This window comes from Cervus canadensis, chromosome 22 (genome assembly GCF_019320065.1).
Source record: "Cervus canadensis isolate Bull #8, Minnesota chromosome 22, ASM1932006v1, whole genome shotgun sequence".
Lineage (NCBI taxonomy): Eukaryota > Metazoa > Chordata > Mammalia > Artiodactyla > Cervidae > Cervus > Cervus canadensis.
In genome coordinates, this window is record NC_057407.1 from 54,101,092 (window position 1) to 54,173,180 (window position 72,089).

The 72,089-nt window shown below is 41.9% G+C and overlaps 2 long non-coding RNA genes across 2 annotated transcripts in view; one reads left to right on the forward strand and one right to left on the reverse strand.

Moving 5' to 3' along the window:
• Nucleotides 1-18,059: 18,059 nt before the first annotated feature.
• Nucleotides 18,060-32,258, reverse strand: LOC122424248. The gene is made up of 3 exons (XR_006264366.1): nucleotides 32,119-32,258; nucleotides 23,023-23,029; nucleotides 18,060-18,070 (listed from the first exon to the last, which is right to left on the reverse strand). It is a non-coding gene; the product is annotated as an uncharacterized LOC122424248 (long non-coding RNA).
• Nucleotides 32,259-56,293: 24,035 nt separating this feature from the next.
• LOC122424544 overlaps nucleotides 56,294-72,089 on the forward strand; it is a 161,901-nt gene continuing 146,105 nt past the window's right edge. Inside the window, exon 1 of the long non-coding RNA XR_006264468.1 lies at nucleotides 56,294-56,476. This is a non-coding gene — a long non-coding RNA (uncharacterized LOC122424544). The remainder of the gene's footprint in view (nucleotides 56,477-72,089) is intronic.

Here is a 72,089-nt window from a genome sequence, read left to right on the forward strand (position 1 = left end):
GTGGGCTGGCACCGGCCATCCAACCTCTGACCTGTGGTCTACCACAGGGAGCACGCATGGGAAGCATTCTAAAGTGTGTGAGAAATGACCAAGGAGAACTGAGGAGGGTGTCCCTCACAGGAGTGTCTCAGGTGTGGCCGTCTTTCTCTTGCCAGTTCCCCAGGAAAAAGAACAAAGCTCTCAGCTGTTCACAATTAGGATTCCGTTTTTGTGTTTTTTTGGTTTGAGAAGGCCACTCAACTTATGGCCACTGCTTTAAAAAAAATTTTTAATTTTTATTTATGTCTGTGTTTGGCTGTGCTGGGTGTTAGTTGTGGCATGCAGGTCTTCCTTGCAGCATACAGGCTCGTAGTTGTGGCACGTGGGATCTCATTCCCTGACCAGAATTGAACCCAGTCCCCCTGCAGTGGGAGCTCAGAGTCTTAGCCCCTGAACCAGCAGGGAAGCCCACCAGAGCTTTGTTCTGTCTCTTAAACTGCAAGCACTTGGCCTATGTCTTTTGGAAAAAGCGTGTCCCCCAGTGCTGGGGTGGCATTTATAATGTGGATCAAGATAGGAAGTGACGGCTGACATCTTTTTTCAGGCTCACACTTGGGGTTTGCCTCTCCTCTGACATCCCAGCAAGGAGGAATCTTACTTGCTTACAGACTTTGACTTCATGTTTATGTGTGTGTAAATGTGAAACCTGCATTCAGCTTGCATTTATCTTCTTTATCCTTACTCTGACCTTCTGTTTATCCCCAGGTAATACATTCAGTTTTGCCCTATTCCACTGAGGAGTCCTCTACTCTGAGCACAATTATTCTGTCTCATAAAATCTTCCTTCTTTTAGGTTAAAACCGTTCAGCTCCTTTAACCGTTCTTCCCAAGGCATTATTTCCAAGTTTCCCCTGCCTCTTTCTTAGTCTTAACTGAACCTGTTCTCTAAATCTTTTAGGACCTGAAATCATAAATTGAATAAACCTTGTAGGAAAGACCTGATTAGTATAGAGCAAAATTAAATTATCGGTTTCCATACACAGGATATTAAATCTTGATTCATTTAGTCCAATACTGCCTTCGCTTTTCAGGACTCTGGGCCACACTCTGGATACATCTTATACTCAGCTGACAGGAATTAGTTGTATGCATTCTTTTGAATTTGTATACGTTTCTGAATTCACTTCAAACCTGCTCTGTTTTATATTTATAGTTTTCCTTTGCTCTATTTTCATCATCAACTTATTTTTTTGGCGTCCATGTGTCACAAGCTGCCTCAAATACTTTTGGAAATGAGATAGAGTATGAAGAAGTAATATAGAAGAGGGTGGGATGATCTGATATAACCAATCATTTTTATTTCTCAGACTTACAAAGCAATGTTATTTTCTCCAAACCAGCCTGGATTAAGGATTCACATTTCAGTATTCCTTTGGCAGCTTATCGATTCATATTTGCTTACAGAAATCAGTCACATGGAGATGTCTGCTGGGTAATATGGTGTCTTAACTCTCTCTCTGTATATATATATATTTATACTTTTATAATATTTATATATATGTATATACACACTTATATATGTATATATATTTATATATGGCTCCACACATAAAATGAGCATACATTCCTTGAAATAGCCTCTAATTCAGAATTCTTAAAGTTTACACCTGTCATTTTCATTGCTTTAGAATGGGTATTGTTCTTTGCCATCTGTTCCTGTCTCATTTTCCAATTCTCCAGTTATATTTTCATGACTTACTTTTATCACAAATCTCAAGAGCCCTGACTTGCCTATATCAAACCATCTGGTTAATAACCAGGTCAACCCAGCGCCAAAGACACGGACAGACTGTCTTCTGGAATTTAGACGGGATCAGGCAAGATTTGACCAATGAAACAGAACCACTAGGAGTGGTATTTATTGTTTTTCAGTTGCTAAGTTGAGTCCGACTCTTTCGCAACCCCATGGACTGTAGCGCATCGGGCTCCTCTGTCCAAGGGATTCTCCAGGCAAGAATACTAGAGTGGGTTGCCATTCCCTTCTCCAGGGGATCTTCCCAACCCAGGGACCATATCCACATCGCCTGCATTCCAGGCAGATTCTCTACTGCTGAGCCACCAGGAAAGTCCAAGAGTGGTATAGAATCAATTGCTTTTTATTTTCACCGAAATTTGACCACTCACAACAAAGGGGCGGTTAAGAAGTTTATGTTTGAATGTTGTTTCTGACTCTGGTACTGAGTCTGAAGTCAGCAGCAGGGCAGGCAATCAAAAAAAGAAAGATAGATGTCAGGCGGGAGAGAAGAGAGACAAGCAGATCCAGGGCTGGAAGCTTTCAGCGTCAGCGATGTGAGTGGCCTGCAGGAGAAAGCGCTGCTTCATGGGGTCCCTGGGCCTGCACCTGGCCTGGGAGCTGGGACCTGAAGGGAGGCACCTAGGGGAGAGAAGGTGCAGAGTGCCTGGCTCCGCCCACCTCCGCCAGGTGAGGCCAGAGCAGCCGTCACACAGGTGAGCTACGATGGGGTGTGGTGCCTGCCCGGGTGCCCACAGTGACCTTCAGTGTTTGAGAAGAATATGATTTATGCCTGACTTCCAAATCCCACTGTTTACGTTTCCTGTGACCCAGGCTAAGCTGGAATTATTCAATGGAGGGAATCCTGATAAACACAGTTCCTGCTCAGCTAAATTGACATGGCTCCAACCTGCCACACAGATGATCAATTCAACCTTGTTTTCCCTAGAGACAGTCTGACAATCCCTTGGACTGCGAGGAGAGCAAACCAATCAATCCTAAAGGACATCAGCCCTGAAATAGTCACTGAAAGGACTGAAGCTGAAGCTCCAGTCCTTTGGCCACCTGATGTGAAGAGCTGACTCACTGGAAAAGACCCTGATGCTGGGAAAGATGGAGGGCAGGAGGGAAAGGGGCAACAGAGGATGAGATGGTTGGATGGCATCACTGATTCAATGGACATGAGTTTGAGCAAGCTCTGGGAGATGGTGAAGGACAGGGAAGCCTGGTGTGAGGCAGTCCATGGGGTCACAAGGAGTCAGACACAACTTAGCGACTGAAAAGCAGCAACCGTCTGAATTAAGGGTTTTGTGACTTTCCTTCCTGTCCTAGATCCTTGTCAGGTACCTCTGGCCCACCTCCCCATTGTGTCCTGGCCAGGACAGCCGTGATGGCTGATACCTTGGCATTGCAGGCTCAGACTCAGGAGCAGGCCATGCTGCAGGAGATGGAATCCACGCCGTGCTGGAATCCCAGAAGCCAGATGAGGTCATTTCTCCCCCGCCCCCTCGGGTTAGGACTGCAGCGCGGTGGTTCTCATGGTGGTTCCCAAGTAAACAGCCTGCTTCCTGGCTTTCTCTAGTCAGGGTGGCAGGGGGATGTGGCCACCTCTGCAGCAGCCCTTCCCGCGCTGACAGCACTGTTTGTTCTTCCCATCCCTCTGGGGAGAAGTCGCCTTATCTTTTCTGTGCAACATATTTGGGGAAAACACATTTTTCTCTCTTATAGGAATGGATTATTGTGTTTCTTGAGACTAAAAAGGAAAGCCTTTCTGGATCCAAACCCTGACTTAAAAAACCGTCTAAATTCCCCTTACATAGCAGGAAAAAGGGCTATTTTTATTCAAAATGGGTGGTACATTTTGAATCATTCTGTGCACTCAAAATAGTGTGTATATGTGTGTATGCGTGTGCGTGTGTATGCGTGTGTGTGTGTGAGTGAGTGAAAGAGAGAGACAGAAGTTGAACAATTTTCCAAGAACTTAGCCTCCGTTGGGGGCTTCCCAGGTGGCTCAAATGATAAAGAATCTGCCTGCAAAGCTGGAGACCAATTGTTTTAAATAGTCTGGGAATATGTTGGCATTGGTTGAGGTGTGCAGGGTTTTGGGGATAAACTTTAACGGGCAGTTAAATGCAGTTTAATTAAAAATTATCCCTGCACAGGAATTACTTGTATGAAGGCATCCTGGGCTCAAGTCGACTGGTTTGTGGCAATGACCTTTATGAGAAAGAAGTTTTATATATGTGTGTGTGTGTGTATATATATAGTAAGGAAATTTGTCTTGAACTCTGTTTCTGCTGTCTTTCTCGGGTTTTTAGGTGGCTTCCCATTTTCCCTTTCATTTTAACAAAGAGCTATAGGCATTTCCTCTCAATAATACAGCTGTATATGCAGAACTATGAGTCTCTCTTTCTTCCTTGATCTTTTCTGTGAGGCTCATGAAGGCTGCCAAATGGTGGAGCGGGTGGAGGTGGCTCTGGGTCTTTCACTGATTAGAATCATGTATTGTGTCTTTCCCAAAATTCCACCATATAGTGAGGCTGTGTGTACATTTTTTTTAAGATTTCTTTTTATGTGGACCGTTTTTAAAGTCTTCATTGAGTTTGTTACAATATTCCTTCTGTTTTATTGTTTTGGTTTTCTGGCTGTAAGGTATGTGGGATCTTAGCTCCCTGACCAGGGATCAAACCTGCACCCCCTGCATTAGAAAGCAAAATCTTAATCACTAGAGGGCCAGGGAAGTCCCTATGAGTACATTTTTACTTTTGAGACAAAGTTGGTGAACCACAATTAGTTTGTGTGTTCAGTGTCTTATTGTCCATGAAAATATTTTCTGCTCTCAATGCTAATTAAATAGGCAGTAATACAATTGTTTGCTAAGCTGAAAGCAAGCAGCTCTATTTGGAATCAGCAATGAGTCCTCAAGAATTTGCTAAGTTAGCTGGTGAGAGGGTCATGCAATTAACCAGGGTACCAAACAGAGAGAACTAATGGCAGCGAGTGAGTCATACGATGAATTTTGGGAATTTAAAACAAGGAGGAATTAATTCTCTGATTTGGGGAACTGGAGCTTTATTGAAGTCAAGTGGAGTTGAGATGGGCCTTGAGGATAAGTAGAACGAAGATAAGAGATAAACAAACTTGTTTAGAGAAACACATACTAGCATTGGCTGGGCTATTCTTGTATTGGAACAGGTTAGAACACTGCTTTGGGGGTGTATTTATAAGCCAGGTTATATAGGTCAGAGCATGGATGATAGTGATGCCCCAAAATCTAATATACAGAGCTAACTAAGTGAGCACTTACTATCTTCCAGCTGCTTTGCATAGATTTTCCCATTTAACCTTCACAACCAACCTGCAAAGGAGATGCCTTTAATGTCATTTGAAGCCTCAAGGGATCAGATAATTTGCAAAAGTCATGGTCAGTAGGTGATGCAATAAGGATTAAAATGCTGGCCAATTCTGGAGACTGAACTCTTTTCTAAAAAAATACTTTTATATAATCCTTAAAGGTTACTTTCCATTTGCAGTTATGACAAAATATTGGCTATATTCCCCATGTTGTAAAATACATCCTTAAGTCTGTCTTACAGCCAAGAGTTTGTACCTCCCAGAGCCCACTCCTATCTTGCCCCTTGCTTGCTTCCTTCTCCCCTCTAGTAACCACTGGTTTGTTCTCTGTATCTGTGAGTCCGATTCTTTTCTGTTATATGTACTAGTTTCCTATAGTTTTTAGATTCTACATATAAGTGATATCATACAGTATTTGTCTTTCTCTGACTTGTCTCACTTAGCATAATGCCCTTCAATCTGCCCATGGTCCTGCAAACATAAGATTTCATCCTTTTCACGGCTGAGTAATATTTCATTGCATATATGGACTGCATCTTCTTTACTCATTCATCTGTTTAGTAGGTGGCTTCCATGACGTGGCTACTGTAAATAACGTCACTGTGAAGAGACTGAACTCTTAAATATGCTCCTCTCCTGCCTTAACAAAGCATATGCTGCCTCCTATTCTACTGTAGGTATATCTGAAATTTGCCCTGGCCAATCTGTAGGCTTCTCATTTGTCTTCCAGGACACTCGTGTTCCTTGGGTGTGGACTCAAGTGACTCCCTTTATTGTCTGTCCTCCTTCAGAGCTCCTCATCATCACTCCTTCCTCCCTTCTGGCAATGATGCTATAAGCTCTTATAGCTCAAAGCCACCTGATTTTTTATTTATCTGATTCACATTAGGAATCATCTGAGATTAATTGAACTTTCACAAGTCACAAGTCTCTAGATAGCTGAGACTAATGTGGCACCTGAGAATGAAGTCTCAGGGCGCATCTTAATCCCAGAAAGGTCTTCTAAGGTGTTAGTTCAAAATAACATAACCTGCCTTTTTAAACCTGTATTTTCTAAAAGGTTAATTGAAATTGGCCAAGGCCTCAATTATTAGTTTCCTGGGATATGATGTTCGCTCATCTCATTGTGGGTCCTGGATCCTGAGTTAACATTCAAATAGGATGCACGGGGTCTTCCCTGGCAGTTCAATGGTTAGAATCCACCATACACGGCAGGGGACTCAGGTTCAAACCCTGGTCGGGGAACTAAGATCATCCGTGCCACGGGGGCAACTAAGCCCACGTGCCACAACAAGAAAAGCCTGTGCCCCACAATGAAGACCCCGCACAGCCAAAACAGTTTATGAAGGACAAGGTGGGTGGACTGGGAAGACCCAAAATATGCCTCATAGAAGTTCTGAACAAGAAACTTGAAAGAATGGAGGAAAGACAATAAGGGGATATCTATCTATCTATCTATATTTTTAAAGAAGGAACAGATAGGACTAGCTTCAAGCAATCCATGTTGAAATCTTGACTTGCTACTCATTGGTGGGCTAACACCTTCAAGCTATGATGAGAGTATAGGTCTCTTACTCTGAAGCCCATGTTCTTTCCACTAAACTGCAAACACGTTTCATTGGCAGGACCACGCAAGGAGGAACAGGGGTTTTTCTAGCTGTTGAGAAAAAGCTTTGTTAACGGGCCCAGGATGATCTACCTCCATTGAAACATCATGGACTGAGGCTTGAATATTTCTCTGCACAAAATAGCATCGGCCGCGTGGCCTAGGCACCTGGCCATACATCTCACTTCTTTTGGCATAAGCTTTCCACTTTTTTGCAGGTGGAAGATTACTAGTATTAATACCATCTTGGACCAGCTCATGTGGTGCACTTGATCCGTCCCAGGGAGAGCAGGGCGTAATTGCATTGACAAGCAGCCACCTGCAGGAATAAATTGTCCGATCAGCACAGCACACAAAGGGGGCCGGCAGAGCTTCTTATATTGCCTGGCTGTCCCTGTGGACATGCAGTTCCGTTCATATGTATAGGGGGATGTGTGAACACTTGGTTTGTATGTACACGACAGGGACTGGGGAGGAAGAAGAGGCAGAAAAAGGCAGAGAAGGACAATCATCCTTACTGCAGCCTTGCCAGAACATTCAGAATCTGTGAATGTGTCTCTTTAAAGCCACGACAAATGTGTGCACCCCTGTAATATCCTGGCTGGGCTTCCCAGATGGCTCAGTGGTAAAGAATCCACCTGCCAATGCCAGAGACGTGGGTTCGATTCCTGGGTCAGGAAGATCCCTTGGACGAGGGCATGGCAACCCACTTCAGTATTCTTGCCTGGGCAATCCCATGGACAGAGGAGACTGGTGGGCTACAGTCCGTGCTGTAACACATAGTTGGACATGGCTGAGAGACTGAGCACACATACACAATATCCTTGTTATAATTTCTTCCTGGAGTAGTTTGGGACCAAGTTATATAGCTAATATTGCCGCAGGCTCACACAGGACTGAACACGCCAAGCCTGGTCTAAACAGTGTTTAGTTCCTTGTGTCATTCAAAATGAAGCTGGTTTAGTAAAAATGAAACGAGACTTAAAAAATGGTGAGACTCTTCCTTTATTTGGATATCTTCCTGTGTTCTATCTTTAAAAAATTGTCCCACTTTGTGGAAGAAAAAAGTGAATCTCCCTTGATTTTATTTTTATGAACTGAATTATAAGACTAACTAGGGATTTTAGATATGTTGTTGTTGTTGTTAAAACATATTGGGAAAGAGTAAAACTGGAATTTTAAAGGAGCAGAGTGAAATAATGGTGACCCAATTAGCTGAAGACAGTACAAGTGACCTACAACCTTAAGAATAGAAGCTCATCTCCTATCAGAGTTGACTTCCTTGTAAATAATAAGTTTTAGAAATGCTCTAGCAATCTGAAGTTGGCATGAGAAGTTATTAGAATGCAAGAAAAAAGAAAAGGGTCTGTTTCATAATTTTAGCTTGGTTTGACAGCAATTAAATTCTTGCTCTTCGTGGAGGAGAAAACCTTTTATAAGGCTCCAGCTCAGGAAATCAATACCATTCTTTTCTTCTTTGCCCTTTTCTTCTTCTCTTGGTCGACTTTTTAATAACCTTCCCTCAGCTAACGGTTCCCTCCTTTTGCTTTTGGTAAAACAGTTGTCATGCAGAACTCTGAAAATGGCCCACAGGTCCAAAACTGCAGCCAGGCTGACACTGGGCAGAATATCACCCTTCTGGCAACCAGTGTCACCACTGACAAACTGGCAGTGATGACCATCCCAGCTTCAAAAGGTTGTTGAGAGAATTACTGAATTATTACATAGAGCAAATCCCTAGCGTAGTGCCTGGCACTTTGGAACTGCTTATTAATGGAGAGGAATTACTGTATTACTTTCAAGATACCAAATGTACATGTTCTTCCTTAGTAAAATGGTAACTTCTAAGCTCTCCAGAGGCTTTACTAGATATGTTATGTTGTTTGTAATTTTTTATCAAGATATAATTACATACAGTTAAAAACATTCAAGTATTCATTCTGATTATATGATATATTGTATGTGTGTGTGTTAGTCACTCAGTCATGTCAGCTCTTTGTGACCACATGGACTGTAGCCCTCCAGGCTCCTCTGTCCATGGGATTCTCCAGGCAAGAATACTGGAGTGGGTTGCCATGCCCTTCTCCAGGGGATCCTCCCAACCCAGGGATTGAATCCACGTCTCCTGCATTACAGGTGGATTCCTTACCTTCTGAGCCACAGGGGAAGCCCGTTATATGTGTGTGTGTGTGTGTGTGTGTGTGTGTGTGTGTATTTGCTATGATCTGAATATTTGTGTCCCCACAAAATTCCTGCCTCCCAAAGGTGAAGGTATCAGTAAGTGAGAACTTTGGGAGATGATTCAGTCGTGAGGATAAAGCCCTTATGAATGTGATTAATGCTCAAGAGACCTCACAGGGTACCCTAACCTCTCCCACCCTCGAGGATTCAGACAGTCTGTGCCCTGGATAAAGGGCCCTCACCTGACCAAGCTGGCCCGCTGCGCTCAGACTCCTGGCCTCCAGGATTGTGAACAATAAATTTCTGTTGTTTATAAGCTTCCTAGTCTGTGGTATTTTGTTACAGTGACCTAAACCCACCTTTGGGGGTTCTAAGTTTTGTGGGGACAGAAATATTCAAATAATAGCAAATATATATATATACACACACGTATCTATCATCTATCTATATTTATAAATATAGACAGATGTCAAATAGGTAAAGGTAAATAGAAAGCAAACAGACAGGAAATACAGTGGTCCATGTACGGGTACAGACTCCTAGGGTTCTTTGCAGCCTCGTTACTGCCAGGATAACCTCACTGACTGTGTCCTGAGTGGACCTTTCCTGGAGTTACTGTCAGAGCACTGAGAGCTGGCCCTTCTTGAGTTGGCTGGCTAGTTTGCAAAGAGTTGTCATACCTGCTTGGTAATAAATGTTTGTTTGTGCCAAAACACTTGGTTGTAGACTGGTTTTCATTGCAACCTTTCGTGACAGTAGGGAAGAGAAGCCAGAAGCCCTCACATACCACCAAGAAACGGAAGTTACTCTACTTACCAAATGGGTAGGATGGTCATAAACGTCACAACTGACTTAGCACAAAAAGCAGTCTATCTCAGGAAATTGAACTGTGAAGAAGAATGATAAAGCAGTGCCACTTTTCCATTGACCTGAGCATCTTCAAATGGCGTGAGGTGAGAGTCTTTATTTTTAGCAGATGATTGTGGTTTATGCTACGGGATGTACACTAAAATTCAGCTTCCCCTTTTCAGTTCCAAGGAATCCCATTAGAGTCACAGTGTGTATCCAGTGAAGATCACATCTCACCGATGCTCTTACAGATCTGATCTTGTCGGTCTCAGGCCTGTTAGCTGCTTCGTGGACTCGTGTCTTCATTTCCTGCCTGAAAGCAGTCTTGACGGCTGTTTGATCCTGCTGTGTTTAGAACCGTGCCCTCACAGCGTTTTGTTTTGCGTTTGTTTGTTTGTTTGGTGGATATGGACTTCCCTGTATGTCATGCGGTAAGGAATCTGCCTGCAATGCAGGAGACACGGGTTCGACCCCTGGGTCGGGAAGGTCCTCTGGAGAAGGGAATGGCAACCCACTCCAGTATTCTTGCCTGGAGAGTCTCATGAGCCTGGTGGGCTGCAGTCCATGGGGTTGCAAAGAGTCGGACATGGCTGAGCGACTACCACCACCACCTTGGTGGATGTTTTTCTTTCCTACTTTTACTATGTCATTTTTTAGAACCTTTAAGAACCAGGCGGGTTGTGGGTTGAATTATACAGGCCTGCCCTGGCTCATCCCATCCCTACCTTCCCTTCATGAAGGTTTGCTGTTCATAGATTCTTACTGCCCGTGAAGCTCATTCAGGCCAAAATTGGAACTTGGAATCCAAGGCCTGGATTTTTCTCTGACTCAGTTTCCTGTGTTCTGAAAAAAAAAACTCCTTTTCCCTATATCAATTGTCATTCTTCTTTTGTTAAGACTCAAGTGGTGTGAAGGTAAATTCTCATGTTCTCTTCGAATGCCGACTTGAACCTTTTAAAATCCTGGAAGCATCCCAACCAGTGAATTGTGTTCCAGCCTTTTCCGAGCATCATTCACTGCTCTCATTTCACAGATGCAAACACAAAAACACATCCTTTTGTACACACACTCATAAATATTTTCCCAAGGTCAGGAATAATAGTGTCAGGAAGGCCTTATTTTACCAAGGAACAGGATGTTCTGATAAACTCGATATTCTGAGAATTATCATATGTACCTCTCAAGGGTCCTGCCATCAGGCCTCCTACTCTCTCTCCACGGAGAAAGCGGAAAGCCCTTCATCTGCCCTCACTGCCTTCTAAACTGTTCTCGTCCAGGGAATCCAAGTATTGGCTCGATGTTTCACAAACTGTGAGAGATGGAGATTTATATTAGAAAGGAAAAGAAGGAAGCTTTTACGAATGAGAATTTTTCAAGTTGTTCCAGGGTGTTCATCACAGGACTATTTCTGCATTGACCTTAGTACTGTTTTGTTTTTGCCTTTGCCTTTCATCTTGATGTCTAGCAGCTCTAGAATGTCTGGTTTTCATTACTGGCTGGACTCCTGCGTTAGCCAGGTTTTGGCTGGCCTCACTACCATTATTATATTTTTGGTGGTGAGCGGGGTGTACTGCCTTGTCTCAGCCAAAAGCTGCTCCTAACCCTAAGAATTCATCTCAGGGGAGCCTGAGTCTAGGTCACTTTATTTGCATATCTCATGTGTTTAAATAAAAGTGACCTTACTCTGTGAGATGTTACCAGATATTCTTTGAACAAAAAACAATGCCCTTTTTCTACTACAGTAATCTAAATATATATATACTTATATATATATGAGAAAAATACTAAGCACACGTATAGTGTTATTATCACCCAATAATTTGACTTTCAAATCATAAGAAAAACAGGAAGTTGCAAACAGCTGATGCAGATATGAACATTATTCCATCACGCCCAGGAAAGATGCCTGAAAAAGTATGGATTTTCCATAATTCAGAATCTGGTTCAGATACCTGGTCTTGCCACTTCCTAAGAGTGACATGATTCTTCAACTCAGAAAATGCTAGCACGCAAGGGTCAAGCACCACAGATTTTGGAGTCAAAGATACTCTTTGGTTTTTGTCCAGCTGAGGTCTCCTGAGCTGAGCATATCCCTTGTATATTTGGGATCTGGTTATTTCCTCTATGGGCTTCCCTGGTGGCTCAGATGGTAAAGAGTCTGCCTGCAGTGCAGGAAACCTAGGTTCGATCCCTGGTTTGGGAAGGTCCCCTGGAGAAGGGAGTGGCTACCCACTTCAGTATTCTTGCCTGGAGAACTCTATGGACAGAGGAGCCTGGCAGACTACAGCCCACGGGATCTCAAACAGTCGGCCATGACTGAGAGACTAACACTTTCACTATTTCCTCTATAAATGAGAATCCAAATATCTTGCTCATAACATCATTGTAAAGATCCAAGGGTATGATGTGTATGTACAAACAGACATAGCAGGCAAGATGGAGCGAAAATGATAACTATGATTATCCTAAGAATGATTATAAAGCAGAATTTATAGAAAGAGATGTTAAGAGACTCAGATACTCATAACTCACAGGAGTCAAATGATCAGTTCAGTTGCTCAGTCGTGTCTGACTCTCTGCGACCCCATGGACGGCAGCACGCCAGGCTTCCCTTCCGTGACCAACTCCCGGAGCTTGCTCAAACTCATGTCCATTGAGTCAGTGATGCCATCCAACCATCTCATCCTCTGACGACCCCTTCTCCTCCTGCCTTCCATCTTTCAGCATTCAACCCTCCAGCATCAGGGTCTTTTCCAGTGAGTCAGTTCTTCGCGTCAGGTGGTCAAACGATTGGAGCTTCAGCTTCAGCATCAGTCCTTCCAATGAATATTCAGGACTTATTTCCTTTAGGGTTGACTAGTTTGATCTCCTTGCAGTCCAAGGGATTCTCAAAAGAGTCTTCTCCAACACCACAGTTCAAAAGCATCGATTCTTGTGCTCAGCTTTTTTTGTGGTCCAACTCTCACATCCATACATGATTACTGGAAAAACCATAGCTTTGACTAGATGGACCTTTAGTCAGCAAAGCAATGTCTCTGCTTTTTAATATGCTGTCTAGATATGTCATAGCCTTTCTTCCAAGGAGCGAGTGTCTTTTAATTTCATGGCTGCAGTCACCATCTGCAGTGATTTTGGAGCCCAGGAAAATAAAGTCTGTCACTGTTTCCATTGTTTCCCCATCTGTTTGCTATGACATGATGGGACTGGATGCCATGGTCTTAGTTTTTTGAATGCTGAGTTTTAAGCCAGTTTTTTCACTCTCCTTTCTCACTTTCATCAAGAGGCTCTTCAGTTCCTCTTCACTTTCTTCCAAAAGGGTGGTGTCATCGGCGTGTCTGAGGTTATTGATATTTCTCCCAGCAATCTTGATTCCAGCTTGTGCTTCATCCATCCTGGCCTTTCACATGATGTTCTGTGCATATAAGTTAAACAAGCAGGGTGACAATACACAGCCTTGCTATATCTCCCTTCCCAATTTGTAACCAGTCCATTGTTCCATGTCAAATCATATTTAGAAACTATGTTGTACAAATAAGATGACAAGCAGAAATGGTCAAATCTAGGATGAAAATTTTAAATGAGTCAGGTTATGGCAATCTAAGGTTCCCATCTCATGAGATGAGTGTAGCTGACTCCAGGACCACACAGGTGGATCAGGGGAGAAAGGCACCCACGATCTCAGAAGAGCATCATAATTCCTTTCAGCTCACTCAGCAACCTTCGTCCCTGACACAGTCTTTAATTACTCTAAGACCTTCAGTCTGTGTCTAGGCATGTCTTCCTGGTCTTTGCATCATGCCCTCTCATTAAGATGGTGGTATATTTCTTTTACAATTTATTTCTGGGGAAGAACAGCTGTGTTCACTCATGTGATAATATAGTTGGGAGACTCAGGTTGGCAATTAGATTTCCTGTTATTCACACACCAAAAAGTGCACTGACCTCAGAATGTCTCAGCCACTTCTACTTACATGCACTTAAGCAGGGAGGAGCAGAATGACTGAGAAGCGGGGGATAGGTGAGGAGGGGGGCAGGGCTTGGGCACAAATATTTGTTGACACTGCTTTAGAGCCTGCACAATAGCCAGGGCTCGTAAAGTAAAAGATTGTGTATAAATCTTTGACCATTGTTTGTCTAAACCTTTTTCTTACAAAAGTAGAAACCATAATATGCAATGTCTCCAGTTTTTTTGTACCTCCCTCTTAACTCAACCATCATCAACTTTCTTTGCATATCTCCAAGCAGGCCAGCTCCTAGAAGCTGATTGATTAATTAATTGATTTTTTTAGATTAGTTCTTTAAAAGTGTTTTTATGACATCTATAGCTTTTAATGACATTATATAGTTGATTTACAATATTGTATAAGTTTCAGTTGTATAGCATAATGATTCAGTTGTATATATATAACTTCTAGAATAAATATATTTATTTATTTATAAATAAGCTGATATACTAGAATGCTAAATCTAGAAGCTGATTTACTGAATGACCATTTTGCCAAAGGCAAGTGAGTATAAGTAATTGAGTATCAGTTCAGTTCAGTCGCTTAGTCGTGTCTGATTCTTTGCAACCCCATGAATTGCAGCACGCCAGGCCTCCCTGTCCATCACAAACCCCCAGAGTCTACTCAAACTCATGCCCATCAAGTCAGTGATGCCATCCAGCCATCTCATCCTCTGTCGTCCCCTTCTCTTCCTGCCCCCAATCCCTCCCAGCATCAGGGTCTTTTCCAATGAGTCAACTCTTTGCATCAGGTGGCCAAAGTATAGGAGTTTAAACTTCAGCATCAGTCCTTCCAATGAACACCCAGGACTTATCTCCTTCAGGATGGACTGGTTGGATCTCCTTGCAGTCCAAGGGACTCTCAAGAGTCTTCTCCAACACCACAGTTCAAAAGCATCAATTTTTTGGTGCTCAGCTTTCTTCACAGTCCAACTCTCACATCCATACATGACCACTGGAAAAACCACAGCCTTGACCAGACGGACCTTTGTTGGCAATGTCTCTGCTTTTTAATATGCTATCTAGGTTGGTCATAACTTTCCTTCCAAGGAGTAAGCGTCTTAATTTCATGGCTGCAATCACCATCTGTAGTGATTTTGGAGCCCCCCAAAATAAAGTCTGACACTGTTTCCACTGTCTCCCCATCTATTTCCCATGAGGTGATGGGACCAGTTGCCATGATCTCAGTTTTCTGAATGTTAAGCTTTAAGCCAACTTCTTCACTCTCCTCTTTCACTTTGATCAAGAGGCTCTTTAGTTCTTCTTCACTTTCTGCCATAAGGGTGGTGTCATCTGCATATCTGAGGTTATTGATATTTCTCCCGGCAATCTGGAGTCCAGCTTGTGCTTCTTTCAGACCAGCGTTTCTCATGATGTACTCTGCATATAAGTTAAATAAGCAGGGTGACAATATACAGCCTTGATGTACTGCTTTTCCTATTTGGAACCAGTCTGTTGTTCCATGTCCAGTTCTAACTGTTGCTTCCTGACCTGCATACAGGTTTCTCAAGAGGCAGGTCAGGTGGTCTGGTATTCCCACCTCCTTCAGAATTTTCCACAGTTTATTGTGACCCACACAGTCAAAGGCTTAGGCGTAGTCAATAAAGCAGAAATAGATGTTTTTCTGGAACTCTCTTGCTTTTTTGATGATCCAGCGGATATTGACAATTTGATCTCTGGTTACTCTGCTTTTTCTAAAACCAGCTTGAACATCTGGAAGTTCTCGGTTTACGTATTGCTGAAGCCTGGCTTGGAGAATTCTGAGCATTACTCTACTAGCGTCTGAGATGAGTGCAATTGTGTGGTAGTTTGAGCATTTTTTGGCATTGCCTTTCTTAGGGATTGGGATGAAAATGGACCTTTTCCAGCCTTGTGGCCACTGCTGAGTTTTCCAAATTTGCTGGCATATTGAGTGCAGCACTTTCACAGCATCATCTTTCAGGATTTGAAATAGCTCAACTGGAATTCCATCACGTCCACTAGCTTTGTTTGTAGTGATGCTTTCTAAGGCCCACTTGACTTCACATTCTAGGATGTCTGGCTCTAGGTGAGTGATCACACCATTGTGATTATCTGGGTCGTGAAGATCTTTTTTGTACAATTCTTCTGTGTATTCTTGCCACCTCTTCTTAATATCTTCTGCTTCTGTTAGGTCCATACCATTTCTTTCCTTTATCAAGCCCATTTTTGCATGAAATATTCCCTTGGTATCTCTAATTTTCTTGAAGTGATCTCTAGTCTTTCCCATTCTGTTGTTTTCCTCTATTTCTTTGCATTGATCGCTGAAGAAGGCTTTCTTATCTCTCCTGGCTATTCTTTGGAACTCTGCATTCAAATGGGAATATCTTTCCTTTTCTCCTTTGCTTTTCACTTCTCTTCTTTTCACAGCTATTTGTAAAGCATCCTCAGACAACCATTTTGCCTTTTTGCATTTCTTTTCCATGAGGATGGTCTTGATCCCTGTCTCCTGTACATAAGAATGTATTATTACCTTAAAAAGGAACAAAATTTTGCCATTTGCAGACATGTGGATGAACCTGGAGATGCATTCAGAGTGAAGTAAGTCAGAGAGAGGAAAACAAATATCGTATATTAACACTTATATATGGAATCTAGAAAAATGGTACAGATGAAGCTATTTGCAGGGCAGGAATAGAGACAGATGTAGAGAACAAATGTAGACACCAAGGGGGAAAGAAGGGTGGGGTGAATTAGGAGATTGGAATTGACATCTCTACACTATTGACACTATTGGGTCCCTGGGTCAGGAAGATCCCCTGGAGAAGGCAATGACTACCCACTCCAGTGTTCTGGCCTGGAGAATTCCAAGGCCAGAGGAGCGTGGCGGTCTACAGGCCACAGGGTTGCAGAGAGCTGGACACGACACAGTGACTAGCGCTTCCACTGTCACCTCATAAAATAGGGAACAAATGAGAACTTACTGTCGAGCTCAGGGAACTCTACCCAGTGCTCTGTGGTGACGTACATGGGGAGGGAACCTAAAAGTCAGGAGATGTATGTATACATAGAGCAGAAACTAACACAACACTGAAAGCCAGCTATACTTTTTAAAAAAGGATCATTATTATGCATTAGGAGATTTTGCTGTTAAGAATTCTTTACATAGTCAATAAATATACATTATGGAGTACATTCTTGAATGAGTGTGTAGCCCACTAGGCTCCTCTGTCCATGGGATTCTCCAGGTAAGAATACTGCAGTGGGTTGCCATGCCTTCCTCCAGGGGATCTTCCCAACCCAGGGATCAAACCTGCCTCTCTTATGTCTCTTGCATTGGTAGGCAGGTTCTTTACCACTGGAACAGCCTGGGAAGCCCACTTTCTTGAATATCAGGAACTATTACCATTGATACTTGTGTGACTGATAATTATCTTGAAAAATACATTGATAAGACTGCTCCCTATCTGAGATCATGCAATAGTTTTGTCATCACACACTTCTCACCCTCTGTGGAGTCTCTCTCCTCCACCACCGCCGCCCCCCTCCCCAACCTCCCCCTTTCAAATTTCCTTTCTCTGCTTTTTCTTCAACCTCTTCCTCTCTCGTCCTTTGGCTTTAGCTGGAACAGTGGGGACTGTGGCAGGAACAAATTAAATGTTCCTTAAAACACTGTAATGAGGACACGATCAAACCCATGAACCCCAACGAAATAGTTGAATGGTATAAGCAAATGCGATGAATCAGTTTTTTGGTGAATTGGCCTTTCCATTAATTGGCTTTAGGCAAATTGCCCACTCAGTGAATGGACTTCTGGAGAAACCTGACCCGGCATGTTCTGGGAAGAGACGGACCAGTGAAAGCATGGAGCTCAGGAGAGATTTTTTTTGTGTGTAAATTGTTTGGGGACCTGTAATAAAACGCACTTCTGTGCAAGCAGAGCTGACAATCAGCTGACCTGCAAGTGTAGGTTCAGTGACTCCATCCGACACCAGTGACTGAACGTGACTTCCTGTGTTTGGGTTCACTGGGAACTTCATCAGTTTTATTGAATTTAGAAAATTACGGGAAGGACCTGATTTATGTGATGCATAAGATCAGCATCCCTTTTAAATCAGTAGGCAATAAAATTATTAAAGTGCCTGATGACTATGCATGGCATATTTTTAAAATATGAGGCATCAAATTGTTTTTGTCTAGCGGTCCTTGTTAAAATCCCAACACCATAGCTTGGCTTCAAAGAGTAACCGTGTGTTAAGTGCTTCATTTTCTTTTCCTTATTTAATCATCACAGCAACCCTAGGAAGTGAACACTTTTATTACCCTCACTTTACAAGGGAAAACTGAACTTAGTCAAGTTAATTTACCTGTAGTCTTTCTGCTCCTAAGTGAGGATTCAGGGCTTGAACTAGGGCTTCCCAGGTGGTGCTAGTGCTGAAGAACCCACCTGCCAATGCAGCTAGATTTAAGAGAAACAGGTTCAATCCCTGTGTCAGGAAGATACCCTGGAGGAGGCCTCGGCAAGTGGCCTCTCCAGTATTCTTACCTGGAAAATCCCATGGACAGAAGAGCCTGGTGGGCTACAGTTCATAGGGTTGCAAAGAGTCAGACAGGACTGAAGCAACTTAGTAGGAACATGAAGCATCAATTAATTTAGACCAGCGTTGGCCAATAAGAATATAAAGTGAGCAATATATGCAACCTTGCATTTTCTACTATTTTAAAATTAAAAAGAAGTAGGTGAAATTAACTTAATTTTCCATAGTATATCTTACTTAATCCAGTATAACCAAAACACACTGTAATTTTAACATGAAATCTATATAAAATATGAATGAGATATATTTTTCTTCTTATTAAATCTTTGAAATCCACTATGTGTTTTATACTTACTTCACACCACATCTCCATTCAGGAAAGCTACATTTAAAGTACCCAATAGACACACATGTTAAGTGGCTATTTTATTGGACGGTGCACTTCATAAGGAGTGGTCCGTGGACCAGCGGCGTAGCTGTTCCCTGCAAGATTATTAGAAATGTAGGTTCTTAGATTCATCCCGTTTCTACTGAGTCAGAATCTTCACTTTAACTAGATGCACAGAGGAGTCACGAGCATGTTAAAATTGGAGAAGCACATTCTTCACCATTTTACTGCTGCTGCTCCAGGGTTCCCATTCGCGGCCTCCCTGCAGGACCCTGGGTTGGTGCCTGTTACATGGCAGCCATCTGCGAGGTAACACTGATGGCAGATCATGAAGAGTCCGTGCTTTGGGATGAGGTAGGTCACTAGCTATCATATTTTCTGATTGCGCACAATTATTTGACCACAGTGAGCCTTAATGTTTGCTTTTGTAACATGGAGATGACAGATGTATCAGTTGTCTATTAAGTGTTCTTTCCTTCCTTCCTCCCAATTTTTAGGTGAGGACACTGTCTCCATAAATATTTGTGATTCTCTGTCCTCTCGTGACTGAGTTCTCACCAATGAGAGGTTAGCCTAAGTGTTCTCTCTAACTTCTGGAAAGGATCATTAAAGTTTCAGACCCAGTCTAGAGTTATATCCCTTTCTTTTCTTCCATTCTCCTCAGTCTGAAGCATAACCATGGCAGGAGCTTCAGCCCCAGTAGCCGTCCTGAACCATGAGGTGATCTTACGGAAGTCACACACTGGGATGGTGAAGAAGAAAGATAGCGTGTTCCCAGATTCCTGGCTGCTATAAAGCTTTCACTCAAGCCTAATCACCTTCTTTGGGTTTCTTCTTTGTGTTGTACAGATAAACTAAGTTACTATACATATAGATCCTTGCTGCTGCTGCTGCTAAGTCGCTTCAGTCGTGTCCGACTCTGTGCGACCCCATAGATGGCAGCCCACCAGGCTCCGCCGTCCCTGGGATTCTCCAGGCAAGAACACTGGAGTGGGTTGCCATTTCCTTCTCCATATGTAGATCCTTAGCAGGCAGTCAATAAATGTTGGTCTTTTTAATAGATATGGCAGACATGGTACTGGCCCTCAAGGAACTTAAAATAGAGCATGAACAATAAAGCAAATAAAAATGTATAATAAACATTTGTCTAGCATTCCGTGAATTATTTCCTGCCTTGGGCACACACATATAAGTGCACATCTTCGGACCTAAAATTTGTAATAGTATACTGCTGCTGCTGCTGCTGCTGCTAAGTCGCTTCAGTCGTGTCCGACTCTGTGTGATCCCATAGTCGGCAGCCCAGCAGGCTCCCCCGTCCCTGAGATTCTCCAGGCAAGAACACTGGAGTGGGTTGCCATTTCCTTCTCCAATGTGTGAAAGTGAAAAGTGAAGTCGCTCAGTCGTGTCCAACTCTTAGCGACCCCATGGACCGCAGCCTACCAGGCTCCTCCATCCATGGGACTTTCCAGGCAAGAGGACTGGAGTGGGGTGCCATTGCCTTCTCCGATATACTGCTGCAGCTAATGCTAAATATGTTTATGTCTAGGTGAGACATTTCCTTGAATTGGTAACGAGATGTCTCCAGTGACAATGGTGCTTCTTGGTTAAATCTGTCTCTACTGAGTTGCTTTAAAATTCTTACATAGTGTCTGCTACCTTAGCAACATTGCCAAGACCTTAAGGCTTTGGAGTAACTCACTCTGGATTGTTTCTGGTCATTTAGGAGGAAGTGGTATTTGACCACAGAGCCAGGATGCAGAGGTTTTACTCAGGTGTACATGTCATTGTTTATTTTGAGATGAAGGGTAGAGCAGGGAAGAAATCAACACTTGAATTTCTAAAAAAGTTTAGAAAAGGTTTTTAGGCCATGAAGGAACTATATATTAGGCTTATCCAAACATATTGTATTATAGATGAGGAAACTGAGATAGATCCACAGGTGGAAAAGGACTTGTGTCCACCACAAGTTGCTTACAAGGAGGAGAGCTGGCAGCAGGACGCAGCACGCTGGTTTCCAGAGCCACGGGTTTTCCAGTGCACAAGATGCTACATATGTACACACATACACACATCCATACACGCACACATACGTGCAGTAGTGATGACTATTGTAAATGATGGCAGTGAATTACAGCAGGACAATGGGCTTTCACCATCATGATCACATGGAGCTCTTTCAAGAACCCTGAGAAGTAGACATTACTTCCTCTTTCTACAGGTAAGGAAACTGAGATAAAAGTCATTTGAATCCAAATGTATATTTATTATTTCAAGCATATACTACAATAATTAATGATTTTTGAAACTGTTAATATGGTATGACAAATATTGTTAAGAACCTTTAAATAATTAAATGAAGGGAAAGTGATTGATGGAAAATACTATGAGAGAATATTTTCATGAAGTAACATAGAATATTATATTCTTGTATCAACATATATTTACAAAAGTTAAATCATAATACAAGGCAGAAAAAGAGAGTTTAAATTATATCACACTTCTAATCCTTATAGGATTATTTGGCGTACTAGTATTCTCAGCATAAAACAAGATTGCTTTTATGTTTAATTTTCACTTATTTAATTGCACTGAAGCCATGAATCTGTCAAGAAAAAGCCCCATTAAGGAATTCTTCCCATTTTGTGAATATGAGTCAAAAGAAGAATGTCAGCTTTCCCAACTTAGTATAGAATGGAAAATCAGAAAAAAAATGTAGGCAATTGTCATTGTCAATGGAAAAACAGGACTGCTCTGAGTGATTTGGGCATCACAAGTTCTCAGTTTTTTCACACTCTCAGCTGTGTTGTTTGGAAAGTAATTATAGCAATGGGAAATATAGCAGATTTATTGGCTGTGAGCAGAAAGATAGTCACTATTTTTCCTCATTTTCTTTAGAAAACCTCATTTTCATAGAAAAGCTCCGTGACGCACTAGAAATGTTGAAACTTCTTGTCTGCATTTTTATAAACTTCTCAAACAAGATGGAATAGCAACTATGGCATGATTAAAACAAAAACTGCTTGAAATGAAGAAAGCCTCAGTACTGAATTTGGCAAATAAAAAAAAACCAAATTAACAGATGACTGCTTGACAAGAGCATGGTTTATTGATCAGAATCTACTGAAGAAGAAAAGCAACTCGTTTATTGAGCATGGAAGCATTTCTTATATGTATCACATAAGAATAAAGAAAAATCACTCTATCTTTCTGTTCCAATGGTGGGCCTGACGCCATCACCTCCCTGAAATGATGGCAGCTTAGAGCCTGCCTTTATCCTTCCATCCTTACAAAGCTACCCCTGATGATCATGTATGCATTGACCTGTCCAGTTAGTTATTCTACATGGGAATAAACACATCTCACTGGGCAACAGTAATTTTAGCTCATTAGGAAGGGACCCTGGGAAATTTTTATAGCAACGGTGTCATTTGCATAAACAAGTCATTACCATGAAACATGTTTCCACAGCGAGTGGGCTGCTGACTTTGCAATCAGGGGGCAGTTGAGGAACCATGACGGAGTCCTGATCTTTTTTAGAGGTTGCTCTGAGCTCTGATGGGTTACGGGATACTAGCTTTCCCTGTGTCTCTAACTGATGAAGGTCACCAAAGAGATTGTTTGTATCATTCTGTTCAACTACAGGGCACTGTTCAAATACACTGTTCAAATTCTCACTCTGGAGCTGAAAGGAGAATGAATATCCCCCTATTCCCTGAGGAGACTTTTTTGTCACAGCGGCAAAGTGATTCATCCACACAAGGTCACTGGTAAATTGAAATGTGAGCCAGGACTTTAAGGGAGTTGCTAAGTGTTTTGACAAGGTGGGATGAGCCAGGTTAATAGAAAAAGCCACTTAGAAAGGGGGTATTTTTTATCCACACACTTTGGTTGGAAACCTTACATGAAGATTGATAGCAAGTTGGAAAAATTGCAGAGAAAAAGAGAGAAGCATTACTGCATGTAAGAGAGTAATTTGGTTTTAAACACCTCATAAGCTACCAGTGGGGGCTGCTGACAAGGCCAGAGGGCGCGGGAGTGGAATTGAAAAAATGGAAGAGTTATTTCAGGAAACGGGAAACAGGGACCAAAATATGGGCTAGGAAAATTCATTACAAACATGTCAGTCCTTATAAATGAAGAGAAATACTGCAACCCTCCACCAGCCAGGCCCAAAGCAAGCTTATCTCTAACCTCTTGTCACACACACGGAAGGGACATGCCCAGGTTTTTCTTGTAATGCCAAACAGTCCCTTCCTCTCTCCATCATATCTCTCGAAGACTTATTTTATAGACCTTTATTTTCTTGCCCACAATTGTATTGCAGGATTTTTTTTTAATGTTGACCATTTTTAAAGTCTTTATTGAATTTGTTACAATATTGCTTCTATTGTTTATATTCTGGGATTTTTTTTAGCCATGAAGCATGCAGGATCTTAGTTCCCTGACCAGGGATCAAATCAGCACCCTCTGCATTGGAAGGCAAAGTCTTAACCCCTGGACCACCAGGGAAGTCCCCTAGGTTGTATATAACAAGGCAGAGAAGGGTCCCTTTTCAAGGGCAGGTCAAAGACTTGGGACCGGAAACTCAAAGCACAGATGATGCAAATGGTAAACAGATCTCAGTGGCCATCTATGATGTTTAGGATGTTACAAAGGTTTAGGTTAAAAATTGTTGGCAACGTCTAGAAACAGGATGCTGGGAGGAGTCTGATTCTGGGTGGAGCTGGCTCCATCCAGAGAGGGGGACAGCTTCTAGGTCTTGTCCATTCAGGGGCAGCACATCTGAAACCTTTCAGCATGTTAAGAGCAGAAAAGGGGCCTGGCTGTGGAAGGGGACAGGATTTAGTGGCTTACAGGTGTGTCCCCATCTCTGGAGACCCTTAGTAGAAAGGCTGCTGTGACCAAGAGTCTATCTACATGACTTAACCCTCCACCTGCAGTGCCAGGGTGACTGGCTACACAGAAGTAGGAAAGATGGTGTTATGACTCTGATTATTAGGACAAAGATTTGGTTTGTTAGCCTCATGAACATTTCTCCTAATTGTTAACTTTTCAGGATGGGAAGCAATGCTTTGAAATGCAAACATAGCTCACTAACTGAAGGATTTAGCACGGCTGGGTGCTATGGTCAAGTGTCAACTGTGTGGCCCCCTGAACGAAGGGAAGCCATGTGGATGAACACAGTTGATGCCCCAGCTCTGATTCCAGTGATTCACTCAGCATGGGAAACATCCAGCTCTCTGTTCAAATATTCATTCCAATTCCTGGTTGCTTTAAGACCTTTAATAGATCTGAAAAAAAAACAAAAAAACAAAAAAAAAACATTAAGTACTGAAAATTTGTCAGCAAAAAAGTCAATTTGTAGAGAGTTTGTCCATTTTGCTTTATTTTGGCCCAGGCAAAATCTTGTAATCTCTTTCTAACATCAGCAGTTTAAACAAGTTCGCCTCTCAATTTAATAATCAAGGATCCTTCTTTAATTACGTGGTAAAATCTGTTGCTAAGATGGCCCTTCTGTCGACTCAGCAAAATACTGGAGATAGTTGTTTCATCCTTTCCCCTGAATTCTTCAGGTGTGGTTTGTATATATTCAGGATGGTAATTTAAAATGAAGATTATAGACAGGATACTTGGACATTTGAATCTTCTCACACCCTGCAATGAACATGAAATGAACCCTGCAAACAAGCAACATACGTAATACAATCCTAAACTGCCAGTTGTTCCTTGGAAGGAAAGCTATGACAAACCTAGACAGTGTATTCAAAAGCAGAGATGTCATTTTGCTGACAAAGGTCCGTCTAGTCAAAACTATGGTTTTTCCAGTAGTCATGTACAAATGTGAGAGTTGGACCATAAAGAAGTCTGAGCACTGAAGAATTGATGCTTTCTAACTGTGGTGCTGGAGAAGACTCTTAAGAGTCCCTTGGACTGCATGGAGATCAAACCAGTCAATCCGAAAGGAAATCAGTCCTGAATGTTCATTGGAAGCCCCAGTCGTTTGGCCCAATCCTTTGGCTCTTTGATGCGAAGAGCCAAGTCATTGGAAAGGACCCTGATGGTGGAAAGATTGAGGGCAGGAGGAGAAGGGGATGACAGAGGATCACAGAGGATCAGCAGAGGGGACGACAGGCTTGATGGCATCAGACTCTGGAAGATGGTGAAGGACAGGGAAGCCTGGCATGCTGCAGCCTACGGGGTTGCAAAGAGTCGGTCACGACTGGGGGACTGCACAACAGCTGTGCTTCCAGCAGGAACGTGTTCCTTCCCTGAATGCATCCTGGATTCATGGCTCTGGGGCTGGGCTCCTACCTCTCCTTATCAATGGACACCCTCACCTGCTGGTCCTATTTCCCTTCTAGAGGAGCCGAAGCTTAGTATTGCTTCAGCCAGGGCTGATTTGCTGACCACTTCTTCTCCCCATGTGAGCTGAGTTAGCTGTCTCTAAGGTCTGCCAGCACCTGAGACCCATTTCCATCTCGGCGTTTCCCGAGCTGTGTCATTTCCAAATATTTAGCCATCTGTTTCCTGACGCACTCCCTGAGGATGGAAATAAATCTACCTTGTATATAAAGCCCTACCACAGAGTGAGCCCTGGAATAAGTGTTCTCATTGAGAGAAAAAAAATCATGACTAGATCTCCTGGGATGACCACTCCCTCCCTGGTCAAGCTCTTCATCCACAGGACACAAACTTAGACTCCCTTTTCTTCATCATGAAACAATGAATGCACATCTCTCATGCCTTCTTCTCCCCAAGCCACACTTTAATTAAAAAAATATTTTATGTGATAGTTCAGACTTCATAAATGTCTAGAAATAATTTTAAAGGCTATCAGCTTATTAAAAAATGAAAGGTTTATGGTACTGCTTCAGTTTTCAACATTTCCACGGGGAAATATATTGTATCCATGCTCATCCTATTTGCCTCACCTGGCCACTTTATACCATTTCCTCTCTTAACAAGTCTGCCTTTTAGTCCCTACCATAGCAGGTAGTTAAAATTTCTTTAAATTCTAACGTAAACTTAAGGTTTTAAATATGTGGGATTTCTATTTTTTATTGTCATGTTTACAATTTACAAAAATACAAGGTAGCTTCAATCTTCAGTACAATCTGTCTTTCTTTTTTTTTGGCCACAGGGCATGTGGGACTCTTAGTTTCCAGATCAAGAATCAAACCCTTACGGTATTTTTCACAGAACTAGACCAAAGAATTTCACAATTTGTATGGAAATACAAAAAACCTCGAATAGCCAAAATAATCTTGAGAAAGAAGAATGGAACTGGAGGAATCAACCTGCCTGACTTCAGACTCTACTACAAAGCCACAGTCATCAAGACAGTATGGTACTGGCACAAAGACAGAAATATAGATCAATGGAACAGAATAGAAAGCCCAGAGATAAATCCACGAACCTATGGACACCTTATCTTTGACAAAGGAGGCAAGGATATACAATGGAAAAAAGACAACCTCTTTAACAAGTGGTGCTGGGAAAACTGGTCAACCACTTGTAAAAGAATGAAACTAGAACACTTTCTAACACCATACACAAAAATAAACTCAAAATGGATTAAAGATCTAAATGTAAGACCAGAAACTATAAAACTCCTAGAGGAGAACATAGGCAAAACACTCTCCGACATAAATCACAGCAAGATCCTCTATGACCCACCTCCCAGAATATTGGAAATAAAAGCAAAACTAAACAAATGGGACCTAATGAAACTTAAAAGCTTTTGCACTACAAAGGAAACTATAAGTAAGGTGAAAAGACAGCCTTCAGATTGGGAGAAAATAATAGCAAATGAAGAACAGACAAAGGATTAATCTCAAAAATATACAAGCAACTCCTGCAGCTCAATTCCAGAAAAATAAATGACCCAATCAAAAAATGGGCCAAAGAACTAAACAGACATTTCTCCAAAGAAGACATACAGATGGCTAACAAACACATGAAAAGATGCTCAACATCACTCATTATTAGAGAAATGCAAATCAAAACCACAATGAGGTACCATTACACGCCAGTCAGGATGGCTGCTATCCAAAAGTCTACAAGCAATAAATGCTGGAGAGGGTGTGGAGAAAAGGGAACCCTCTTACACTGTTGGTGGGAATGCAAACTAGTACAGCCACTATGGAAAACAGTGTGGAGATTTCTTAAAAAACTGGAAATAGAACTGCCATATGACCCAGCAATCCCACTTCTGGGCATACACACTGAGGAAACCAGATCTGAAAGAGACACGTGCACCCCAATGTTCATTGCAGCACTATTTATAATAGCCAGGACATGGAAGCAACCTAGATGCCCATCAGCAGATGAATGGATAAGGAAGCTGTGGTACATATACACCATGGAATATTACTCAGCCATTAAAAAGAATTCATTTGAACCAGTCCTAATGAGATGGATGAAGCTGGAGCCCATTATACAGAGTGAAGTAAGCCAGAAAGATAAAGAACATTACAGCATACTAACACATATATATGGAATTTAGAAAGGTGATAACGATAACCCTATATGCAAAACAGAAAAAGAGACACAGAAATACAGAACAGACTTTTGAACTTTGTGGGAGAATGTGAGGGTGGGATATTTCAAAAAAACAGCATGTATACTATCTATGGTGAAACAGATCACCAGCCCAGGTGGGATGCATGAGACAAGTGCTCCGGCCTGGTGCACTGGGAAGACCCAGAGGAATCGGGTGGAGAGGGAGGTGGGAAGGGGGATCGGGATTGGGAATACATGTAAATCCATGGCTGATTCATATCAATGTATGACAAAACCCACTGGAAAAAAAAAAAAGCAATATTGCTATGAAAAAAAAAAAAAGAAAAATGGTTTGGACTTTCTGTTATTTTAAAATGTTCATTTCCTTTATAAAATAAAAGATTAAAAAAAAAAAAAAAGAATCAAACCCTTGCACCCTACATTGGGAGCTCAGAATCTTAACTACTGGATCATCAGAGAAGTCCTACAGTCTCTCTCTCTCTCTTTTTTTTTTTCTTTCAGGTGTCATAGAGCATGGAATGTCCAGGAAAAGAGAACTCACCAAACTTGAGATTTGCCTTCCCCTTGATATGTAAGGAACATGTTTTGTCAGTTGGAGATGACCAGACATCACTTATGGTTAATTTGTTCATGATCTGAATTCCCTGCGTAAACAGAGAGTGATAAACCATGGCAAATAAATCCAGCGGAAACCAACACTTAACTCTCAGCAAGTGCCTCAGCCAGTGTGAGGATGCGGTGTGTCTCAGACTGCCCCAGGTGCAGTTGGAGCCCCACCTTCGGGCATTCTGAAGCCCAGTGCAGTCCAGGGATGTTCAGGACACACAATTCGGATGTTTCTACACTGAAATAACAGACATGTTGCTGGAGAACGTGTTCTCCAAAACTAGAATCGTTCATGAGGCAATTCTGAGGTGATTTTCCATGGCATTTGTTTAAAATAGGAAATAGTGATTTCCTTAAAGAGTAAGGGAAAGGCACCTGCCTGGCGGTCCAGTGACTAGGCTCTGTGCTCCCAAAGCAGGGGGCCTGGGTGTGATCCTTGGTCAGGGTACTGGATCCCACGTGCCACAACTCAGGATCCCACGTGCTCCAACCGAGTCCTGGCGCAGCCAAATGAATAAATACTTTCTGAAAAGAGTAAGAGGAAGGGAACTCCCCTGGTGGACCAGTGGTTAAGACGCCATGCTTCCATTGCAGGGCATGCAGGTTTATTAATTCCTGGTCCAGGAACTAAGATCCTACACACCACACCATGGTGTGGCCAAAAATAAATAAATAAATAAATAAATAAATAAATAAAAAGAGTCAGGGAAAAGAGAAACTTGAGGCAGAGTATTGGGGTGAAGCTTAGAACCTGTGTAGTTGCCATAAGGTAGGAATTGGAAATCTGGAAACATCTTCTGGTGTTGTCAAGACGTCTGAAAGAGAAGTCCACATTTTCTGTACTGCCGTGCCCTCAAAACATGCAATGGTCTTCTGAGAATTCTCCAGTAGAATTTGTCCTATACTCCTGTTGACTCATGGAGCATTGATAGTAAGAACAAACCTTACTCAATGCAGATGTTCTTCTAAGCACCTTACATGTATGACCTCATTTAATCATCAAAGCAGTCCTTTAAGGTGGATATCATATTATCACCATCCTCATTTTTCAGATGAGGAAATTGAGGCCCAGAGAGGGTAAGTCACTTGGCCGAGGTCACACAGCTGGTAAGTGATAGAGTAGGACCAAACCCAGGCAGTGTGGCTCCAGACACACTGCTCATAATCCCCATGTTGTGCTGCTTCCCATTCTGCACCTGCTTCCACCAGAGTGCTGACCTTGATAGAATGCAGTGCAGGTCTGTGACTATCTCCTTTGCTACCTGCAAAGCCAGTATCCTGCTAATTCCTATCTTCCAAATGCCACCAAAATACTGCTCGTTATTGGACACATAAAGACTTGTTGAATAATAAATACCCTTTCTGTTGATTCAAGTGTTTGAGTTATTGGTAAGACTTAAATACAGGTACAAGGAAATAAATTAGGGGGAAAAATGAATAAGGCATTATTGTGTGCAACAGAGAACAGCATATGCAAAGGTCCTGTGGCATAAAGGAACATGGGGAGCAAGAAGAAAGAAAGAAGTAAAAGGAGGATTCAGATTAACCTTGGAATCTCACTGGTTGGGTCCTCTCTCTCCCTGATGTTCACGGACCATTTGGAATTGACTGCAACTGATAGACTTTCAGGTAAATTCATTCTTAGGAATAAACTGCATTCCATTCTTTTCATGACACCAACATCGTCTTCCAAATAATTCCCACTTTCCCTCTTCAAAATGTATCCCTTCTATACAATCAGACAAAGGAGAGAGTTTTAAAGGTCATCTGCCTTGTCTTTTTTATTTTCAAAACTTTCAGAAAATTAAGCAAATCTTGGAAATATAGTGATGCTACCAATAGTATTCCAGTCCAAGGTATGACGGCTGCTGGCAATACTAAGCTAACAGAAGAGAATATTTTTTGAGAGGTAAAGAACAACTTTAATCTTTTCTTCTGGAAATTTAAAGAGCCGAACTTCTCTTCCAGGAATAGAAAGAGCTCTCTGTGCTCAGCATTATCATTGCACCGAGAGAATTCCCATGGAGTTACTTAGGAGGAGAAACAGAATTTGTTCTTTCCTGAGCTCTTAAAAATAGGTTCAGGATATCAGAATTGAACTACATGTTTATCTCAGCATCCCAATTTATCCTCTGCTATTTTACAGTCTTCCTGTTTGTGTGCGTCTCTCTCAGGGAACCACATGGAAAACAAATATCTGGTGAGTAGAGTCTCCTCAGAAATAAAAATGTAAAGGTAAAATGTGTTCCTCAGTAGACATATTGCCGAGGGATGTGGGGGAGGAAGGCAACTTGCAAACAGACTCTTCCAGAAAACTAGATAAACTGTGAGACTAACTGGAATCATCTCTCAAGGGAAGTCATAAAATGCCACGATGTGGAAATGAGTAAAGGACCAAGAGATGTGGTAGAGGGAAGGCTCATTTCCCCCATCGTCCCTGTGAGGTACTGTGTCTTTGCATAGTTTGTGGGATCTCAGTTCCCAGACCAGACATTGAACCTGGGCCCTCAGCAGTGAGAACCCACTGGACCGCCAGGGAATTTCTGATGTTGTGTTCACGGTTGCAAATGGCCCTGGTGACCAGGGAGAGATGTGAGTGGACAGTTGTCCTACGGTCGGGTGGTTGGTACCTGATGGGTTCCCTAGAGACAACTGAGCTGATGAAAATGCTCAGTATATAGGAAAAAAGCATTGATCACAAGTATGACGTGGATGAGACTGCCAATGTGTGGCTTGCATTTTGGGTTGCTTTTTTTTGACATGGTCTTTGGTAACGGTAAACAAGGATACTTGATACTGTACGGATTTGTGTTCAAAGCAAAATTCACGTGCGAGTCTTCCTATTTTCTTTTCTTTTACCAGTGGTGACTTGGAAGATGGGTATTGGATTTGGGAGTTGTCTGGATCTTAAGCAGGATCACTCTGCAGAGATTAATGCATTTTAAAGATGGCTGAATTTTGGTCTGAGGTGTTGTCTAGTGGGCACTTTACCCGAGGGTCTCATTAATCACCCTGTTCCTCAAAAAACCACATAGTCACCCTCTTAAATGGGCTGGGGTCATTGTCATTTAAAATCTTACCTGGCTTTTTTAATTTTAAAATCATTTCAGACTAACAACAACAAAACTTCAATAATCATACAAAGAATTACGGTTTACTCGGGATTCCCCAAGTGTTAGTCTTTTTCACATCTGTTACTTATTTTCTCTGTTTCCTTGAATTATAGACTCACTGATATCTTAGGGCACATTAATATTTTCTTTTTAAGCTGCTTCTAAAAATCTTAGTTGCTATTTAATTTTCATGGCCTAATGTGTCATGACAAGACTGATGTAATTTATCCATGTTCAGAGAACTAAATATAACACAATCATCATTTGCTTGTACAGTTAAGATCAGTTGAAAACTAGGGTAGACCCCAGAATTCCAGGAGTAGGTCTGATGAGAAGCAGGGACAGGAAAGCCGGCGCCTGATCCCAGGCGTTTCGTGTTTCCCTTTCACAGACCTCTCGTTTCAAAGCAGAGCCCTGAGCATGCGGTCAGCTGTGTTCTCTTCGCCCGACAAAGGGAGAGGCAGCACGAGGCAGACAAGAGGGGGAACAGAAGTTTGATAAGTGTGGGTGAAATCAGTACCAATGTAGGAGAGTAAATAGAGTTTTGATTAATGTAATTATTTTTTTGAAATCCATTTGCAAAATAATGTCTTGTGAAACTAGGGCTGAACTATCAAATCCCAGCCCCACACACCCTGCCAGCTTTGTATTTTGTGTGTTCTGATACCGTCACACAAGCAGTGCCTGTGTGTGTGTGTATTTGTGTATGTGTGAAACAAACTTCTTCATTGCATGGAAAACATGAATATATGATGAAATGTATTTTTTAATAAAAGTGGTTGTAATAATGTGAAAGTGTAAAAAATTAGGTGGACGTTTCTTCATGCACGGTCTATATTGCCTTGTAGATAGAGTGTATTTTGCACTTTTTATGACCAGCTGATGTCCAGGTCATTTCATGAATAGGGATGGTTTGTTATATCTTTTGGTATTGTCCAAGGTCAGCAAATAGCTGCCATTCATTGAATTGTCACAATTTTTTGTTCATAACTAAGTATTCAAGAAAGTGTTTTAACCTAATTATTTGAAAAGTTGATATATTGCCACCACATTAGAGTTGTGTGGGGCATGGCTTGATTCTGTGTGGTTTTAAGTCAGATCTAGGTAACCATCCTTCCTTTTAAAAACCCTCCTTGTTAACCCTCCTCCACTGTTGGTGGAAATGTAAATTGGTGCAGCCACTACAGAGAACAGTATAGAGGTTCCCTTAGAGGTTCCCTAAAAAAACTAAAAGTAGAACTACCATGTGATCCTACAGTCCCACTCCCGGGCTTATATCTGGACAAAACCATAACTTCAAAAGATACATGCACCCCAATGTTCATTGCAGAGCTGTTTACAATAGCCAAGACATGGAAGCCACCAAAATGTCCATCAACAGAAGAGCAGATAAAGAAAACATGGTACCTGTAAACAGCAGAATAATACTCAGCCATCAAAAGAATGAAACAATGCCATTGGCAGCGGCATGGATGCACCTGGAGGTGGTCACGCTGAGTGAAGTAAACCAGACAGACAAGTCCCTTATGATACCACTTGCATGTGGAATCTAAAAAAATGAAGCAAATCAACTTATTTACACAACAGAAACAGACTCACAGACATAGAAAACAAACTTATGGTTACCAAAGCAGAAAGCAGGGGAGGGATAAATTAGGAGTTTGGGATTAACATATACACACTACCTTATATACATAGATAACTAACAGAGACCTACCATATAGCACAGGGAACACTATTCAAGATTTTGTGATAACCTAGAAAAAAATCTGAAAAGGAATATGAGAATGAAGTTGCTCAGTCGTGTCCGACTCTTTGCAACCCCAGGGAGAGTGTAGCCTACCGGGCTCCTCTGTCCATGGGATTTTCCAGGCAAGAATACTGGATTGGGTTGCCATATATATATATATACATATACACACACACACACACACACACACACATTTATATAAAACAGAATCAAACCTCATGAAATACACAGACCACTGGGAGAAAATGACCTTGAACAAATAGAAAACTAAATAATCAATGATGGTGATGCTGTGACTAAGGAAAGTACCAGATGTGTGATGGGCAGGAAACTGTAGACTGAGGTCAGCCTTCCACACAGGTGTGACTTCCTCACAGGTGTTTGGAGTATTGCCGATTAGACTTCAGAAACTGTGAAAATGTTATTTTTGAGTATGGAGTATTATGCACGAAAATTAGGAAGTTGAGGCTTGTTTGTCGTCGTGAGGAGACACAGCCATGCACGCACACTCATCACTTCTGTAAGCTAAAGGAATGGCAGGAGGACATGGGCTCACAATGCTGACCATGAGCACCCAGGGTGCCACTGCTCCCAGAAGGAGCCCAGGGCCCCGCCAGGCAGCGAGACCTTGAGGGCAGCTGAGGCTGGCGATGCAGGAGGACCACTTCCCTGCTGCGGTTCATGAAGAGCACCTCCCTCATCTCAGTCCCAAGACTGGCCCAGGGCCGCCGTTCGATCTGCCGGCTTGTCTGTGACCGACTCCATCCTTGGAGGCTTTGTCACTTGCAGTTCTCCTTTCCTCAGCTTCGTTCTCTGGGGACCCAGAATTGGGAAAAGGACACAAAAAGCATCTAAACCCAGATGTTCCTGCTCTTCTGCTCTTTATTCTTGGTTCCCATGAACCTGGGCCCAGAGCTGCCCATGGCTCAGGGAACAATCATAAACCTTAACTAGACTTTCAGATTGAAACCTATGCAGTACGTGGTCCTTTTGAAAATATGCACCTGGTCTGGGAGATCAGGATGAAATGTTACTTCAGCAGAAACTTATGAGCTGGTGGGTGTCAGCCAAGGGAAGGAGGAGAGGAGAAAGCATCCCAGACAGGAGGGATAGTGACCAGAACATACTGTGTGCTAAGAAGTGGGGAGCAGGGTGCTTTCATTAGAGAGACGGAAGGGGCATGGCAGGGTAGGGGTGAGGCATGCAGATGCGTCCCTGGGCTTAGGCAGGGGCTAGAACCTGCAGTGGAGGAGGCGATGGCAGCCCACTCCAATACCCTTGCCTGGAAAATCCCATGGACGGAGGAGCCTGGTGGGCTGCAGTCCATGGGGTCGCGAAGAGTCAGACACGACTGAGCGACTTCACTTTCACTTTTCACTTTCATGCGTTGGAGAAGGAAATGGCAACCCACTCCAGTGTTCTTGCCTGGAGAATCCCAGGGACGGCGGAGCCTGGTGGGCTACCATTTATGGGGTCGCACAGAGTTGAACTCGACTGAAGCGACTCAGCAGCAGCAGCAGCAGCAGAACCTGCAGATCCTTGAGGGCAACCTTAAGCAGTTTGAACTGTATTCCAGAGTAACCAGAAGCCCTACAAAAGCTTTACTGAAAGTAATCAGAAGAAAAGAGACTCCAACTAATTGGAGCCTGACTCACAATGCATGATGGGAGATTCATACCTCCCGTTTCACACAAAAGAAATGCTGACATCCCAACGAATGTTTGAGCACAATCAGCCCTTGACCTTCTGGGTATCCTTAAATCACCTACATGTGCTCAGTACCCACCCACAATTCACGGCATTCCTGGAAGATATTCCTCAAGCCACCAACAAAAGGACAAGAAATACTTACTCATGAATTAAGCCATGTGTTATTGGGTGAGACACCCAGTAATTTCAGCCAAAATAATGATGTGCTTATTTTTTGTGGGACAAAATATAAAATTCAATTAGAATTTCAAAATCAGACTCTATTTAGGGAAAAGTCTCCAACAGTCGTTACAAATCTACTTTAGAAAGAGAAATGGAAGCTGGCATTTAGAGTGAAGTGCTTTTCCATCAAAATATATAATGAGCTCAACTGAGGTTATTTCAAACAACACTGTGAACGTAATTAATACATGGAAATATATGAGAAATGATCATGAGAAGAATAGAATTAAATAATGGGAACTCATCATGCAGGGCAAGTTGCAAGGGCTTAACATTCATTATAGTCCTCATTCTCAAGGCAACAATATCATTAAATATGAAAATGATTTAATATAACCTTGCAACTTTAGACTAAAAAACTGAGAAAATGTCACCATTTGCACATTTGAAATAAAAGTGAATATTAGCATTCTGAATACCTATTCTCAGAAATACATATTTGCCCAGGACTTAGAACATTGGCACAAGCAGTGCCAAATCTGAATATGGACTCCAAATGTGATTAGTCTGTAAATCTTTCAATGATATATGTTAACAAGTACTTTCTATGTATTTTTCTTTAACAAATACTTTTAAAATAAGTACCGTTGACACAGGGCAATGCCCAGCCTTTTGCTAGGTACCCTGAGACCACAAAAGACGCAGAAAAATACCGTTTCTCCTTTTCAGGAGCTTGCAATCCGTTTGCAAACAGTGCCTGGGGAAAGCGGCCACTCTGTGTGTGTGTGTGTGTGTGTGTGTGTGTGTGTGTGTGTGTGTGTGTGTGTGTGTGTGTGTGTGTGTGTGTGTGTGTGTGTGTGTGTGTGTGTGTGTGTTTGTGTGTGTATTGGAGGAAGGGGGTGTGAGTTCTAAAAATCACAAACCTTAATAAGGAAAATGTTACAGATCAAAGTCATATTAATATTAGGAGGATGGCGACTTCCCTTGTGGTCCAGTGCTTAAGAAGCTGCCTACTAATGCAGGGTACGTGGGTATGAGCCGTGATCGGGGAGATAAGATCCCACATGCCTCAGAGCAGCTGAGCCCACACACCACAACTAAAGAACCCTTGTGCTGTAACTAAGAGCAGACACAGCCGAATAAATAAATTAAAAAAAAAATTAGGAGCACGGAGGTAAAAAAGAAGTATGGGCAACCCATATATTTATGTGTGTGTGTGTGTATGTATGTGTGTGTGTGTCTCCTTGGAACTAGCTGTTTCTGGGACCAGTTCTTCCTACTCTTTCCTATGACTTGCTTATGGGAATTAATACATTCTTTTGGCTTCCCAGGTGGCGCTAGTGGTAAATAATCTGCCGGCCAATGCAGGAAACCCAAGACTAATCCCTGAGTTGGGCAGATCCCCTGGAGGAGGGCACGGCAACCCACTCCATTATTCTTGCCTGGGAAATCCCATGGACAGAGGAGATTGGAGGGCTGCAGCCAATGGGGCCGCAGAGAGTCGGACACGACTGAGCACAGTACATTTTTGCTTAAACTAATTTGAATTATACATTCTGGCTCACGTCTCATTAGGAATCAGCAGGTAACACGGACAGCCTTTGGAGCCCCCAGACTGGTTTAGAATTCTGACCTAGGTGCTTATCACCTGATTAAACTTAGGGACATTAACTTAGTCTCTGAGAATCTGTTTTCTCATCTGCAAATGGGGTTAAAAAGTTTCTATGCTATGCTTTTACTAAGATCACACAACGTAATGCGTATTGGTAAAGTGTCTGCCAATAAAAAGAATTGTTAAATCAATGATCTTTTTTTCCTTCTTTATAATGCTGTGCTTTTTTTTTTTTTTTTTTTTGTATCCCACAGGGCCTTCTATAATCATCACCAGCTGGTGCTCTGGAGCAATGTCTGTTCAGCCAGACCTTGCTGAGGGATTTTACAAGTTTTGTTCCAGTGGCGATTGGGTGACTTTCCTTAATTCAGACCACAAGCAGCAGTGCAAGCGATACGTATGAAACCACGCCATGAAATTTCCTCCATGCCGTTTCTCCTGTTTGCCTCCACTCTCTGATTACCAGTTAAAATTTTACAGGAAAGCCAGCTGAGTACAAAAAAATATTTCTTACAAAGGTAATTAACTTCCATAGAACTATAAAGTTGGAAGAAACATTAGAGAAAATATTGCCAACCAAAGAAGGAAATCAGGAACGAAGAGGGAAAATATTAAGCTGAACTTTTATATATGCTTCCTTATTCGACTCGTTGCCACCTTCAGAAGTTAATATTATGACCTGACTTGATAGGTGTAGAAACTGAGGGTCAGAGGTGAGGGATCTATCAGATAACGTAACAGTGTGTCTTACGCCGGAGACCACACCTTTAACTAGACTACGTGACTTCCAATAACAAGATAGCTGATGAATGGGAGTAAGTAAGCATCAGTGATGAGCCTTAGGAAAAAAATTTTTGCTCACAGAAAGGGCTTCTTGGGAAGTTTTCAGGATAAGAATAAGATCTGAAATTTCACTTGGAATAAATTTCTTAGCTAGAGAGTTGGATTCTATTTTGCCCCTATTATCGGGCAATTTGGAGGAGGGCATGGCAATCCACTCCAGTATCCTTGCCTGGAGAATCCCCATGGACAGAGGAGTCTGGCAGGCTACCATCCATGGGGTCGCAAAGAGTTGGACACAACTGAGTGACTAAGCATAGCACCTAGGGCAATACAATTCTCCTTTGTTTTAATGCTATAATTAAAAAAAAAATCTACTTACGTTTAAAGAATACTACTCTCTCGGTATTCTTTTAAAGACTATGAAACGTGGCTGGCTTTTTCAAGAGTGCCAAGTGAAATGTCGCTACATGGGGAACGTCACGTTTCCTAGAAATAGAACAGGTCTGTGCTGAGTTCATGCTTTCTGATCCATGGACTCACTTTCCACATTTAGGGGTTTCTTTTCTTCTTCTTCTGCTTTAGTTGCTGCTACCCTACTGTAATGCCAGCTTTCTATGAAAAGAATTCCTTCATGCTGTCAATTGGAACGAGGAGGGACGTGGAAATGCTAACAGCACAGGACTAGAGAATTTTCTCTTTCAATCTTTCCAGTTTTTCCTTTGTCTCCTTTCACCAGCCCCGTCTCCTCTCAATACACACTCACATTTCTCTATCAACAATAACTTGTAAAAAGTGTGAGACTGCAGATTCTCCAACACATCTCAATATTTTCCTTGGAATCTATCTTTCAACTTCTTACTATTTGGGCACAGTCCATTTTTCGTATACAGATAGCTGGATTGCTATGCGTGTGTCCCAAGTGGAAATTTCATCTTGATCTGCAGATTTAAACACCCTGTCCATTTATTTAAACTTGTTAACAGCAATCATGGTCATCATCATTTAGATGGTTTTAGAGTGCAATATTTTATTTATGTACTTTAAAAAAGCCTTCATTGAATTATTGTTACAATATTATTTCTGTTTTATGTTGTTTGTTTTTTTTTTTTTGGCCACCAGGTGTGTGGGATTTTAGCTCATGGATCAGGGATTGAACCCAATCCCCCTGCACTGGAAGGCGAAGTCTTAACCACTGAACAACTAGGGAAGCTCCTATGTATGTGCTTTTGAAGCATCTTTAAAACAAAACAAAACAAAACAAAAAACTGGCATAGTGCTTTGAAAGCTTCAGCCCTGAAGTCAGATTTTCCTGGGTTTGAATTCTGGCTTTCCCACTTCTAGCCGTGAATCCTTGAGCTAACTGCTTCACTGCTTTAATCCTCGGTTTCCCCATCTGTAAAGCAGGAAAACAGTAACACTCATCTTATTGGACTATTGGGAGAGTTCAGTGGATGGAAAACACTGGGCAAAACAGATGGAACATAGTCAGTCCGTGGAGTCCATGGGGTTGCAAAGCATCAGACACGACTTGGTGACTTAACAACAATATGCTCAATAACCTTAAGTATTCCCTGTCATTATCTTCTCTTTCTTTATAAGGTGGGATATTAATACAAGAGTTAGAGAAATAGAAGAATGACAGGTACAAGTCATTTTTTAAAATTTATATATTTTTAATTGAAGGGTAATATCTTTATAGTATTGTGTTGGTTTCTGCCAAACATCAACATGAATCAGCCACAGGTACACATATGTCCCCTCCCTCTTGAACTTCCCTTCCACCTCCCTCCCTATTCCCCCCCAACCCCCGTCTAGGTTGTCACAGACCCCTGGTTTGAGTTAACTTGAGTCATGCAGCAAATTCTCATTTGTATCTATTTTACATATGTAATGTATGTTTTCATGTTTCTGTCTCCATACATCCTCCCCTCTCCTTCATAGAAGAATACAGATACAAGTCATTTTTAAGGACAGCTTTTCAATACTGACTTTTCAAGTAATGTGAAGCAGTCCCAGGGAGCTGTGCCACTACGAAAATCTGTAAATACGTCGCAAATTGTCACCCAGTACTTCTGATTCAGCTTCTGTCACGGTGCACATGCCCTCCTTGATGGAGACATGGTTACCGGGGGCTTGCCACGGCATTTGGAAGCAGAGCATGCCAAACAACAGCTGAGTCAGAGTACCCCTTAGACGTTGGAACAGCACACATCTGCACTGTAAGTTTATATTGGAATCATCTCTTCGTTATTTTTTCAAGATTACAAGAAATTTTTATTTCCTTTTTTAAAAAAATAATCTGTTTTTGGCTATTTTGGTAGAAATGAGTGATTTTCGAGAGGAAAATTGTTTCAATACAAACTATAATACACACTTGTGGATATTAGATTGGAGTCATGTCTTCTTTTGTTGTTGCAAATGGAGTCAAAATCCACGAAACACCGTCTCATCAAATATAGATGCTGCGAGTGTGGGAAGGAATCAAAGCGTCTTTGTAGAGCACAACTGGTATAAAACTTGTGAGCAGGGCTGAGAAGCTGTGATCGGCTCAGGGCTGTTGAACAAACATCTCCTTAGCGTCCACCATCCACTGTGCTGGGGTCCTGGGCCTGGGCCTGAGGGGGCGACAGAGGGCAAGACAGTTGTCCCAGCTCTTAGGACTATTACGGCCACTACTGGGGTCAGGGAAGGCAGGCTATTTACAAAAGGGGATGACAGCTTTTGCTGCAACAGTGCTGGGAAGCAGACTCTGCTAAATCAGAGATTTGAAACAAGCTAAACAGGATACACAGTGAGAGTCAAAGGAGCATATAACCCAGGGTTTCTCAAAACTATTTTCACTAATACCCACTTAAGGAGCCTTTTTAGATGTTTTCTTCTAGCCGCTGCCCCTGAGATGAAAATTTCATAGTATAGGCACATGCATGCTGGTTAGGCGTGTAGGTAGCCTCAGTCATGTCTGACTCTTTGTGACTTATGGGCTATAGCCCTCAAGTCTCCTCTGTCCATAGGCTTATCCAGGCAGGAATACTGGAGTGGGTTGCCATTTCCTTCTCCAGGGGATCTTCCCAACCCAGGGACTGAACTCACATTTCTTACATCTCTTGCATTGGCAGGCGTGTTCTTTACTACTAGTACCACTAGGGAAGCCCCATCATGTATGTATGAGTTTTATGCATAAAGAGAGTAAGAATTTTTTTGCCTTCCAAGAGCCAATTTTCATCCCCTTCTGTTCATTATCCCCCGACTAAGAATGCAGGATCTAATCCACCTGGGAGGGTTTATGAGAAGCTCATAGAGACAGTTGGGTTGCACCAGGGAGGAAATGGGAAGTTCTCAAAGAAGAGGAAAGAGCATTCCAGCAATTGGGAATAGCGGTGGGACCAATGGGTAAAAAAAACTTTGTTATTTGGAAACTGGAGGGGTGGTTGGAACATGGGGTTCATGTCTGGGTGTGGTGAGACAGAAAACCAGCACAGGGGAGCGTTTGGTGACTCAGCACCATGGGGAGCGCCTGATCCGAAAAATCAACATTTCAGTTTCTTCTGGATCTTCCTTTCCTGCTTACACTCTAGACGTGGAAACGACCTTGCTTCCCAGGACGACTGACCCTCACTGTAACCTTTAAAATGCTCCTACAGTGGAAGGGGAGGGAGGGTCCTTGCAACCATGAGGCTGGTAACCAGGGCTTGAAACCTGCTGTTCTCCCTGATGGGTCAGCTGGGAAATCAAGGGAAATGAATCACTGCAAGCAGCTGTGTGGGTTGACCCTGCCTTTTGGCATTTGGCCATCATTTGCCAGTAAAAGTAGAAGCAGAAACTGACCTGTACTGATTGTTCCTCACATGTGAGTCAACTTGTGGTGAATTTCTTAAAAGCTGATTTAAATATTCCTCCTGAATTTCACTGTTAACAAGAATGCCTTTGGTACATACTTGGAATTCTGTTTTTTAGTTATTACTAATAAAAGTATGCATTCCCTGATTGAAATCATGAGTGGAATAAGGCATACATTACTGTGATCTATGTGAACCTTACTGCCTTGAAACTTATGATGTGGCAGAAAAATCAATCAACAAAACTAAAAAAGGTTTAAATATTACTATAGATGAAGTATAGATTACCTTGAAAATTTAACAGAAGCAAGTCATCCAACCAAATGGGTGCTTTTCTTTCGGCACTGAAGCTCTTTTATGCATATAGTTCAAGTGCCCACCTGCCCCTCCCCCACTCAGAAGGTAAAGAATCTGCCTGCTATGCGGGAGACCTGGGTTCGATCCCTGGGTTGGGAAGATCCCCTGGAGGAGGGCACCTCAACCCCCTCCAGTATTCTTGCCTGGAGAATCCCCAGGGACAGAGGAGCCTGTCGGGCTATAGCACATGCGGGTCACAAATAGTGGGACATGACTGAGTGACTAAGCACATCACAGCACACATATAAACACACATACACACACACATATACATACATACGCATTCATACACACACACGTGTGTGTGCGTGTGTGTGTGTGTATATACACACACACACATAGAGAGCTTCCCTGCTGGCTCAGTGGCAAAGAATCTGCCTGCAATGCAGGAGACACAGGAAATTCGGGTTTAATCCCTGAGTCAAGAAGAACCCCTGCAGGAGGCAATGGTAACCCACTCCAGTATGCTGCTGCTGCTGCTGCTAAGTCACTTCAGTCATGTCCGACTCTGTGTGACCCCATAGACGGCAGCCCACCAGGCTCCCCCATCCCTGGGATTCTCCAGGCAAGAACACTGGAGTGGGTTGCCATTTCCTTCTCCAATGCGTGAAAGTGAAAAGTGAAAGTGAAGTCACTCAGTCATGTCCTACTCTTAGTGACCCCATGGATTGTAGCCCACCAGGCTCCCTCCATCCATGGGATTTTCCAGGCAAGAGCACTGGAGTGGGTTGCCATTGCCTTCTCTGCCACTCCAGTATACTTGCCTTAAAAATCCCATGGATAGAGGAGCCTGGTGGGCTACAGGCCCTGGGGCCACAAAGGGTCAGACACCAACTGAGCAGAAGAAGTAGACGTGTGTGTGTGTGTGTGTGTGTGTGTGTGTGTTTTCATACACATACATGAACAAAACAAGAAAGTCTTTGCCTTATACCAGAGAGAGAGACTGGGACGCCTATAAATTTGCAGCACCGATGTAAACTTTACTGTCTTTCACCTTTGCAGCTTTAGCAATTAAGAAAATGATGCCAAAAAGCAAAGCAAAATTCTTTTTTGCCCAATATTTTCTAAACCAAAATTGTGGTCACCCTGAAGTGAGAAACATGAGCCTCCCTAGTGGGGAAATAACACAGGAAATTTGAAACCAGGACTGGTGAAAAAAACTTTTGAACCTAAAAGTCGACACATTTTAGGCAAATCTGGGACTTAGTAAAAACAATCCTACTACAAAATATTGAAATAGTTCCCTGACCTACACCTACTTACATCTATTTCCACTGAGCTAATTTTAACCTCAGTGAAGAGGAAAAGAAAAAAAATCTCTCCACTGAAGATTTGCAGAATTGAACCCCAAAGCCTGTTAGGTTTGGTTCCTTTAACATGGATAAGGCTTCTGTTTCTTTTTCTGTAACGTAGAGCACAGAGAAACAGGAAGCCCAGAACTGCTAAATGCAGGCCATTGTGCAGATATAATGTAATTGTGCTCAGATGTGATATTTGTTCTTCTGGGTCTTATGATGGGCACTCTAGTTAATTAAAGCATGACAGATGTCATTGCTGAATTCTCTGTCCATTATAGTTAAGGCTTCATTTGGGGAGCATGGTACCATCTGAGTGAAAATGATCCATTCACACCACGTTAAGCAGAGATAAATAATCCAAATTAAATTAAGCAGGAAGCACTGAACCCAGCTATGATTCACAGCTGAAACTAAGTCTGATCTGGTTTATAATGCAGAAGTTGCCCTGTGTGGGAGGCCGCTTCTGGGTGGGGGCCCTAGCTCTCCCCTCCCAGGCACCCCCTTCCCAGCCCCCACCACTAGCTCTGCCTTGTTATGAGTACCGGAGCCAACTTCCTCCAGCAATGACCTTTTAGAATTGAGAACCGTCCTCTAGTTTTGGCTCAAGTAGGCACTTGGAGTCTCCACTAGCCTTTCTGAGACATCAAATGCACCAAAGATCCTTCCAAAGAGAGTCACAGAATCATGAGAACTGGTGTGGGGGATTGAAGAAACGGGCTGATCCAGATCCTAGTTCTTTCTCTTGGGACAAATGAGGCCACACAGGGATGATGCTTTTAATCGGGTACCTTCAGTATCTGTTGAAATCTGAAAATGGAAAGATCTGCTCTGTATAGAACTTTACTTCATGTGGGATTCCCCCCAGTACCACCACTGCTTGTTTTTATCAAGCAGTAAATGAGGTGGATTTATAGCAAAACCAAGGAAGGCTGTTTTAAAGACTTTCAAAACAATGGGGAAAGCTTTGGGTAAGCCATGTACTCTTTATAGTCACGTTTATGTCACGTGACTGTGAAAGTGCCTTGTCTTCCCTAAAGGATTCCTGGGTCTCTTTCCACTCCGAGGTCCCCTCCATCATGCTGGTCTCTTGCATTAAGCACCCACAGACATTCTGAGGTTCTAGCAAAGAGGAAGTTTAGTTAAGCATATTTACACAATTTGCTGACAGTGCTGTGTGTTTACTGACGGTTATCGCCTTGTAGGAATAGCTTCCAGTTCAACTCCTAGTTCAGCTGTGCCAGCTTCCCCCAGAGCTGAGACACATAGGTGCCTAGGATCCAGAAGTTGTGTTACAAAGCAAAGGTATCTCACAGTGTCTGGCACAAGAAGTACATAAGTAGTGGAGGAGAAACAAGGCTCAGAGTGTCTAAGAGACAGAAATTCGTCCATATAAAAAAGTCTTCCAAATCTTACACAAGAAAAATCAAGGATATTTTCTCAAATTTGATATCCTAAAATTCTATGATACCCAGTAAAATTTTGTAAAACAGGAAAAAACTTTTCTAAACTGTCAAAAAATTATAAATACTTACAATATTATGAATTAAATATGCTTCCATTTGATCATTCAGTTAAATATGGCCGGCCCATCAATACAGCAGGCTTCCCTGGTAGCTCAACATGAAAGAATCTGCATGCAATGCAGGAGACCGGGTTCGACCCCTGGGTCGGGAAGAACCCCTGGAGAAGGGAATGGCAACCCACTTCAGTATGCTAGCCTGGGAAATCGCGTGGATAGAGGAGCCTGGTGGGGTCCATGGAGTTGCATAAGAGTTGGACACAGCAACCAAACAACAGATCGACATAACACCCAGAAACACACTATAGTAATTAAATCAGTAACGGTTGGTATTTTCTGTCATATGAAAGCTGCAAAGAGATTTTCAAGCTCTATTTCCAGAAGCAGCTTCCAGGCCTCTAGGGATACTGACTAGTACTGATAGGACTGCTCAGAGTAAGAAGATAGAGGTTATAAGAGACGCTTACCCTGATGACAAATGTGACTACATTCTATGAGCTGAGGGTGAGGGAAGTGACTGAGCTCACCGTGGCAAAGGCGCTCAGTGCTGCAGCCGCATCCCTCAGACTGTTCAGTCTGTTCCCGCCCTCAGCAATCGGCTTGTCTCCGCACCTCGTGTCTCTGAACCACTGCAGATTTCTGGCTCTGCCCAGAAGCCTGAGGGCCAAGCCTGAAATGCCAGGAAATTAACAAGGCCTGGGAGCAGGGCTCAACCAGGAACTGAGTAAATGGACAAATACACAGGCTCCCTCGCCCACATCCGGCTGGATGGGCTTATTCCAAGGCATGCATTCTCTGCTCCCCAGGGTCTCCCCATGGACTTGAACTTCCCTGCCCATGGGATAGGTATCTCAACACCCACCCCCTCTCACTGCCCGCTCGCCCGCTGGCGTTCCCTGCAACTCCCAGGTGACTACAGGCCCTGATTTATTGTCTCAGGTCCGCTTCTGGGGAACCAAACTAGGGCACCCGCTGCCAGACATGGCAAATTTTCATCTCTGTGTATACAATGCTGCTGCTGCTGCTTTTTTTTAAAAAAAAAAAAAAACAAAAACAGATGTACATATTGATCTTATTAAGATTGTTTGTTGACAGTTTTGGTTGCTGAGAGTGATTTGTCACTAGTCTTTGAAATAGCCATGTGCAACACCCAACAGGCGCATTATGAAGAAGCAGGGTGGAAATTAGCTGATCAGGTCCCTTTTTGGTTGTTGTCATATTACTTGTACTCGGCATTTGGGTTGGTCTGTAACATGGCTGAGAGACTTCAGTGTTTAAAACATCCTCATTTTTTGGGTTTTGGTTTTTTATTTCAGTGTCTGTGAATATACAACTTTGGCAAGGGGTTTGCGTTTACTTTTAATGGAAGATGTCCATATTAGTGTTAAATTTTTAAAACCCTGACATACCCATATTGTGTAGAGTATGATCATTAATGGGTAACCAAGGTATGATCTCATATTGTCACTTCTCCCTTTTATTGAAAAGGATTACCTGAGTTTTTATTATTTCCCTCCTTGAATAAGTCAGAAATTTGGTTAAGCTAAAAAATAATGTATTTTAATAATAAGATAATAGTGAATTTTTAAACTGAAAAGCTGATGCTTCTATGTACTTTTATAATCCATTGTCTTAAAATTGAAGGAAAGCATGCATAGATTATACTAGCAAAATAGGTTTATTATATAAAAATTGGCTCTTTGCCATAGCTTGGGGAGAGTTTGTGGAGAACAAACTGGCACAAGTGGTAAAGAATCTGCCTGCCAGTGCAGGAGACACCACAGACACAAGTTCAATCCCTGGGTCAGGAAGATCCCCTGGAGGAGGGCATGGTGACCCAGTATTCTTACCTGGAAGATCCCAGGGATAGAGCAGCCAGCTGGGCTACAGTCCATGGAGCGGCAGAGAGTCAGATGCAACTGAGCAAACACAATAGCAACAAAGGACACGATAGGGAGGATCTAGTACTTGACCAGGGCTGGAACCCAGGCCCCCTGTATTGGGAGTGCAGAGTCTTAGCCACGGGACCCCTGGGGAAGTCTCTCTGTCTGGAGTCATTTCTGAAAGTTTTTCAGCCGAAAGAAACTTAGGGTTTCCAGGCACAATGGTGGTTCATGAAGGCCAGCTGCAGGGGCTGAGACCCTGGGCAGGAAGTTTCTGGTTCCAGCCTGTCGTGGAGGCAGAGATCTAGCACTGTGGGCATGGCCCTGAGGCTGACAACGCACTTGGAGAATTGCTGTGATGAGAATCCGCTTAGCCTTCTGGCCACCACCTGAACCTCTTGGATTTTGTTGTGAACCTAAGTGACTGCATTTCCATTTCCTACCAACCTAGTTCAGTAAAGTTTGGTGTCAGACGTCAATTAAAGTGTAAAAACCACAGAAATACAGAAATGTGATATTTCCCGCAGACCTGAATTATTCGATGGAGACCACGCCAACTGCAAAGCAGACCCCGTGCTCTTTTCCGCCTGTGGCTTTGTCACCTCCACATGGCCTGGCACACTTTCCCACATAAAGCAGGCATCTGTGCAGTGGGGGGTTCTTGTTAAGGAAATGAGAAGAGTTCTGCTATAGGGGTGACAGTCAGTTCAGTTGCTCAGCTGTGTCTCACTCTTTGTGACCCCATGGACTGCAGCACGCCAGGCCTCCCTGTCCATCACCAACTCCCAGAGTTTACTCAAACTCATGTCCATTGAGTCGGTGATGCCATCCAACCATCTCGTCCCCCTCAGTCAGTCTCTCCAATCAGGAAGCTTCCATAAGCCTCTTATCTTTCTCCATCAGAGGGCAGACAGAATGAAAACCACAATCACAGAAGACTAACCAATCTGATCACACGGCCCACAGCCTTGTCTAACTCAATGAAACTGTGAGCCATGTCGTGTAGGGCCACCCAAGACAGGTCATGGTGGGGAGTTCTGACAAAACACGGTCCACTGGAGAAGGGAATGGCAAGCCACTTCAGTATTCTTGCCTTGAGAACCCCATGAGCAGTATGAAGAGGTGACACTAGTGGTCAAGAATCTGCCTACCAATCCAGGAGATGTAAGAGACACGAGTTCGATCCCTAGGTCGGGAAGATCCCCTGAAGTAGGAAATGGCACCTCACACCAGTATTCTTGCCTGGAAAATTCCATGGACAGAGGAGCCTGGCGGGCTACGCTCCAAGAGGTCACAAAGAGTTGGACGTGACTGAGCATGCGGGAGCTGACCATTAGGAGCGTAGGGGCCACCAGGGGGTCAAAGCCAGTGTTTCTGCTTGCTGGGGAAACAGAAAGGGATGCTGAATCTGTTTCTTAACACATTTGTAGGACCCAGCTCAGGCAAGGGTACCGGAAGAAGACACTGCATAAATGCCGCAATGATCTGGGGAACAGAGAGCAGCCTTGTAAGCAAGTGTGAAGGGAGCTTGGGAAGTATTGATGGGAGATGGGTCAGTTTTGAAGAGTCTTAGAAATTGGGCTATAATTATGAACTTTTTTTTGACAGATAAGATTCCTAAGGAGGAGGTCACATGAACAATATTCTTTTTAAACTAATTAAACCATTGATTCTGATAATATTATACAGGATAAAGGTTCTTTTTCTTTCCCCTTTATTTTTAATTTACATATAGTTGGTTTATAATGTGTTAGCTTCAGGTGTATAGCAAAGTGATTCATATACGTATATGTACGTGTATATACCTATGTGTATATATACTTTTTCAGATTCTTTTCTGTTACAGGTTATTACAAGATACTGAATATAGTTTCTTGCTATACAGTAGGCCCTTGTTGGTTATCTACTTTATATGTAGTGTAATCGTTCTTAAAGAGTGACCATCCCAGACCAGCCGCATTGGCATCACCTGGGAACACGTGTGAAATGCAAATTCTGGGGTGCCACATGGGCCTACCAAATGGGAAACATGGCATCTGTGTAACCTGCCCTCCAGGTGATTAGGATGACCACTTGTGAACCAGCGGGAGTAGAGAAAAGGGGGTCATGGTTTTCCTGTGAGTCACCTGATGAAGCCTGGATTCACTGCCTTCAGATGTTTTAAGCCAACGGTCGTGCAGCCCACAGTTTGTTAACAGTTTGCCCACCTCCTAAACAGAGAAAGCAAAATTTGTTCCTTTGTGTAAGGAACATATTAAGACACTGCCTTATTTCCTTCCTTGCTGAATTTCACATGAACTATACAAAACGCACCCCAGCCTCAACTATTTTCCAGAGAAACGAGCTAAGGTAAGTGGTGGAGTGCCAAAATTAAGCCATAGGCTCCTCCTATCCCCCAGACTCTCCCGATGGCTAATTGGCAAAAGGCTTTCATTCCATTGACCCCGGAGCTGGAGGCAGAGACCTTCAGGAGAGGGTTTTTTCAGGTGACTATCATGCTCAGAGGCACATCGACTTGATTTTGGAATTCTTCAGGGCTGGTTTAAAAGCTATTTTGGAAACATTCTTGGGTTAACACCCACGCGATATCGGCCAGGTATGAGGGTAGCAAGTACTGGAGTGTTGGGGCCTTGGGCAGGTGGGCAAGCAGGGTTAGCAGACAACCCTCCTTTGGGTCCTGCCAAGCCTTACACATGCTCCCGGGGGCCCAGTGCTGCAGCGTCAGACCCAAGAGCTCAGAAGTCCTACACTAGGGGACCCGCATGGTGAGGGCAGGTCTGGGCGAGTGGGAGCCTCTGTGACCCCAGAAAGACCACCCAGCACTCCTAGCTCATTAAAAATACTGCCGGCGACCACAGGTTTCCCAGCTATGGGCTGACTTGTATTTTGTTTCAGCGACCTCTTGGGAATGCAATCAGATACTGAGCTTGGAGGGAACCGTCTAGGCAGCGAAGACCTCCCTTTGCGTTCTTCCCTGACAGATGCTCCTGGCGTTTGTCGAATATTTCCAGAGACACAGACCACACATCACTTTGAAGCCTGTAAAGCATCAGAGCCTGAACCCGTCAGGCGCGCCCATGTTTCAAGCATGGAGTTAGACACCGAAGCAGAACTGCAACCGGGTTACCTCTGATCCAGCCCTGAGACTGTCACCCTATTAAAGGGATCAGACTTGGCAGGAGTGAAGTTATCATGAAGAGGGACATCTCTTCAGAGAGGACTGGCGTGGCTGTGCTGAGTCCCACCTCCTCTATGAAGTAACATCAAACCCTGGTGTCATCTGTGGACTCCATTCTATGATGTAGCTAAACCAGGGTTTCTGAACCTCAACACTGATGACACTTTGGTGCCAAATAATTGCTTTCTGATTGGGCCAGTGGGGGATTGTGGGATGTCTAGTGTGTCCCTTGCCTCTACTGTTGAGGCCCGTAGCACCCACCCTCTGTTGTGATGATGCAAAATATCTCTGGACGTTGCCTTATTACAAGTGAAATTGTGTGTGTGTGTGTGTGTGTGTGTGTGTGTGTGTGTGTGTGCTGGTATACAATGCCTTCTTTAAATGTGGGTCTGGAAGGAAAGAAAAGAGCTGGAAAAGGGAGGCTGGCATTTGGGATTCAGGTAAAACTATGAGACGGCTGTGGTTTTTAATTCTAAGAAGATTGATCTGGGCCGGTGTCTATACAATCTTTTGGTCTTAAGGGCTCTTCATTCATAAAGTGCTGCCAGCCTGAGATCCTAGGGTTCCCCGAAACCTGAGAAATGAGGGGCCCAGGAAGGTGTGAGGACCTCCAGGTCAGGTGGTAGTCCCCGGGACCCTGGCTGACCTCACCGTGGGAGCTGCTGTGTTACTGTTCACTCCGATTCTTGCTCTGTATTGGAGAGCTCTACATCACGTCCTCATCTCTCCCCCTCTCAAACATGAGTGGAGGGTTGGCATCTTGCCTCACTTGAAGGAAAATCATATCAGCTTTTCAACTTAGAAACACAGCATTAAACTTATTAGGCCCTTTGTTAATTATTATTGAATATCACTCAATGCCATGTTTCCTAGACTTTGGGATTCATTTTTCTGTTTCTAAAACTCCCTGTCCTCACTACCCACACATGCACACACACACGCGCGCACGTACACACACACCCCTTTATTACAACTCCAGGTGACAGGGGTCTGAGGTTAGGATGCTGCTGTCCCCTCAGCTATCAGCTGCAGCCAGACAGCACTCCCCCTCATGCCAAGGATCTGGGTCTCATCTGAAATATCTGCTCACGGACTGATCATGTTTGCACAGGAAACAGAGGGAAATCCCTGATAAAGAATGAAAGGGCCCAGGGACTTTACTGATGGCCCAATGGTTAAGATTCCACCTTTCAATGCAGGGGGTGCCGGTTCAATCTCTGGCCAGGGAGCTACTATCCCTCATGTTGCTTGGCCCAAAATACAAACATAAAACAGAAACAATATTGTAACAGATTCAATAAAAGCTTAAAAAAAATGGTCCACATTAAAAAAAAAGTCTTTAAAAAACAAAAGAATAAAAAGACCTAGACCATTCTAAACATTGAGAATGAGCCATTCTTCAGGAGATTATGTTAAAAGAATACTCCTAGTCCTAAAAGGAACCAACTTCTCAGGATTCAGGTTTCTACTATTGTGTAGTTTTTTCACCAAAAATTACCCTCCCCTGGGCCACCTACCATAGCTTCCCAGCATCTGGCCCTGTGATTGTAGTTCGAATTCCTTGGAGTGCTTCAGCAACTCCTAGACGTTCAATCACACAGATTTCATTTGAGCTATACATTGCTGAGATTTTAGAAGCTCTCTCCCGCTAGGGATAAGAAAGGAAATGGTTGCCTTAAGTGTAGTGAATGAAGGACCCAGAAGATTCCATTTACAAAAGAATGCAGGAGGGGAAAGATATTATTTGGATTATTTGGCTGTGAATTCATTTCATTCTTCCAGATGCTATAAATCTTGGTACCACTTAAAATTCCAATTCTGTGCTTGGATGAGATGCATAGAGATTACCTGATCTAACACTGCAGGCAAGAAAAATAAGTACCAAGGAATTTAAATGACTTATCTGAGCTCCTTTAACTGGTTATCAGCAAAACTATTGGACATGGCATTGATTTCCGATAGATAATTTGTCTTGGGAACATCAAATGTAATCCATTATGAGGCAGCACAACTTATGGCAGGAGGACTACAATTTCACAAGCATTTACTTGGCATTGAACTTTTAATTCAAAAGTGTGCATCGACTCAAAATCCTTTAATGGAGTATCTGGCTTAAGCTTCACATGGCTTACCCCCACAGTGCACCAGGCTCATCCAAGGTGTGCTACGTGAGCAGGGATAGACACACAGCATCATTACCTGGCTTAGGTGGGTGTACAGGCAACTGTGGGTACAACTGCATTTGTACCAAAAATGGGATTATCCAGGAGTGAATATACAATTACAGAACTCAAGCTAGTACAATATTTTAAGAAATGGCATGATCTCAGCTTCTCTGCTGGTATTCAATACACATGATTCCAAATGCCATTGCATGGTAATGTATTGTTCAGTTGGAGGCAGGGGGATGCTACCCTTGTGAGTCACTAGCAGGATACTTCTCAGATATTAACATCAAGTGGATATCCTGTTAAAATTCCAGGTTCAGATTCAGTAGGTCTGGATGGGGCCTGAGGTTCGGCCTTTCTAGCAAGCTCCCAGGTGCTGGGGCTGCTGCTGCTCCACAGACCACACATTGCTACCACCAGTATCAAAGGTCTTGTTGGGTTTGTATATGGAGTGAGGTGTGGAAAGGTAGCGGCAGGACCTCAGGCATCCTAATTCTCCTACTCACTACATAAACAATCTTAGCAAGGACTTCCCTGGTGGTGCAGTGGATATGAACTCACCTACCAATGTAGGGAACACGGGTTCAACCCCTGGTCCTGGAAGATCCCGCATGCAGCAGAGCAACTAAGCCCGTGCTTAGAGCCCTGCTCTGCGACAAGAGAAGTGAAGTGAAAGCGTTAGTCACTCAGTCATGTCCAACTCTTTGAGATCCCATGGACTGTAGCCCAACAGGTTCCTCTGTCCATGCAATTCTCCAGGCAAGAATAGTGGAGAGGGTAGCCATTACCTTCTCTAGGGGATTTTCCCGGCCCAGGGTTTGAACCCGAGTCTCCTGCATTGCAGGCAGATTCCTTACTGTCTCAGCCATGAACAGAACAGTAGCCACTGCTCACCACAACTAGAGAGAAAGCAGTGACGACCCAGCACAGGCCAAAAAAAAAAAAAAAAATTACCAGAATCCTCGAACCCTGTTGAGCAGTAGTCTTCTGATAAAAACTGAGATAATAATAATAATGAGACTTGTTCCAAGAAAATGGAAAAAATACATGGAGAAATAATTTTGAAAAGCTAGGCCATGTACATAATTGCTAGCTATGGATATAAGATATATATATATATGTAATATCCATGCATGCATGTGTATATGTATCCTGTATATATAGCCTATGTATATCCTATATAGCCTATGTATGTATACATATATATGTATATATGTGTGTGAGTGTGTGTGTGTATATATATATATATATATATATATCCTGCATATATTCACACACATAGGATTACTAGGTACCCTACTCTGAACTCATGGGAAAATATGGTTACTAAGTTAGGGAAAAGTTCCTCAATAAATCTCAGAGAATGAATTTCTCCCTATCTGCACTTTATAATCAAATTTCCAATAGTTTGGTGGTGAAGAACTATTTTACAGGAAATAGCTAAGGTCCCCACAGGTACAAGAACATATTTACCTGTCATACACGGTATTTGGTCTTGTTGAGGTTTAGTTCAGCCAGTGACATTCACAGGCTGTGCTATAAAACCAGAGCCTGGCTGTTCAGACTGTTTACTTTATTACAGACTCAGGACTTTGGAAGGCTCTCCAGACCACAGTGGGTCTTGAGAAGATGCCACCCTGGGCTGAGCAAACACACAGTATGCCCAGGCAGACTTCTGGTGGTGAATGGACATCTAACAGCTGAGCAAACCCTGGGGCTCTGTTTGTAAGGCCCTCCTTCTCTTCCACAGCAAACCAAGCAGGAAAGTGAATTCCTCCGAGATGACCACAAGATGCTTCTATTAGGTAAACAGCAGGTTTGTGAAAAGCCTTCTGTTACAGTCTGTCTTATTTAAATGGAAGGGGGATGATTTCATAATAACAGCTTTCATCAATCCGTATAACTAATGGAAATAGGGCCATACTTTATTCTGAGTGTCCAGGTAACATTTTTATACTCACATGATAATGCCTCATTGATATGAGATAATACTCAGTTCATTTTATAAAACTACATTAAGACTGAAAGCAATAGTAAGTCTTTTAATTACTAAAGAGTGATTTCCTCTAGCAAATGTGTTACAAATGTTTGTTCTTATACCTCATTGGTGAAGAGGGCAGCCACAGAGTTAGACATTTGTTCAAATCTGAGCTCCTCTTCTTTCTAGTCTCAGGCAATTAACTTATTATACCTCAGTCTTGTTACTTATAAAGTGGGGGTAACATTAGCACTCCTGAAGTCACCAGGGGCCTTCAATGAGATACTGCATGTGTGTAGCCACTATAGAGAACAGTATGTTGGTTCCTCAGAAAATTAAAAATAGAGTTATCATATGATCCAGTGATCCAACTCCTGGGTCACTGCAGCACTATTTACAATAGCCAAGATACAGAAACCACCCAAGAGTCCATCATTGAATGATTGGCTTAAGAATATATGACATATATGTATCTATGTATTTATCTATCTCTATGTTATTGTTGTAGTTTAGTTGCTAAGTCATGTCTGACTCTTTTGTGATCCCATGGACTGTACCTCACCAGACTCCTCTGTCCATGGGATTTCCCAGGCAAGAATACTGGAGTGGGTTGCCATTTCCTTCTCCGGGGATCTGATTGTACTTGCGTCTCTGGGTCTCCTGCTGCAGGCAGATTCTTTACCAGGAGCCACCTGGGAAACCCAATATATATATATGTGTGTGTGTGTATATATATATGTATTTAATTTGATATAAAATGGAATATTACCCAACCATAAAGGACCTAGAACAGCAGTCTCCAACCTTTTTGGCACCAGGAACCAATTTCGTGGGAGACAATTTTTCCACGGACTGGAGGTGGGGGGATGCTTTGAGGATGATTCAAGTGCATTACATTTATTGTGCACTTTGTATCTACTATTATTTCATCAGCTCCACTCCAGATCATTAGGCATTAGATCCTGGAGGTTGGGGACCCCTGACCTAATGAATATCATAATAAGTGAAATAAGTCAGATAAACAGAGATACACATTAGATGATATAATGTATGTGGAACCTAAAAAATAATACAAGTGAATTTATACAAAATAGAAACAAACTCACAGATATAGAAAACAAACTTATGGATACCAAAGGGGAATGTGGGAGGAGGAATAATTTAGGAATATGGGATTAACAGATACAAACTTCTATATATAAAACAGATTAGCCACAAGAACTTTACTGTATAGCACAGGGAACTAAATTCAATATCCTGCAATAACCTAAACTGGAAAAGTATCTGAAAAAAAATACATATAACTGAATCCCTTTGCTATACACCTGAAACTAACAATATTGTCAATCAACTATACATCAATAAAAAAGGTATTGCACATGTGTAATGTTTAGCATGTGACTTGGTACACAGGAAATGCCTAATATTTTAGACCTAATAACATTAGGTCTAAAAAGACCCTAATAATTCTTACTATTATTGTCTCCATGCTAGCCTGCTGACATCACAGGATTACCTGTCATTTAGTAGGACACATTTTCTGGTCCAGGAGTTTATAGAAGTGATTTCTCAGATCTTGTAGATGCCTGGGTTCAGTAGATATTGACATTGGTAATCTTAACAGCTACCATTAATTGGATAAGACAGAAGCAAGTGTTTTACACGTGTGAATTCTCAGGGTCACCCTCAACCATCTTATCATCATATAAATGAGGCAACCACATAAATGGTAGGTTGTACAGTTAGGATTTGAACCTACAGATGGCTCATCCTTGTGCCCCTCGTTCTGACACGCTAAAAGCCCAGGTGGGGGCTTCTCTGGTGGCTCAGCGGTAAAGAATCCTGCCAACGCAGGAGACACGGGTTTGATCCCTGATTCTGGAAGATCCCACATGCCCTGGAGCAACTAGGTCAATGCACCACGACTGTCGAGCCTGTGCTCTAGAGCCTGGGAACCACAACTACTGAAGCCCGCGTGCCTCAGAGCCTGTGCTATCAAACGAGAGGCCACCACAATGAGAGGCCTGCACACTGCAACGAGAGGAGTGCCCGATCGCCGCAGCTAGAGAAGAGCCTGTGCGGCAACAAAGATCCAGCACGGCCAAAAATTAATAAATAAAATTTTAAAAAATAAGCTAAACAAATTCAGTTTTTAAGAAAGTCTAGGTGGTTCCAGCTGTGGACTGCTGGGCACTTTGGGCTCTTTCTGGGGGAGGCGCACATTTTTTTTTTCCCCCTAGAAAACAATAGAATTGTGGGAGATTACAAAACTTAGTTTTATGCAAACAATTCCTTCCTTTTAAAAGGGAGGCCCCTATAATCAATGGTCCCCATGTCCTCAGAGCCAGCTTTTCGTCTAGGGGAAAACTTTAGCCAAAGAATAAGTTTAATCAGAGAAGTGAGAAAATGCATAAACAAAGTGGTCAATCAGGCCAAAACAATTATATAGTCTGTGGAAATGGCAACCCATCCCAGTATTCTTGCCTGGAAAATCACATGGACGGAGGAGCCTGGCTGGTTACACCCCATGGGGTCGCAAAGAGTCGGACACGACTGAGCGAGTTACATACAAGCAAAGTCAAGAACCTTTCATTCCTCCTCAAGGGCTATAGATAATACTCAGAAAGGTTCTGTGAGCCGACGTGTAGATGCGGAAACCTCCACCACATGGAAGAAGTTAATCACATGAAGACCAGACTGTAGCTATAACATAAGGTGCCACAGTTCCAAGGATTGGGAATTCAAACAAATGGGAACAAACTAACTTGGAACTGAAGATTAACTATACTTAAAACAATGAAGATGACGCTAGTCAGACCACTGATGACCAATTCCAAGATGACTCTGCTGTTTCTGCGTGGAGCCCTTTTCCTGCCTCTGTCTAAAAGAGCTCTTGCCCACTGGTTGTCAGTGCAGGAAGTCAGGCTTTGGACAGGAGTCTGCCGTCCCTCTTTGGTTGCCGGCCTTCGAAACAAAGCAAACTTTCTTTCCCACCAACCTTGCCTCTTTATTGGCTTTTGAACTGGGAGCACCTGGATCCACTTTCACGAACAGGTTTTGGCGCCCAGGTGAGGCCGCGCTCTCGCGATAGCTGGCTCCCAGGGTGGGGTTTCCCCCAGCCGAGCTGCCGCCATGATGCCCCGCTGGGAAGGCTGTGAGGAGCTGCGGCTCTCGGCTCTCTGGCCCTTGGACGGGGTTTTGGGGATGTTCCCAGTAGTTGCTGAAACCATTTGTTTCCGGGATCCTCCCTGCTTCTCCCCTGCTCAGCACAGGCTGCCAGTGTACGCTTTTCCTTGTTGGAACGGAAAGATGCTTCTGGCCTAGCTGACGAGCTCCAGGACGACGTCCTCCGGTTTGTACCCGGCTAACTTCTCTTTTGAGCATGAAGTGCTATTTGGGCATTTTTGCCAGTTGGTTCTGATGTGTATCTGCCGTCGAGGCCTGTTTGTGTTGGGAAGTGTTTGTTTGGGACTCCATAGCTTCTGGAGGGTTTGTGACAGTTCTGTCTTTGGGGTGTGTGTGTGTGTGTATTCCATTTGAGTGATTGGTATTCTTTTGTAGAGTGGCGAATTCAGGTGCAATTCATTAAGAGGGATCTTAGCTATAAAAATATGACTAAAGAGAAAGATGATTGTTTTTTAAACATTGTGTGGCCACCAATACTATTCTTCAGACTCCAGAGAAAACTGGTTAAGGTAAAACTCTTTTGAAACTCCATGCCGGCTTTAAAAAAATGCACATGAAAGTTGTGAGTTAAGTTTTATTGGGCGCAGAATGATGACTATAACTCTGGAGACAGTATTTCAGATAGCTCTGAGAAACTGCTCCCAAGAGGCAGGGGGGAATGTCAGTATAGATGTGATTTTGGTGAAGGGAGGTACATTCAATCAAGCACATATTTTTTGCAGAGGGTTCCTGCGTGTCACCAAGAGCAGTCATCTCCATGAAGGATTAATGCTTTTCTAGATATGAGGAGATACAAGAATTGGGTTTATGAAATCAGCTCCTGAAATAACTATCTGAAGACCTGTTCTGTCAGTTTTTCCCAGAGCACAGGGTGCCTCATTTCTGCTCTCCACCCTAAGCTCTTTTCAAGGGGTATTTAAAGTCAGCAGCTGCAGCAGTATATGATTTAGTCCTTGTAGGGGTAGATGGCAAGCACCAATTTGTAGTTGACATCCAAAATTAGTTCTTTTTACATACACAGAGAAAGTTTGATGAAATACTGGTTTTAGGATTGTCAGAATTTTGAAAGAACAAAAAAATGCCTAGAAGAAAGCTTGAAATTAATTCTTATAATCTCCTTGCATGTACTCCCCTCACCAAAATCCCAACTATAGTGACCTTTCCCCCTGCTCTTGGGTGCAATTTCTCAGATACCTGAAATACTGTCTTCTGGGCTCTAGTCCTCATTTTCCCTCCAATAAAACTTAAAACTCATGTGCATTTTTCTTGGTCAATCCATGTCTCAGCAAGTGACCCAGTCTTGTTCCTTTTTTATGGCCAAGTAATATTCCATTGTATATATGTACCACCTCTTCTTTATCCATACCTCTTGTCGATGGACATCTATGTTACTTCCTGGTCCTGGCTACTGTAAAAGAACAGTAGCTGCAGTATGTTTCAATGAATATTGGGGTACATGTATCCTTTTGAGTTATGGTTTTCTCAAGGTAGTACCCAGTAGTAGGATTGCTGTGTCATATAGCAGTCCTCTTTTTAGTTTTCTAAGGAACTTTCATACTGTTCTCCATAGCGGTTGTACCAATTTACATTCCCAAAAACAGTGCAAGAGGGTTCCGTTTTCTCCACACCCTCTCCAGATTTTTTGATGATGGCCATTCAGACCAGTGTGAGGTTATACCTCATTGTAGTTTTGATCTGTTCAGTTCGGTTCAGCCCCTAGGTTATGTCTGACTCTTCATAACCCCATGGACAACAGCACACCAGGCGTCCCTGTCCATCACCAACTCCTGGAGTTTACTCAAACTCATGTCCACTGAGTCGGTGATGCCATCCAACCATCTCAACCTTTGTCGTCCCCTTCTCTTCCTGCCCTCAATCTTTCCCAGCATCAGGGTCTTTTCAAATGAGTCAGCTGGTCAAAATATTGGAGCTTCAGCTTCAATATCAGTCCTTCCAATGAACCCTCAGGATTGATCTCCTTTAGGATGGACTGGTTGGATCTCCTTGCAGTCCAAGGGACTCTCAAGAGTCCTCTCCAACACCACAGTTCAAAACTATCAATTCTTTGGCACTCAGCTTTCTTTATAGTCCAACTCTCACATCCATACATGACCACTAGAAAAACCATAGCCTTGACTAGATGGACATTTGTTGACAAAATAATGTCTCTGCTTTTTAATATGCTGTCTAGGTTGGTCATAATTTTCCTTCCAAGGGGCAAGCGTCTTTTAATTTCATGGCTGCAGTCACCATCTGCAGTGATTTTGGAGCCCAAAAAAACAAAGTCAGCCACTGTTTCCCCACCTATTTGCCATGAAGTGATGGGACCAGATGCCATGATCTTAGTTTTCTGAATGTTGAGCTTTAAGCCAACTTTTTCACTCTCCTCTCTCACTTTCATCAAGAGGCTCTTTAGTTCTTCCTCACTTTCTGCCTTAAGAATGGTGTCATCAAAAAAAAAAAAGAAAAAGAATGGTGTCATCTGCATATCTAAGGTTATTGATATTTGTCCCAGCAATCTTGATTCCAGCTTGTGCTTCTAGCCTAGCGTTTCTCATGATGTACTCTGCCTATAAGTTAAATAAGCAGAGTGACAATATACAGCCTTAATGGACTCCTTTTCTTATTTGGAACCAGTCTGTTGTTCCATGTCCAGTTCTAACTGTTGCTTCTTGACCTGCATACAGGTTTCTCAAGAAGAAGGTCAGGTGGTCTGGTATTCCTATCTCTTTCAGAATTTTCCACAGTTTATTGTATCCACCCAGTCAAAGGCTTTGGCATAGTCAATAAAGCAGAAATAGATGGTTTTCTGGTATTCTCTTGCTTTTTGGATGATCCAGCAGATGTTGGCAATTTGATCTCTGGTTCCTCTGCCTTTTCTAAAACCAGCTTGAACATCTGAAATTTCACGGTTCACCTACTGTTGAAGCCTGGCTTGGAGAATTTTGAGCATTACTTTATGAGTGTGTGCTGCTGCTGCTAAGTCACTTCAGTCGTGTCCGACTCTGTGTGACCCCATAGATGGCAGCCCACCAGGCTCCTCTGTCCCTGGGATTCTCCAGGCAAGAATACTGAAGTGGGCTGCCATTTCCTTCTCCAGTGCATGAAGGTGAAAAGTGAAAGTGAAGTCACTCAGTCATGTCCAACTCTTCACTACCCCATGGACTGTAGCATGTGAGATGAGTGCAATTGTGCAGTAATTTGAGCATTCTTTGGCATTGCTTTTCTTTGGGGTTGGAATGAAAACTGACATTTTCCTGTGCTGTGGCCACTGCTGAGTTTTCCAAATTTTCTGGCATATTGAGTGCAGCACTTTCACAGCATTACCTTTCAGGATTTGAAATAGCTCAACTGGAATTCCATCACCTCCACTGGTAGCTTCCTAAGGCCCACTTGACTTCACATTCCAGGATGTCTGGCTCTAGGTGGGTGATCACACCATTGTGATTATCTGGGTTGTGAAGACCTTTTTTGTACAGTTCTTCTGTGTATTCTTGCCACCTCTTCTTAATATCTTCTGCTTCTGTTAGGTCCATACCATTTCTATCCTTTATTGAGACCATCTTTGTATGAAATGTTCCCTTGGTATCTCTGATTTTCTTGAAGAGATCTCTAGTCTTTCCCATTCTGTTGTTTTCCTCTATTTCTTTGCACTGATAACTGAGGAAGGCTTTCTTATCTCTCCTGGCTATTCTTTGGAACTCTGCATTCAAATGGGTATATCTTTCCTTTTCTCCTTTGCTTTTCTCTTCTCTTCTTTTCACAGCTATTTGTAAGGCCTCCTCAGACAGCCATTTTGCTGTTTTGCATTTCTTTTTCTTGGGGATGGTCTTTATTCCTATCTCCTGTAAAATGTCATGAACCTCTGCCCATAGTTCATCATGCACTCTGCCTGTCAGATCTAGTCCCTTAAATCTATTTCTCACTTCCACTGTATAATCGTAAAGGAATTTATTTAGCTTATACCTGAACAGTCAATGGTTTCAGCTACTTTCTTCAATTTAAGTCTGAATTTGGCAATAAGGAGTTAATGATCTGACCCACAGTCAGGTCCCGGTCTTGTTTTTGCTGACTATATAGAGCTTCTCCATCTTTGGCTTCAAAGAATATAATCAGTCTGATTTCGGTGTTGACCATCTGTAGAGTCTTCTCTTGTGTTGTTGGAAGAGGGTGTTTGCGATGACCGGTGCATTCTCTTGGCAAGACTCTATTAGCCTTTGCCCTGCTTCACTCTGTACTCCAAGGCCAAATTTGCCTGTTACTCCAGATGTTTCTTGACTTCCTACTTTTGCATTCCAGTCCCCTATAATGAAAAGGATATCTTTTTTGAGTGTTAGTTCTAGAAGGTCTTATAGGTCTTCATAGGACCATTCAACCTCACCATCTTCAGCATTACTGGTCAGGGCATAGACTTGGATTATTGTGATATTGAGTGGTTTGCCTTGGAAACGAACAGAGATCATTCTGTCATTTTTGAGATTGCATCCACATACTGCATTTTGGACTCTTTTGTTGACTATGATGGCTACTCCATCTCTTCTAAGGGATTCTTGCCCACAGTAGTGAATATAATGGTCATCTTAGTTACATTCACCTATTCCAGTCCATTTTAGTTCGCTGATTCCTAAAATGTCAGCATTCACTCTTGCCATCTCCTGTTTGACCACTTCCAATTTCCCTTGATTCATGGACCTAACATTTCAGGTTCCTATGCAATATTGCTCTTTACAGCAGCCGACCTTGCTTCTATCACCAGTCACATCCACAACTGGGGTTGTTTTTGCTTTGGCTCCATCTCTTCATTCTTTCTGGAGTTATTTCTCCACTGATCTCCAGTAGCATATTGGGCACCTACAGACCTGGGGAGTTCATCTTTCTGTGTCCTATCTTTTTGCCTTTTCATACTATTCATGGGTTTCTCAAGGCAAGAATCCTGAAGTGGTTTGCCATTCCCTTCTTCAGTGGACCACGTTTTGTCAGAACTCTCCACCAAGACACATCCATCTTGGGTGGCCCTACATGGCATGGCTTGGTTTCATTGAGTTAGACAAGGCTACGGTCCATGTGATTAGACTGGCTAGTTTTCTGTGATTGTGATTTCAGTCTGGCTGCCCTCTGATGCCCTCTCTCAGCACCTACCATCTTACTGGGGTTTCTCTTACCTTGGATGTGGGTTATCTCTTCACGGCTGCTCCAGCAAAGCGCAGCCGCTGCTCCTTACCTTGGATGTGGGGTATCTCCTCACGGCCGCTGCTACTGACCTTGGATGCTACTTGACCTTTGATCTGCATTTCTCTAGTAATTAGTGCTGTTGAGCATCTTTTCATGTGCCTCTTGGCCATCTGTATGTCTTCTTTGGAGAAATGTCTATTTAGGTCTTCTACCCAGTTTTTTTATTGGGTTGTTTGTTTTTGTGATATTGGTCTGCATGAGATGTTTGTATATTTATATTTTGGAGATTAATCCCTTGTCAGTTGCTTCATTTGCAAATATTTTCTCCCATTTGGAGGGTTGTCTTTTTGTCTTATTTAATGGTTTTCTTTGCTGTACAAAACTTAAGCTTAATTAGGTCCCATTTGTTTATTTTTGTTTTCATTACTCTAGGAGGTGGGTCAAAAAAAAATTCTGTGATATATGTCAGTGTTCTTCCTGTGTTTTCTTCTGCGAGTTTTATAGTGTTTTTGTCAATAATTATTAAAACTGTTAGTCCACATGTCACTTCTACAGTGCTATGACTGCAATTCATCCTTTCACACCAGCTTCTGATTTGTGCCCTGTGCAGTGGATAGGTTATTATGATTCCTATGTTTTTTTTTGTTGTTGTTTTTTTTTTGATCCCTACTTTTTAAAGGAAGAATCTGGGCGTACGGTGACTTTCCCAGGTCACAGTGGGTGTCACTGATGAAGGATTGATGGATTGCTGATGTTAATTCTATGTTGATCATTTATCAACTGTATTTCTTAATAAACTGACACTTACTGGATCTCATTATAATTACTGCTATTTTTATGCTATATGCATTGGGAAGAAGAGGCATCGAGATGCCAGGTAGAATCTCTGACCTCAGATACTCCATGGTCTCAACACATAAGGGAGACTTAACTTTTAAAGGAACATTAATTACATATAGCAAAGTCTTGTGAGAATACCCCATAAAAACAAAGATTGGATACGTATAATTGATCATCTTCTTTTCTCTAAGTAGCCCCTACTCTCCCACCTGGGGATGGGCAAAAGTGAACATAGGGAGACAGGCAGTCTAGGCAAGGAAGTGGTGGTAGGTATGGAAGTGCGGCTGACCCTGCATCCCAGTTACTCTTCCAGTTGATAACTGGAAGTTGTGAAATTGGAATTTGTAGTATTACTGTCAGCTGTCCTGGATACACCAGCCGGCTGTATGACTCTAAACTGTCCTCAACTGAGAGTTCAGCCAGAATCTGCAGGCACCCATGATGAATCCCAGCCTTGTACTAGGACTCCTATTCTAACTCTGCCCGCACCTAACAAATTCTTTTTTTTTTCCTACCTAAAGCAAAATCATTTTGTAGTCCCAATAAGGTAAATGAGAGATGAAAGAAAATGAGATTAAAATGCAAACAAATGCTGTTAGATGGTTGAATGCCCTTTATTAACATGGTTTTAAGATTGTTTTCCAGTTAATTAATTTTTGAGTTAAAATAATTCAAAATATACTATCCTTGAATTATTCATCTTGAGATTTGATTTCAAGCAGTTTCTTATATCTGTGTACGAGAGGCAGATGCTTCTCAGAGATGGTGAAACATGATTGCTTCTTCTCTGCTGGGATTTGGATCTATCAATAGATGACCGGAAACCAGAGTAGATCACATCAGTGAGACACATTTGGGGCCAGTTCTTCTATTTTATTCACTTTAAAGTTAGCATTGTTAGCCTGTTTTTCTTTTAACATGCTGAACCTGTGTTACTTAATACTCTTTCTTTCTACTCTATAGTAATTATTGTTTATAAGCAGGTCATACACAAAAATCTTTTGAGGGTTCAGAAAAGGAAAAAAAATTGAGAGGTAAACCAGGGTAAAAAATATGGAAAACAGTGGGCTTTTGCCTAGTTGAAGATCAAATGTCTTTCCAAAAGCACTCAAATCTAAAATATTAAAAAAACATTGTGTATGCAGAAAACAAAAACATAAGCAAAGACGAGAAAATGTCTGTTAATTTAGTAGCCAGTTTGCAACCCTTGCACTGTCTGGTTCCCAGATGTCACCAAATGCCCTTAGATATGCACCAATTATGTGTTATTTGTAGTGGAATAGCCAGAAATTAGTCTTGAACCTGACAAGAATGAATGTTAAATAAATATCCAAGAAACAAGTGAGTGAATAATAAATGAATGGTTAAACTTTTAGAGCAGAAAAAGTGTTTGAGGGACCCTAGAGGAAAGTAAAATAAATTTTACTATGCTATTATTATTGTAAAAACTGAAAAATTTAATATATTTGTCTTAGTTCTTATAATTTTTATGTGAATGTGCATAAGCATTTCCATTTATTGGAAATGACTGAGAAAACATTCTCACAGATGAGAAGTGATACACCCAAGTTCATAACATTATCAATGAATGAAACAGATTTCTTTTGGGGGTCCAAAGACTTCCTGTGCTTATTTAATGATATCCATAGTTTTTCTTAACTAAGCTAAAATGCCAAATACAGCCTGAAAGTTTAAAAAAAAAAGAAAATTTTTAATCTTTTGACTGCCAATATTTTATATCATGACCAGAGTGTTAATGGCACCACAGACTAAAGAGAAGCCTTATTCTCCTGGGTATTGGGCTGTGTCAGAAGGCTTAGCCCTGGGATGATGATAATATTGCAAAAGTCAAGGCGTGGGCACAGCATCCTTTATTAAATGCAGAATGCATTTTGGAATATGCCTCATTGCTCTGTGACACATATCCTATCACTAGTGCCATATTTCCCATCTCTTTTTCTTTCAGTTCTTAGACATGTCTTGGCAAATTATCAGTGTTCAAAAGGAGTATTTGAAAACCAAAGGGGGTGATTCAAGTACAATGATGAAGATTTAAGGAATCTGAAATGGCAACCACAAAGAACATTCTTCTAATAGTTTTTGAAGCTCTGTGGTTTTTTTAACAAAATGTCCTTCTTGTAGCCTTTGAGATGCTTAAAGACGTATTAATATCAAAGAGGCTTCCTTGATTTGATAGGGACTTATGCAGGGTGCATTTTTAGAATGGCAATGATGAACTTTTTCATTGATTCAAAGGAAAAGAGATATTTCCATGTCACATGGGAAGCTGGGAAGAGTAATTAGATCAGATGGCAACCTCCCTGTCTGCCTCCTCCAGAAACCCGGCTAGATGGGCAGAAAGTCATGAGAGAGACTCCAGAAAGTACCTGTCATACCTTTCCTTCCCACCTATTATCATTAAGTAGGACACATTTTACCAATTCATACTACGAACATTATTTTCCACAAACTTCAGATTAGTGTTTTTATCTTTTTCCCATATAGTTCTCTGCAAATGGTGGTAAACTCTAAAGACACACTTGTTCATCACTCTTCATTCAGTGGTCCTGGATTGACCAGGGAGGTGGCCTAAATCCCTCCACTGCAGCACAAGTGAGATTCTTCTCCCCTGATTGTTTTATGAAAACAGAGACTAGCTGGCCCACCAGGCACCTCTAACCCAGCACCCCTGGGTCCTTGCACCTCTCTGGTCCCCAAGTCTCTCTGACCAGGCCCCACACCTCTCTGAGCCAGCATCCTCCCTGGTCCCCGCACCTCTCTAACCTTGTTGTTTAGTTGGTAAGTTGTGTCTGACTCTTTGGGACCCCATGGACAATAGCCTACAAGACTCCTCTGTCCATGGGATTTTCCAGGCAAGAATACTGGAGTGGGTTGCCATTCCCTTCTCTAGGGGATCTTTCTGACCCAGGGATCGAACCTTCATCTCTTGCATTGGCAGACGGATTCTTTACCAGTGAGCCACCAGAGAAGCCCGTCTCTAACCTAGCACTCCATTTAAGTAAATGAAATGTTACCTTTCAAGTCTGGTTTTCTTCAGTGTGTTAGTCCTAGATAAGTTAACTAGTTTACCCTTTTGGTTCTAATATCCCAGGAATTCTGTTTAGCTACTCTTTGAAAGGTCTTTCTGTTCTCCCATGCCTTTTCAGATAAAGGAATCCCACTTACTTTGATCTTCCTTTCCACATTCCGCTTTCTAGTACCTTCGTGGTCACCATCGCCTCCCCCCTGAACCTGCTCTCGAATTTCTGTTCTGAATATATAACTGATTGCTAAAATTTGATGTTGATCTCTCTTGTTCATCATTCAATGCCAATAAATTTAAATGTTACCTTCCTGAGGAGATAATTAAGTAATAATTTAATTACCACTCTCGTCCTCCAACCAGAAGATATTTCAACTCTGAGAAACTGGGAGGAATATGCATGTAATCACCATTGTTTAAAAATGTACTGAATAACAAAACTAGCCCCATGTTCACAGAGGTTCAGAATTTTCAGGGCATTTGCAAAATCACCTCCAGAGAAAACTCCTTGAAACAACTGGCTTTATAGCATGTTTCTCTTCTGCTGTATGGGTGGTGGCTGTTCCTCCCGCATCATAATTTGATTGTGACAGTTAAGTGACATGCTTTACAGGTTTGGTTTGTGGAAATAAATGAATAGGTGCAAGCAAAGAAGGAAAAAAATAAGAAACATGAAAAGATCCTAGAATATTGTATTTGTGGAAGTGGTTTTGGTGTTGGGTCAAGTAATCACATGATGTGAAATAACCCAGATGTCTGCAGATCAATCAGTAGGATGGAGAACTCATATCAAAACTCATGCTTATAAAATTTCTGAACTTTCTAACTGAGATGAAAATACAATAGGAATATGGAGGTTCAAGGGTGAACCTTGTACATACAATGTACGTATGAACCTTGTACATATAATATATATATATATGTATAGCTGATTCATCTCATTGTACAGCAGAAACACATTTGTAAAGCAATTATACTGCATTTAAAAAGAAATAAGATAAAGTGATCTAAGAACAAAGATTTCTGGAAAGTATTTATATTTATTTTAAAACAACTTGGTTAAAAGATCTTTAAGTTACTATACAGCTTGCTGACTCAATGTTTACTATGCTAAGGAGTCAGAGACTTTTTTTTCATGACCTCTTGTTTTTTTTCCCTTAGAAAGGGAGAGCATCTCTTCGTGGTTGAGCTTCAGTGAATCAGAATATTGGTCAAGTATTTATTGCATGCTCATGATTTGACCCATGCTGGTCCACTGTTTAGACCTTACTTCTGACTGTGGCTCTATTCCTTTCTCCTGTGTATAGAGTGGTTTCTGCTGCTTTTCAGCAAGCTAAACACACTTTTCCCATGGGGAAAAAATACAATAGGAAGGTATACCCCTTAATTAATTTCATTTTCTTCTTTCTGTGAACTCTGGTTTAACAAGATTGAAGACATTAAAAATGAAGAAATTAAAGACAAAATGAACAGTAACCTTTCAGAGTTGTCAGGGGCTTCAACTATGGAATTTCCATGACCTGTCCCCATTAGAATATAAATTTGTGACAAATTTGGAACACTATCAATCTAAAATGGGTACTTTAGTTTCTTTGTGCCAAGTCCATTCCTCTTCTCTGAAACCCTTATCTGTGACTACAGAGGAAAATAATAAACAAAACCATCCAAGTAATAGTAATCTGATCATATTTCAGTCTCCAAAATTCTGCATGCCTATCTGCACATGGAGCCCAACCAACTTTGGGGAAAGTAAATCATGTCCGATGGTCAAGTGAAATTTTTTATTTACCTACTAATCTCAGGCAGAGAAGGAACAATCACTGCCCAGATGTCCTTGTGCAGACAAATATTTGTACACCATTTCATTATGTTAATAATGATACAGATTTTTATTTCATGTAGCTGTGGGCAAGCCAACATTGTTACATCACATTCTAAGCTGTCTTTTCCAGTTAGTTAAAAAAGAGAGAAAATAAATTAAAATATCAATCAGCCACTTAAGGGATGTTGGGAGGTGCCTCCTATGTTCCATGCACTGTGTTAGAATCTGGAAAGGAGCCATCAAAGTTAGAAAGGAAATTCAATGGAGAAGAATGGCAGTATTTTTCATAAATGGTACTGAAATAATTGGATGTCTATATATAAAAAAACCAACCAAAAAACCTTTGATAACTTTAAAAAAATCGTATTGGGCGATAGTTGATTTACAATGTTGTGTTAGCTTCAGGTGTATAGCACAGTGAATTTATTATACATATGTCCATTCTTTTTAGATTCTTCTCTCTTTCCTTCCTCTTTTGTTCTCTTCTCCTGTGGTTTGACAGCTGTCTTTAATGTTGTGTTTGGGTTGCTTTTTCTTTTTTGTGTTTATATCTATATGGAAAAGAATGGCAACCGATAGGACTTACACTGCTGTTGCTGCTCAGTCAGTAAGTTGTGTCCAATTCTTTTGTAACCCCTGGGACTGCAGCCTGTCTGGCTCCTCTGTCCATGGGATTTCTCAGGCAAGAACACTGGAGTGGGTTGCCATTTCCTACTCGAGGGATCTTCGCGACCCAGGGATTGAAACTGTCTCCTGCATTGAAGGCGAATTCTTTAACACTGAGCCACCACGGAAACCCAGGATATACATAGGTAGTTTTATTTCTGGATTCTTATACAGTTTCATTAATTTGTTTGTCCATGTGGACACTAATATGTATTGTATATAGTACATTGTATTGTATATTGTACATATATACAATACTATATATACACACATGCATATGTACAATAGTATATATACAATACTATATATATATATATATATATATATATATATATATGTTGGAGAGTCAAGTAATAGGAGTTCACATTTATTTTTCAAGGAAATTGTTATTAATGCATTTTGCTGTTCTTGACTGTCTACATTTTCATATGATTTTTAAATCCACTCTTCTACAAAAAATGCTTATTTTGACTATGAATGTGTTGAATATACAGGTCAATTTGGAGGATTTGGATCTGAATGTCTTGTGATCTGTCTGCACAGTGAATAGCCCATATGGCTGACCTTAGCCTCCAGTGTCTGAACCAATACCACAGAACAAAAAGCCTCTGTTCTGAGCAGATTGTCCAGCATGATCCAAGGCCACCAGGTAGTAAACTGTTATCAGACAGAACATTCCATGAGTTGAGGGGTTAACTCCAAGGAGTCAAGGCTATAGGCTAGACCTCTCTTTGGCTCGGGGAAATTCTGTCCTACAGTTATATATATTACAGTTTTCACATTGCTTAATTTGATTTACTAAATTGTTGACAATTTTTGTGTAATACTTGTGTAACAAGTATTATTTGTGTATATTTTTCTTTTCCTGTAATATCTTTGTCTAGTTTGGATATCAAAGTGATATTGCTGTTCTCAATAAAATGAGTTGGGAAGGATACTCAATTCCCCAATTTTCTGGGAGGAATTTGTGCACAATTAATATTGTTTCTTCCTTAAATATTTGAACGAATTCTCCAGAGAAGCCATCTGGGCTGGAAGTTTTCTTTGTGGGACGTTTTTTAAGCTACAAGTTCAATTCTTTTTAGGTATAGTACATTCCTGTTAGCTGTTTGTTTTTCTTAAGTGTGCTTGGTAGTTTGTACCTTCTATGGAATTCATTCATTTCATCTAAGATGCTGAGGGTGTTGGCATAATGTTGCTTACAATATTTCTTTAGTATCCTTTTTAATACTTGTAGAATCTCTCTAGTAGTTTTACCTCTCTTATTCCTGATGCTTAAGAGCTGCATTTGCTGTCTTATTTCCTATTCAATTTGGCTCGATTTTTTTTTATCAGTGTTATCGATGCTTTCACAGAAACTGCTGTTGGTTTCATTGATTTTCTCTACTATTTTTCTGTTTTCTATTTCAGTTATTTCTATTTCTTTATTATTTTATTTCTTTTCCTTACTCTGAATGTAATTTTATTTTCTTATTTCATTCTTTTAAGAAAGAAAATAGATAATTGATTTGAGGCTTTCTTATTATCAAATATAGGAATTGGGTGCTATCAGTTTTTATAACAGCCTTCATTACAGACCACATATTTTGAAATGCCTTGTTTTATTTGCATTCAATTAATTGATCTTCTTATTTCTTTTTTACTTCCTATTTGATCTGTGGGTTATATAGTACTTTGTTATTATTTTTTCAAAAATTTGAAGATTTTTCAGAGTTCTATTATTAATTTCTAATTTAGTTCTATTACAGTAAAGGGTATACTTCGTATGATTCAGTTCAGTTCAGTCGCTCAGTCATGTCCAACTCTTTGTGACCCATGAACAGCAGCATGCCAGGCCTCCCTGTCCATCACCAACACTCGGAGTCCACCCAAACCCATGTCCATTGAGTCCGTGATGCCATCCAGCCTTGTCATCCTCTGTCATTCCCTTCTTCTCCTGCCCTCAATCTTTCCCAGCCTCAGGGTCTTTTCAAATGTGTCAGTTCTTCACATCAGGTGGCCAAAGTATTGGAGTTTCAGCTTCAGCTTCCAGTGAACACTGAAGACTGATCTCCTTTAGGATGGACTGGTTGGATCTTCTTGCAGTCCAAGGGACTCTCAAGAATTTTCTCCAACACCACAGTTCAAAAGCATCAATTCTTCGGTGCTCAGCTTTCTTTATAGTCCAACTCTCACATCCATACATGACCACTGGAAAAACCATACCCTTGACTTGCATGATTAGAATATTTTCTATTTATTTGAGACTGTTTTTAATGATCCAGAATAGTCTGTCATGGTAAAGAGTGGCTATGCACTTGCAGAAAATGTCTATACTATGGTTTGGGGGTGGCATGATCTATAATATCAAATAGGTCATAATGGTTAATAATTTTATTAACATCTGTACTAGTCAAACAAAGGTCTGTATAGTCAAAGCTATGGTTTTTCCAGTAGTCATGTATGGATGTGAGAGATGGACCATAAAGAAAGCTGAGCACCGAAAAATTGATGTTTTTGAACTGTGTTCTGGAGAAGACTCTTGAGAGTCCCTTGAACTGCAAGGAGATCCAACCAGTCAGTCCTAAAGGAAATCAATCCTGAATATTCATTGGAAGGACTGATGCTGAAGCTCCAGTACTTCGGCTACCTGATGTGAAGAGACAACTCATTACAAAAGACCCTGATGCTGGGAAAGATTGAAGGCAGGAGGAGAAGGAGATGACAAGGGATGTGATGGTTGGATGACATCACCGACTCGATGGACAGGAGCTTGAGCAAGCTGCGGGAGATGGTGAAGGACAGGGAAGTCTAGTGTGCTCAGTCTAGCATGGGGCCTCAAGAAGCTGGATATGACTGAGTGACTTGAGTAACAAATACTAGTCAAAAAAGTGTTTTTGAAATTGCCAACTACAGTTGTGGATTTACCTATTTATGTGCAGTTTTATCAATTTCTGTTTCCTGTGTACAGAAATAGCTCTGATGTTAATTGCATAAGTATCTAAATTTTGTATATTTTATTGATGAATTAATACCTTTATCATTATGAAATGAGTTATCCTTAAAATGGGCTTCCCTGGTGACTCAGATGGCAAAGAATCCACCTGCAATTCAGGAGACCTGGCTTCTCTCCCTGGGTTGGGAAGAGCCCCTGCAGAAGGAAGCAGTCACCCACTTCAGTATTCTTGCCTGGAGAATTCCATGGACAGAGGAGCCTGGCAGGGCAAACGGGTCGCAAAGAGTCAGACGTGACTGAGCGAGTTTCACATACATGCGTACGTACATACGTACATCCTTATAAGATCTTTTGCTCTTAAGTCTTTATTGGTATTAATATAGAAGCTACTCCTGGTTTCTTTTAAAAGTGTGGTTTATCTTTTTTCCATCATTTTATTGGATAACTGCTGTGTCTTTTTATTTAACGTGAGGTTAGTATGGCAGCCTAGAGTTGTGTTGCTTTATATCCAATCTGACAGTTTTCACCTTTACTTGAGATACTTAGATCATTCGTATTCAATGTTATTATTGATATGAATGCATTAAAATATATCAACTTGTTACTCATTTTCTTTTGGTCTGACCTATTCTTTGTTAATTTTTTAAAAATATTTTTTTTGATCTGGACCATTATTGAAGTGTTTATTGAATTTGTTGCAGTATTGCTTCTGTTTTATGTTTTGGTTTTTTGGCCACAAGGCATGTGAGATCTTAACTTCCTGACCAGGGATCAAACCTGTACCTACCTCATTGGAAGGCAAGTCCTAACCATTGAACTGCCAGGGAAATCAGTCTTTGTTATTTTTTTTTAAATGTTGTGATTTTTTTGGGATAAGTGATGTTTTTGTTTCATCTCTGGCTTATTGATGTCAGCTTCTGTTATTATACTTTGCTTTAGAGTTTATAGTATCCATCCTTAACTTATCAGGATCCATCTTTATGTAATATTACAATACTTCTTCTTTTTTTTTTTTTTTTATCAATACAAGAACCTTTTATACCTATTTCTTCTCTCCTGGATTTTGTGCTGTTGTTGTCAGACATTTTACTTCTACAAATAATATAAACCCTACAATAGATTATCATTTTGCTTTGAACAGTTGATTATCTTTTACAGAGAATTAAATAACAACAAAAATAATTTGTATTTACCCACATAGTTAACATTTATGGTGCTGTGTATTCTTTTCTACAGATCTTGATTTCATTTTTCTTCTGCTTGAAGGACTTCCTTAACATTTTTTACAGTTTAGGTCTGAG